This window comes from Phyllobates terribilis, unplaced genomic scaffold (assembly GCF_046119375.1).
Source record: "Phyllobates terribilis strain yellow unplaced genomic scaffold, ASM4611937v1 Scaffold_12__6_contigs__length_324123572, whole genome shotgun sequence".
Taxonomy (NCBI): domain Eukaryota; kingdom Metazoa; phylum Chordata; class Amphibia; order Anura; family Dendrobatidae; genus Phyllobates; species Phyllobates terribilis.
This window is the reverse complement of record NW_027362772.1, coordinates 105583769-105655857: the sequence shown is the minus strand read 5'-3', so window position 1 is coordinate 105655857 and position 72089 is coordinate 105583769.

Here is a 72089-nt window from a genome sequence, read left to right as displayed (position 1 = left end):
ACACACTTGCACACACTCAAACACACTCGCACACACACTCGCACACACTCGCACACACTCGCACACACTCGCACACATTCACACGCACACACACTCGCACATACACTTACACACACTCGCAAACACTCAAACGCACACACTCGCACACACACTCACCCACACACCCACTCACTCGTGCACACTCGCGCACATTTGCACACACTCGCACACACTCACACACTCTCGCACACACACTCGCACACACTCGCACACACACTCGCACACACTCACACACACTCGAACACACTCGCACACACTCACAAACAATCGCACATACAGTACTACAAGCTCACTCACACTCGCACTCAATCACACACACTCGCACACACGCACACACACTCGCACACACTCGTACGCACTCACACACATACTCGCACACACTTGCACACACTCAAACACACTCACACACACAATCGCACACACTTATACACAATCGCACACACACACTCGTACACACACTCGCACACACTCGAACACACTCACACGCACACACTCGCACACACACTCACACACACTCACACCCACTCACTCGTGCACACTCGCGCACATTTGCACACACTCGCACACACTCGCACACTCTCGCACACACACTCGCACACACTCGCACACATACGCACACACACTCGCACACACTCAAACACACGCGCACACACACTCGCAAACACACTCGCACACACTTGCACACACTCGCACACACTCGCACACTCTCGCACACACACTCGCACAAACTCACACCCACTCACTCGTGCACACTCGCGCACATTTGCACACACTCGCACACACTCGCACCCTCTCGCACACACACTCGCACACACTCGCACACACACTCGCACACACTCACACACACTCACACACTCGAATATACTCGCACACACTCGCATACACTCGCACATACAGTCCTACAAGCTCACTCACACTCACACACAATCACACACACTCGCACACACACTCACACACACTCGCACACACTCATACGCACTCGCACACACACTCGCACACACTTGCACACACTCAAACACACTCGCACACACACTCGCACACACTCGCACACACACTCGCACACACTCACACACAATCGCACATGCTCGCACACACTCACACGCACACACACGCACACACACTCGCACACACTCGAACACACTCACACGCACACACTCGCACACACACTCACACACACTCACACCCACTCACTCGTGCACACTCGCGCACATTTGCACACACTCGCACACACTCGCACACTCTCGCACACACACTCGCACACACTCGCACACATACGCACACACACTCGCACACACTCAAACACACGCGCACACACACTCGCAAACACACTCGCACACACTTGCACACACTCGCACACTCTCGCACACACACTCGCACAAACTCACACCCACTCACTCGTGCACACTCGCGCACATTTGCACACACTCGCACACACTCGCACACTCTCGCACACACACTCGCACACACTCGCACACACACTCGCACACACTCACACACACTCACACACTCGAATATACTCGCACACACTCGCATACACTCGCACATACAGTCCTACAAGCTCACTCACACTCACACACAATCACACACACTCGCACACACACTCACACACACTCGCACACACTCATACACACTCGCACACACACTCGCACACACTTGCACACACTCAAACACACTCGCACACACACTCGCACACACTCGCACACACACTCGCACACACTCACACACACTCGCACATGCTCGCACACACTCACACGCACACACACGCACACACACTCGCACACACTCGTACGCACTCACACACATACTCGCACACACTTGCACACACTCAAACACACTCGCACACACACTCGCACACACACTCGCACATACACTCATATACACTCGCACACACACGCACACACTCGCACACAGAGTCGTACACACTCACACACACACTCGCACACACTGACACACACACTCACTTACTCACACGCACACACTCGCGCACACTCACACACACTCACACACTCACGCACACTAGCACACACTCGCAAGCACACACTCACACAGACTCACACACACTCACTCACACTCGTGCACACTCACACACACTCGCACACACTCGCACACGCTCACACACATTTGCACACACTCACACTCACTCGCACGCACTCGCACACTCTTGCACACACACGCACACACACTCATACACACTCGTACACACTCGCACACACACTCGCACAAACACGCACGCACACACTCGCACACACTCACACCCACTCACTCGTGCACACTCGCACACATTTGCACACACTCGCACACACTCGCACACTCTCGCACACACACTCACACACACTCGCACACACACTCACACGCACTCACACACACTCAAACATACTCGCACACACTCGCAAACACTCGCACATACAGTCCTACAAGCTCACTCACACTCGCACACACTCGCACACACACGCACACACACTCGCACACACTCATACGCACTCGCACACACTTGCACACACTCAAACACAATCGCACACACACTCGCACACACACTCGCACACACACTCATGCACCCTCGCACACACTCGCACATACAGCCCTACACACAATCGCACACATTCACACACACTCGCACACACACTCACACACACACTCGCACACACTTATACACAATCGCACACACACACTCGTACACACACTCGCACACACTCACACACACTCGCACACACACACTCGCACACACTCACACACACTTGCACACACTCGCACACATTCACACGCACACACTCGCACACACACTCGCACACACTCACACCCACTCACTCGTGCACACTCGCGCACATTTGCACACACTCGCACACACTCGAACACTCTCGCACACACACTCGCACACACTCGCACACACACTCGCACACACTCACACACACTCGAACATACTCGCACACACTCGCAAACACTCGCACATACAGTCCTACAAGCTCACTCACACTCGCACACAATCACACACACTCGCACACACACGCACACATACTCGCACACACTCGCACACACTCATACGCACTCGCACACACACTCGCACACACTTGCACACACTCAAACACACTTGCACACACACTCTCACACACTCGCACACACTCGCACACACTCGCACACATTCACACGCACACACACTCGCACATACACTCACACACACTCGCACACACTCAAACGCACACACTCGCACACACACTCACACACACACACCCACTCACTCGTGCACACTCGCGCACATTTGCACACACTCGCACACACTCACACACTCTCGCACACACACTCGCACACACTCGCACACACACTCGCACACACTCACACACACTCACACACTCGAACATACTCGCACACACTCACAAACAATCGCACATACAGTCCTACAAGCTCACTCACACTCGCACACAATCACACACACTCGCACACATGCACACACACTCGCACACACTCGTACGCACTCACACACATACTCGCACACACTTGCACACACTCAAACACACTCACACACACAATCGCACACACTTATACACAATCGCACACACACACTCGTACACACACTCGCACACACTCGAACACACTCGCACACACTCACACACACTCGCACACACACACTCGCACACACTCGCACACATTCACACGCACACACACTCGCACACACACGCACACACACTCGCACACACTCGTACGCACTCACACACATACTCGCACACACTTGCACACACACTCGCACACACACTCGCACACACACTCGCACACACTTATACACAATCGCACACACACACTCGTACACACACTCGCACACACTCACACACACTCGCGCACACACACTCGCACACACTCACACACACTTGCACACACTCGCACACACTCACACGCACACACTCGCACTCACTTGCACACACTCGTATGCACACACTGGCACACACTAGCACACACACTCGCACACACTTGCACACACTCGCACACACACTCATACACACTCGCACATACAGCCCTACACACAATTGCACGCATTCACACACACTCGTACCCACTCACTCACACACACTCACACACAATCGAGCAAACTCGCACACACACACTCACACACATACTCACACACACACTCGCACACACTTATACACAATCGCACACACACACTCGTACACACACTCGCACACACTCGCACACACTCGCACACACTCACACACACTCGCGCACACACACTCGCACACACTCGCACACACACTCGCACACACTCACACACACTCACTCACTCGAATATACTCGCACACACTCGCATACACTCGCACATACAGTCCTACAAGCTCACTCACACTCACACACAATCACACACACTCGCACACACACTCACACACACTCGCACACACTCATACGCACTCGCACACACACTCGCACACACTTGCACACACTCAAACACACTCGCACACACACTCGCACACACACTCGCACACACACTCATGCACCCTCGCACACACTCGCACATACAGCCCTACACACAATCGCACACATTCACACACACTCGCACACACACTCACACACACACTCGCACACACTTATACACAATCGCACACACACACTCGTACACACACTCGCACACACTCACACACACTCGCACACACACACTCGCACACACTCACACACACTTGCACACACTCGCACACATTCACACGCACACACTCGCACACACACTCGCACACACTCACACCCACTCACTCGTGCACACTCGCGCACATTTGCACACACTCGCACACACTCGAACACTCTCGCACACACACTCGCACACACTCGCACACACACTCGCACACACTCACACACACTCGAACATACTCGCACACACTCGCAAACACTCGCACATACAGTCCTACAAGCTCACTCACACTCGCACACAATCACACACACTCGCACACACACGCACACATACTCGCACACACTCGCACACACTCATACGCACTCGCACACACACTCGCACACACTTGCACACACTCAAACACACTTGCACACACACTCTCACACACTCGCACACACTCGCACACACTCGCACACATTCACACGCACACACACTCGCACATACACTCACACACACTCGCACACACTCAAACGCACACACTCGCACACACACTCACACACACACACCCACTCACTCGTGCACACTCGCGCACATTTGCACACACTCGCACACACTCACACACTCTCGCACACACACTCGCACACACTCGCACACACACTCGCACACACTCACACACACTCACACACTCGAACATACTCGCACACACTCACAAACAATCGCACATACAGTCCTACAAGCTCACTCACACTCGCACACAATCACACACACTCGCACACATGCACACACACTCGCACACACTCGTACGCACTCACACACATACTCGCACACACTTGCACACACTCAAACACACTCACACACACAATCGCACACACTTATACACAATCGCACACACACACTCGTACACACACTCGCACACACTCGAACACACTCGCACACACTCACACACACTCGCACACACACACTCGCACACACTCGCACACATTCACACGCACACACACTCGCACACACACGCACACACACTCGCACACACTCGTACGCACTCACACACATACTCGCACACACTTGCACACACACTCGCACACACACTCGCACACACACTCGCACACACTTATACACAATCGCACACACACACTCGTACACACACTCGCACACACTCACACACACTCGCGCACACACACTCGCACACACTCACACACACTTGCACACACTCGCACACACTCACACGCACACACTCGCACTCACTTGCACACACTCGTATGCACACACTGGCACACACTAGCACACACACTCGCACACACTTGCACACACTCGCACACACACTCATACACACTCGCACATACAGCCCTACACACAATTGCACGCATTCACACACACTCGTACCCACTCACTCACACACACTCACACACAATCGAGCAAACTCGCACACACACACTCACACACATACTCACACACACACTCGCACACACTTATACACAATCGCACACACACACTCGTACACACACTCGCACACACTCGCACACACTCGCACACACTCACACACACTCGCGCACACACACTCGCACACACACTCGCACACACTCACACACACTCACTCACTCGAATATACTCGCACACACTCGCATACACTCGCACATACAGTCCTACAAGCTCACTCACACTCACACACAATCACACACACTCGCACACACACTCACACACACTCGCACACACTCATACGCACTCGCACACACACTCGCACACACTTGCACACACTCAAACACACTCGCACACACACTCGCACACACTCGCACACACACTCGCACACACTCACACACACTCGCACATGCTCGCACACACTCACACGCACACACACGCACACACACTCGCACACACTCGTACGCACTCACACACATACTCGCACACACTTGCACACACTCAAACACACTCGCACACACACTCGCACACACACTCGCACATACACTCATATACACTCGCACACACACGCACACACTCGCACACAGAGTCGTACACACTCACACACACACTCGCACACACTGACACACACACTCACTTACTCACACGCACACACTCGCGCACACTCACACACACTCACACACTCACGCACACTAGCACACACTCGCAAGCACACACTCACACAGACTCACACACACTCACTCACACTCGTGCACACTCACACACACTCGCACACACTCGCACACGCTCACACACATTTGCACACACACACACTCACTCGCACGCACTCGCACACTATTGCACACACACGCACACACACTCATACACACTCGTACACACTCGCACACACACTCGCACAAACACGCACGCACACACTCGCACACACTCACACCCACTCACTCGTGCACACTCGCACACATTTGCACACACTCGCACACACTCGCACACTCTCGCACACACACTCACACACACTCGCACACACACTCACACGCACTCACACACACTCAAACATACTCGCACACACTCGCAAACACTCGCACATACAGTCCTACAAGCTCACTCACACTCGCACACACTCGCACACACACGCACACACACTCGCACACACTCATACGCACTCGCACACACTTGCACACACTCAAACACAATCGCACACACACTCGCACACACACTCGCACACACACTCATGCACCCTCGCACACACTCGCACATACAGCCCTACACACAATCGCACACATTCACACACACTCACACACACACTCACACACACACTCGCACACACTTATACACAATCGCACACACACACTCGTACACACACTCGCACACACTCACACACACTCGCACACACACACTCGCACACACTCACACACACTTGCACACACTCGCACACATTCACACGCACACACTCGCACACACACTCGCACACACTCACACCCACTCACTCGTGCACACTCGCGCACATTTGCACACACTCGCACACACTCGAACACTCTCGCACACACACTCGCACACACTCGCACACACACTCGCACACACTCACACACACTCGAACATACTCGCACACACTCGCAAACACTCGCACATACAGTCCTACAAGCTCACTCACACTCGCACACAATCACACACACTCGCACACACACGCACACATACTCGCACACACTCGCACACACTCATACGCACTCGCACACACACTCGCACACACTTGCACACACTCAAACACACTTGCACACACACTCTCACACACTCGCACACACTCGCACACACTCGCACACATTCACACGCACACACACTCGCACATACACTCACACACACTCGCACACACTCAAACGCACACACTCGCACACACACTCACACACACACACCCACTCACTCGTGCACACTCGCGCACATTTGCACACACTCGCACACACTCACACACTCTCGCACACACACTCGCACACACTCGCACACACACTCGCACACACTCACACACACTCACACTCGAACATACTCGCACACACTCACAAACAATCGCACATACAGTCCTACAAGCTCACTCACACTCGCACACAATCACACACACTCGCACACATGCACACACACTCGCACACACTCGTACGCACTCACACACATACTCGCACACACTTGCACACACTCAAACACACTCACACACACAATCGCACACACTTATACACAATCGCACACACACACTCGTACACACACTCGCACACACTCGAACACACTCGCACACACTCACACACACTCGCACACACACACTCGCACACACTCGCACACATTCACACGCACACACACTCGCACACACACGCACACACACTCGCACACACTCGTACGCACTCACACACATACTCGCACACACTTGCACACACACTCGCACACACACTCGCACACACACTCGCACACACTTATACACAATCGCACACACACACTCGTACACACACTCGCACACACTCACACACACTCGCGCACACACACTCGCACACACTCACACACACTTGCACACACTCGCACACACTCACACGCACACACTCGCACTCACTTGCACACACTCGTATGCACACACTGGCACACACTAGCACACACACTCGCACACACTTGCACACACTCGCACACACACTCATACACACTCGCACATACAGCCCTACACACAATTGCACGCATTCACACACACTCGTACCCACTCACTCACACACACTCACACACAATCGAGCAAACTCGCACACACACACTCACACACATACTCACACACACACTCGCACACACTTATACACAATCGCACACACACACTCGTACACACACTCGCACACACTCGCACACACTCGCACACACTCACACACACTCGCGCACACACACTCGCACACACTCACACACACTTGCACACACTCGCACACACTCACAAACACTCGCACATACAGTCCTACAAGCTCACTCACACTCGCACACAATCACACACACTCGCACACACATGCACACACACTCGCACACACTCATACGCACTCGCACACACACTCGCACACACTTGCACACACTCAAACACACTTGCACACACACTTGCGCACACACTCGCACACACTCGCACACACACTCGCACACACTCACACACACAAGCACACGCTCGCACACACTCACACGCACACACTCGCACACACTCACACCCACTCACTCGTGCACACTCACTCACACTCGGGCACATTTGCACACACTTGCTCACACTCGCACACACACTCGCACACACTCGCACACACACTCGCACATACTCACACACACTCACACACTCAAACACACTCACACACACTCGCACACACTCGCACACACACTCGCACATACTCACACACTCAAACACACTCACACACACTCGCACACACTTGCACACACTCGCACACACTCGCACACTCTCGCACACACACTCGCACAAACTCACACCCACTCACTCGTGCACACTCGCGCACATTTGCACACACTCGCACACACTCGCACACTCTCGCACACACACTCGCACACACTCGCACACACACTCGAACATACTCGCACACACTCGCATACACTCGCACATACAGTCCTACAAGCTCACTCACACTCACACACAATCACACACACTCGCACACACACGCACACACACTCGCACACACTCATACGCACTCGCACACACACTCGCACACACTTGCACACACTCAAACACACTCGCACACACACTCGCACACACTCGCACACACACTCGCACACACTCACACACACTCGCACATGCTCGCACACACTCACACGCACACACACTCACACACACTCACACCTACTCACTCGTGCACACTCGCGCACTTTTGCACACACTCGCACACACTCGCACACTCTCGCACACACACTCGCACACACTCGCACACACACGCACACACACTCGCACACACTCGTACGCACTCACACACATACTCGCACACACTTGCACACACTCAAACACACTCGCACACACACTCGCACACACACTCGCACATACACTCATATACAATCGCACACACACGCACACACTCGCACACAGAGTCGTACACACTCACACACACACTTGCACACACTCACACACACACTCACTTACTCACACGCACACACTCGCGCACACTCACACACACTCACACACTCACGCACACTAGCACACACTCGCAAGCACACACTCACACAGACTCACACACACTCACTCACACTCGTGCACACTCACACACACTCGCACACACTCGCACACGCTCGCACACATTTGCACACACTCACACTCACTCGCACGCACTCGCACACACTTGCACACACACGCACACACACTCATACACACTCGTACACACTCGCACACACACTCGCACAAACACGCACACACTCGCACACACTCACACCCACTCACTCGTGCACACTCGCGCACATTTGCACACACTCGCACACACTCGCACACTCTCGCACACACACTCACTCACACTCGCACACAATCACACACACTCGCACACACATGCACACACTCGCACACACTCATACGCACTCGCACACACTTGCACACACTCAAACACACTCGCACACACACTCACACACACACTCGCACACACACTCATGCACCCTCGCACACACTCGCACATACAGCCCTACACACAATCGCACACATTCACAAACACTCGCACACACACTCACACACACACTCGCACACACTTATACACAATCGCACACACACACTCGTACACACACTCGCACACACTCGCACACTCTCGCACACACACTCGCACACACTCGCACAGACACTCGCACACACTCAAACACACTCGCACACACACTCGCAAACACACTCGCACACACTTGCACACACTCGCACACACTCGCACACTCTCGCACACACACTCGCACAAACTCACACCCACTCACTCGTGCACACTCGCGCACATTTGCACACACTCGCACACACTCGCACACTCTCGCACACACACTCGCACACACTCGCACACACACTCGCACACACTCACACACACTCACACACTCGAACATACTCGCACACACTCGCATACACTCGCACATACAGTCCTACAAGCTCACTCACACTCACACACAATCACACACATTCGCACACACACGCACACACACTCGCACACACTCATACGCACTCGCACACACACTCGCACACACTTGCACACACTCAAACACACTCGCACACACACTCGCACACACTCGCACACACACTCGCACACACTCACACACACTCGCACATGCTCGCACACACTCACACGCACACACTCGCACACACACTCACACACACTCACACCCACTCACTCGTGCACACTCGCGCACATTTGCACACACTCGCACACACTCGCACACTCTCGCACACACACTCGCACACACTCGCACACACACGCACACACACTCGCACACACTCGTACGCACTCACACACATACTCGCACACACTTGCACACACTCAAACACACTCGCACACACACTCGCACACACACTCGCACATACACTCATATACACTCGCACACAGACGCACACACTCGCACACAGAGTCGTACACACTCACACACACACTCGCACACACTCACACACACACTCACTTACTCACACGCACACACTCGCGCACACTCACACACACTCACACACTCACGCACACTAGCACACACTCGCAAGCACACACTCACACAGACTCACACACACTCACTCACACTCGTGCACACTCACACACACTCGCACACACTCGCACACGCTCGCACACATTTGCACACACTCACACTCACTCGCACGCACTCGCACACACTTGCACACACACGCACACACACTCATACACACTCGTACACACTCGCACACACACTCGCACAAACACGCACGCACACACTCGCACACACTCACACCCACTCACTCGTGCACACTCGCGCACATTTGCACACACTCGCACACACTCGCACACTCTCGCACACACACTCACACACTCGCACACACACTCACACACACTCACACACACTCAAACATACTCGCACACACTCGCAAACACTCGCACATACAGTCCTACAAGCTCACTCACACTCGCACACAATCACACACACTCGCACACACACGCACACACACTCGCACACACTCATACGCACTCGCACACACTTGCACACACTCAAACACACTCACACACACACTCGCACACACACTCGCACACACACACTCATGCACCCTCGCACACACTCGCACATACAGCCCTACACACAATCGCACACATTCACACACACTCGCACACACACTCACACACACACTCGCACACACTTATACACAATCGCACACACACACTCGTACACACACTCGCACACACTCACACACGCTCGCACACACACACTCGCACACACTCACACACACTTGCACACACTCGCACACATTCACACGCAAACACACTTGCACACACACTCACACACGCTCGCACACACTCACACGCACACACTCGCACACACACTCGCACACACTCACACCCACTCACTCGTGCACACTCGCGCACATTTGCACACACTCGCACACACTCGCACACTCTCGCACACACACTCGCACACACTCGCACACACACTCGCACACACTCACACACACTCGAACATACTCGCACACACTCGCAAACACTCGCACATACAGTCCTACAAGCTCACTCACACTCGCACACAATCACACACACTCGCACACACACGCACACACACTCGCACACACTCGCACACACTCATACGCACTCGCACACACACTTGCACACACTTGCACACACTCAAACACACTTGCACACACACTCGCACACACTCGCACACACTCGAACACATTCACACGCACACACACATACACTCACACACACTCGCACACACTCAAACGCACACACTCGCACACACACTCACACACACACCCACTCACTCGTGCACACTCGCGCACATTTGCACACACTCGCACACACTCACACACTCTCGCACACACACTCGCACACACTCGCACACACACTCACACACACTCACACACACTCACACACTCGAACACACTCGCACACACTCACAAACAATCGCACATACAGTCCTACAAGCTCACTCACACTCGCACACACACTCGCATACACTCGTACGCACTCACACACATACTCGCACACACTTGCACACACTCAAACACACTCACACACACAATCGCACACACTTATACACAATCGCACACACACACTCGTACACACACTCGCACACACTCGAACACACTCGCACACACTCACACACACTCGCACACACACACTCGCACACACTCGCACACATTCACACGCACACACACTCGCACACACACGCACACACACTCGCACACACTCGTACGCACTCACACACATACTCGCACACACTTGCACACACACTCGCACACACACTCGCACACACACTCGCACACACTTATACACAATCGCACACACACACTCGTACACACACTCGCACACACTCGCACACACTCACACACACTCGCGCACACACACTCGCACACACTCACACACACTTGCACACACTCGCAAACACTCACACGCACACACTCGCACTCACTTGCACACACTCGTATGCACACACTGGCACACACTAGCACACACACTCGCACACACTTGCACAAACTCGCACACACACTCATACACACTCGCACATACAGCCCTACACACAATTGCACGCATTCACACACACTCGTACCCACTCACTCACACACACTCGCACACACTCGGACACACACTCGCACACACTCACACACACTCACACACTCAAACATACTCGCACACACTCGCAAACACTCGAACATACAGTCCTACAAGCTCACTCACACTCGCACACAATCACACACACTCGCACACACACGCACACACACTCGCACACACTCGTACGCACTCACACACACACTCGCACACACTTGCACACACTCAAACACACTCGCACACACACTCGCACACACTCGCACACATTCACACGCACACACACTCGCACATACACTCACACACACTCGCACACACTCAAACGCACACACTCGCACACACACTCACACACACACACACCCACTCACTCGTGCACACTCGCGCACATTTGCACACACTCGCTCACACTCGCACACACACTCGCACACACTCGCACACACACTCGCACATACTCACACACACTCACACACTCAAACACACTCACACACACTCGCACACACTCGCACACACACTCGCACATACTCACACACTCAAACACACTCACACACACTCGCACACACTTGCACACACTCGCACACACTCGCACACTCTCGCACACACACTCGCACAAACTCACACCCACTCACTCGTGCACACTCGCGCACATTTGCACACACTCGCACACACTCGCACACTCTCGCACACACACTCGCACACACTCGCACACACACTCGCACACACTCACACACACTCACACACTCGAACATACTCGCACACACTCGCATACACTCGCACATACAGTCCTACAAGCTCACTCACACTCACACACAATCACACACACTCGCACACACACGCACACACACTCGCACACACTCATACGCACTCGCACACACACTCGCACACACTTGCACACACTCAAACACACTCGCACACACACTCGCACACACTCGCACACACACTCGCACACACTCACACACACTCGCACATGCTCGCACACACTCACACGCACACACACTCACACACACTCACACCTACTCACTCGTGCACACTCGCGCACTTTTGCACACACTCGCACACACTCGCACACTCTCGCACACACACTCGCACACACTCGCACACACACGCACACACACTCACACACACTCGTACGCACTCACACACATACTCGCACACACTTGCACACACTCAAACACACTCGCACACACACTCGCACACACACTCGCACATACACTCATATACACTCGCACACACACGCACACACTCGCACACAGAGTCGTACACACTCACACACACACTTGCACACACTCACACACACACTCACTTACTCACACGCACACACTCGCGCACACTCACACACACTCACACACTCACGCACACTAGCACACACTCGCAAGCACACACTCACACAGACTCACACACACTCACTCACACTCGTGCACACTCACACACACTCGCACACACTCGCACACGCTCGCACACATTTGCACACACTCACACTCACTCGCACGCACTCGCACACACTTGCACACACACGCACACACACTCATACACACTCGTACACACTCGCACACACACTCGCACAAACACGCACGCACACACTCGCACACACTCACACCCACTCACTCGTGCACACTCGCGCACATTTGCACACACTCGCACACACTCGCACACTCTCGCACACACACTCACTCACACTCGCACACAATCACACACACTCGCACACACATGCACACACACTCGCACACACTCATACGCACTCGCACACACTTGCACACACTCAAACACACTCGCACACACACTCGCACACACACTCGCACACACACTCATGCACCCTCGCACACACTCGCACATACAGCCCTACACACAATCGCACACATTCACACACACTCGCACACACACTCACACACACACTCGCACACACTTATACACAATCGCACACACACACTCGTACACACACTCGCACACACTCGCACACTCTCGCACACACACTCGCACACACTCGCACACACACGCACAGACACTCGCACACACTCAAACACACTCGCACACACACTCGCAAACACACTCGCACACACTTGCACACACTCGCACACACTCGCACACTCTCGCACACACACTCGCACAAACTCACACCCACTCACTCGTGCACACTCGCGCACATTTGCACACACTCGCACAAACTCGCACACTCTCGCACACACACTCGCACACACTCGCACACACACTCGCACACACTCACACACACTCACACACTCGAACATACTCGCACACACTCGCATACACTCGCACATACAGTCCTACAAGCTCACTCACACTCACACACAATCACACACATTCGCACACACACGCACACACACTCGCACACACTTGCACACACTCAAACACACTCGCACACACACTCGCACACACTCGCACACACACTCACACACACTCACACACACTCGCACATGCTCGCACACACTCACACGCACACACTCGCACACACACTCACACACACTCACACCCACTCACTCGTGCACACTCGCGCACATTTGCACACACTCGCACACACTCGCACACTCTCGCACACACACTCGCACACACTCGCACACACACGCACACACACTCGCACACACTCGTACGCACTCACACACATACTCGCACACACTTGCACACACTCAAACACACTCGCACACACACTCGCACACACACTCGCACATACACTCATATACACTCGCACACACACGCACACACTCGCACACAGAGTCGTACACACTCACACACACACTCGCACACACTCACACACACACTCACTTACTCACACGCACACACTCGCGCACACTCACACACACTCACACACTCACGCACACTAGCACACACTCGCAAGCACACACTCACACAGACTCACACACACTCACTCACACTCGTGCACACTCACACACACTCGCACACACTCGCACACGCTCGCACACATTTGCACACACTCACACTCACTCGCACGCACTCGCACACACTTGCACACACACGCACACACACTCATACACACTCGTACACACTCGCACACACACTCGCACAAACACGCACGCACACACTCGCACACACTCACACCCACTCACTCGTGCACACTCGCGCACATTTGCACACACTCGCACACTCTCGCACACACACTCACACACACTCGCACACACACTCACACACACTCACACACACTCAAACATACTCGCACACACTCGCAAACACTCGCACATACAGTCCTACAAGCTCACTCACACTCGCACACAATCGCACACACTCGCACACACACGCACACACACTCGCACACACTCATACGCACTCGCACACACTTGCACACACTCAAACACACTCGCACACAAACTCGCACACACTCGTACGCACTCACACACATACTCGCACACACTTGCACACACTCAAACACACTCGCACACACACTCGCACACACACTCGCACATACACTCATATACACTCGCACACACACGCACACGCTCGCACACAGAGTCGTACACACTCACACACACACTCGCACACACTCACACACACACTCACTTACTCACACGCACACACTCGCGCACACTCACACACACTCACACACTCACGCACACTAGCACACACTCGCAAGCACACACTCACACAGACTCACACACACTCACTCACACTCGTGCACACTCACACACACTTGCACACACTCGCACACGCTCGCACACATTTGCACACACTCACACTCACTCGCACGCACTCGCACACACTTGCACACACACGCACACACACTCATACACACTCGTACACACTCGCACACACACTCGCACAAACACGCACGCACACACTCGCACACACTCACACCCACTCACTCGTGCACACTCGCGCACATTTGCACACACTCGCACACTCTCGCACACACACTCACTCACACTCGCACACAATCACACACACTCGCACACACATGCACACACACTCGCACACACTCATACGCACTCGCACACACTTGCACACACTCAAACACACTCGCACACACACTCGCACACACACTCGCACACACACTCATGCACCCTCGCACACACTCGCACATACAGCCCTACACACAATCGCACACATTCACACACACTCGCACACACACTCACACACACACTCGCACACACTTATACACAATCGCAGACACACACTCGTACACACACTCGCACACACTCGCACACTCTCGCACACACACTCGCACACACTCGCACACACACGCACAGACACTCGCACACACTCAAACACACTCGCACACACACTCGCAAACACACTCGCACACACTTGCACACACTCGCACACACTCGCACACTCTCGCACACACACTCGCACAAACTCACACCCACTCACTCGTGCACACTTGCGCACATTTGCACACACTCGCACACACTCGCACACTCTCGCACACACACTCGCACACACTCGCACACACACTCGCACACACTCACACACACTCACACACTCGAACATACTCGCACACACTCGCATACACTCGCACATACAGTCCTACAAGCTCACTCACACTCACACACAATCACACACATTCGCACACACACGCACACACACTCGAACACACTCATACGCACTCGCACACACACTCGCACACACTTGCACACACTCAAACACACTCGCACACACACTCGCACACACTCGCACACACACTCGCACACACTCACACACACTCGCACATGCTCGCACACACTCACACGCACACACTCGCACACACACTCACACACACTCACACCCACTCACTCGTGCACACTCGCGCACATTTGCACACACTCGCACACACTCGCACACTCTCGCACACACACTCGCACACACTCGCACACACACGCACACACACTCGCACACACTCGTACGCACTCACACACATACTCGCACACACTTGCACACACTCAAACACACTCGCACACACACTCGCACACACACTCGCACATACACTCATATACACTCGCACACAGACGCACACACTCGCACACAGAGTCGTACACACTCACACACACACTCGCACACACTCACACACACACTCACTTACTCACACGCACACACTCGCGCACACTCACACACACTCACACACTCACACACACTAGCACACACTCGCAAGCACACACTCACACAGACTCACAAACACTCACTCACACTCGTGCACACTCACACACACTCGCACACACTCGCACACGCTCGCACACATTTGCACACACTCACACTCACTCGCACGCACTCGCACACACTTGCACACACACGCACACACACTCATACACACTCGTACACACTCGCACACACACTCGCACAAACACGCACGCACACACTCGCACACACTCACACCCACTCACTCGTGCACACTCGCGCACATTTGCACACACTCGCACACACTCGCACACTCTCGCACACACACTCACACACTCGCACACACACTCACACACACTCACACACACTCACACACACTCAAACATACTCACACACACTCGCAAACACTCGCACATACAGTCCTACAAGCTCACTCACACTCGCACACAATCACACACACTCGCACACACACGCACACACACTCGCACACACTCATACGCACTCGCACACACTTGCACACACTCAAACACACTCACACACACACTCGCACACACACTCGCACACACACACTCATGCACCCTCGCACACACTCGCACATACAGCCCTACACACAATCGCACACATTCACACACACTCGCACACACACTCACACACACACTCGCACACACTTATACACAATCGCACACACACACTCGTACACACACTCGCACACACTCACACACGCTCGCACACACACACTCGCACACACTCACACACACTTGCACACACTCGCACACATTCACACGCAAACACACTTGCACACACACTCACACACGCTCGCACACACTCACACGCACACACTCGCACACACACTCGCACACACTCACACCCACTCACCCGTGCACACTCGCGCACATTTGCACACACTCGCACACACTCGCACACTCTCGCACACACACTCGCACACACTCGCACACACACTCGCACACACTCACACACACTCGAACATACTCGCACACACTCGCAAACACTCGCACATACAGTCCTACAAGCTCACTCACACTCGCACACAATCACACACACTCGCACACACACGCACACACACTCGCACACACTCGCACACACTCATACGCACTCGCACACACACTTGCACACACTTGCACACACTCAAACACACTTGCACACACACTCGCACACACTCGCACACACTCGCACACATTCACACGCACACACACATACACTCACACACACTCGCACACACTCAAACGCACACACTCGCACACACACTCACACACACACACACCCACTCACTCGTGCATACTCGCGCACATTTGCACACACTCGCACACACTCACACACTCTCGCACACACACTCGCACACACACGCACACACACTCGCACACACTCACACACACTCACACACTCGAACACACTCGCACACACTCACAAACAATCGCACATACAGTCCTACAAGCTCACTCACACTCGCACACACACTCGCATACACTCGTACGCACTCACACACATACTCGCACACACTTGCACACACTCAAACACACTCACACACACAATCGCACACACTTATACACAATCGCACACACACACTCGTACACACACTCGCACACACTCGAACACACTCGCACACACTCACACACACTCGCACACACGCACTCACACACATACTCGCACACACTTGCACACACTCAAACACACTCGCACACACACTCGCACACACACTCGCACACACTTATACACAATCGCACACACACACTCGTACACACACTCGCACACACTCACACACACTCGCGCACACACACTCGCACACACTCACACACACTTGCACACACTCGCACACACTCACACGCACACACTCACACTCACTTGCACACACTCGTACGCACACACTGGCACACACTAGCACACACACTCGCACACACTTGCACACACTCGCACACACACTCATACACACTCGCACATACAGCCCTACACACAATTGCACGCATTCACACATACTCGTACCCACTCACTCACACACACTCACACACAATCGAGCAAACTCGCACACACACACTCACACACATACTCACACACACACTCGCTCACACTTATACACAATCGCACACACACACTCGTACACACACTCGCACACACTCGCACACACTCGCACACACTCACACACACTCGCGCACACACACTCGCACACACTCACACACACTTGCACACACTCGCACACACTCACAAACACTCGCACATACAGTCCTACAAAGCTCACTCACACTCGCACACAATCACACACACTCGCACACACATGCACACACACTCGCACACACTTGCACACACTCAAACACACTTGCACACACACTTGCGCACACACTCGCACACACTCGCACACACACTCGCACACACTCACACACACCCGCACACGCTCGCACACACTCACACGCACACACTCGCACACACTCACACCCACTCACTCGTGCACACTCACTCACACTCGGGCACATTTGCACACACTCACACACTCTCGCACACACACTCGCACACACACTCGCACATACTCACACACACTCACACACTCAAACACACTCACACACACTCGCACACACTCGCACACACAGTCGCACATACTCACACACACTCACACACTCAAACACACTCACACACACTCGCACACACTCGCACACGCTCGCACACATTTGCACACACTCGCACTCACTTGCACGCACTCGCACGCACACACCCGTGCACACTCACACACACACTCGCACACACTCGCACATACAGCCCTACACACAATCGCACACATTCACACACACTCGCACACATTCGCACACACTCGTACACACTCACTCACACACAATCGAGCAAACTCGCACACACACACTCGCACACACACTCACACACACACTCGCACACACTTATACACAATCGCACACACACACTCGTACACACACTCGCACACACTCGCACACACTCGCACACACTCACACACACTCGCACACACACACTCTCACACACTCGCACACACTCGCACACATTCACACGCACACACACTCGCACATACACTCACACACACTCGCACACACTCAAACGCACACACTCGCACACACACTCACACACACACACACCCACTCACTCGTGCACACTCGCGCACATTTGCACACACTCACACACACTCACACACTCTCGCACACACACTCGCACACACTCGCACACACTCGTACACACTTTGACACACACTCGCACACACTCACTCATACACAATCGCACACACACACTCGCACACACTCGCACACACACCCGCACGCACTCGCACACACTTGCACACACACGCACACACACTCGTACACACTCGCACTCACTTGCACACACTCGTATGCACACACTGGCACACACTCGCACACACACTCGTACACAATTGCACACACTCACACACAGAGTCGCACACACTCGCACGCACACACTCGCACGCACACACACTCGCACACACTCGCACACACTTGCACACACTCGCACACACTCATACACACTCGCACACACTCGCACATACAGCCCTACACACAATCGCACACATTCACACACACACTCGCACACACTCGTACACACTCACTCACACACACTCACACACACTCACACACAATCGAGCAAACTCGCACACACACACTCGCACACACACTCACACACACACTCGCACACACTTATACACAATCGCACACACACACTCGTACACACACTCGCACACACTCGCACACACTCGCACACACTCGCACACACTCACACACACACACTCGCACACACTCGCACACACTCGCACACATTCACACGCACACACACTCGCACATACACTCACACACACTCGCACACACTCAAACGCACACACTCGCACACACACTCACACACACACACACACACTCACTCGTGCACACTCGCGCACATTTGCACACACTCGCACACACTCACACACTCTCGCACACACACTCGCACACACTCGCACACACACTCGCACACACTCACACACACTCACACACTCGAACACACTCGCACACACTCACAAACAATCGCACATACAGTCCTACAAGCTCACTCACACTCGCACACAATCACACACACTCGCACACACACGCACACACACTCGCACACACTCGTACGCACTCACACACATACTCGCACACACTTGCACACAGAGTCGTACACACTCACACACACACTCGCACACACTCACACACACACTCACTTACTCACACGCACACACTCGCGCACACTCACACACACTCACACACTCACGCACACTAGCACACACTCGCAAGCACACACTCACACAGACTCACACACTCACTCACACTCGTGCACACTCACACACACTCGCACACGCTCACACACATTTGCACACACTCACACTCACTCGCACGCACTCGCACACACTTGCACACACACGCACACACACTCATACACACTCGTACACACTCGCACACACACTCGCACAAACACGCACGCACACACTCGCACACACTCACACCCACTCACTCGTGCACACTCGCGCACATTTGCACACACTCGCACACACTCGCACACTCTCGCACACACACTCACACACACTCGCACACACACTCACACACACTCACACACACTCAAACATACTCGCACACACTCGCAAACACTCGCACATACAGTCCTACAAGCTCACTCACACTCGCACACAATCACACACACTCGCACACACACGCACACACACTTGCACACACTCGCACACACTTGCACACACTCAAACACACTCGCACACACACTCGCACACACACTCGCACACACACTCATGCACCCTCGCACATACTCGCACATACAGCCCTACACACAATCGCACACATTCACACACACTCGCACACACACTCACACACACACTCGCACACACTTATACACAATCGCACACACACACTCGTACACACAATCGCACACACTCGCACACTCTCGCACACACACTCACACACACTCGCACACACACGCACACACACTCGCACACACTCAAACACACTCGCACACACACTCGCAAACACACTTGCACACACTTGCACACACTCGCACACACTCGCACACTCTCGCACACACACTCGCACAAACTCACACCCACTCACTCGTGCACACTCGCGCACATTTGCACACACTCGCACACACTCGCACACTCTCGCACACACACTTGCACACACTCGCACACACACTCGCACACACTCACACACACTCACACACTCGAACATACTCGCACACACTCGCATACACTCGCACATACAGTCCTACAAGCTCACTCACACTCACACACAATCACACACACTCGCACACACACGCACACACACTCACACACACTCATACGCACTCACACACACACTCGCACACACTTGCACACACTCAAACACACACTCACACACACTCACACACACTCGCACATGCTCGCACACACTCACACGCACACACTCGCACACACACTCACACACACTCACACCCACTCACTCGTGCACACTCGCGCACATTTGCACACACTCGCACACACTCGCACACTCTCGCACACACACTCGCACACACTCGCACACACACACACACACACACTCGCACACACTCGTACGCACTCACACACATACTCGCACACACTTGCACACACTCAAACACACTCGCACACACACTCGCACACACACTCGCACATACACTCATATACACTCGCACACACACGCACACACTCGCACACAGAGTCGTACACACTCACACACACACTCGCACACACTCACACACACACTCACTTACTCACACGCACACACTCGCGCACACTCACACACACTCACACACTCACGCACACTAGCACACACTCGCAAGCACACACTCACACAGACTCACACACACTCACTCACACTCGTGCACACTCACACACACTCGCACACACTCGCACACGCTCGCACACATTTGCACACACTCACACTCACTCGCATGCACTCGCACACACTTGCACACACACGCACACACACTCATACACACTCGTACACACTCGCACACACACTCGCACAAACACGCACGCACACACTCGCACACACTCACACCCACTCACTCGTGCACACTCGCGCACATTTGCACACACTCGCACACACTCGCACACTCTCGCACACACACTCACACACACTCGCACACACACTCACACACACTCACACACACTCAAACATACTCGCACACACTCGCAAACACTCGCACATACAGTCCTACAAGCTCACTCACACTCGCACACACTCGCACACACACGCACACACACTCGCACACACTCATACGCACTCGCACACACTTGCACACACTCAAACACAATCGCACAGACACTCGCACACACACTCATGCACCCTCGCACACACTCGCACATACAGCCCTACACACAATCGCACACATTCACACACACTCGCACACACACTCACACACACACTCGCACACACTTATACACAATCGCACACACACACTCGTACACACACTCGCACACACTCACACACACTCGCACACACACACTCGCACACACTCACACACACTTGCACACACTCGCACACATTCACACGCACACACACTTGCACACACACTCACACACGCTCGCACACACTCACACGCACACACTCGCACACACACTCGCACACACTCACACCCACTCACTCGTGCACACTCGCGCACATTTGCACACACTCGCACACACTCGCACACTCTCGCACACACACTCGCACACACTCGCACACACACTCGCACACACTCACACACACTCGAACATACTCGCACACACTCGCAAACACTCGCACATACAGTCCTACAAGCTCACTCACACTCGCACACAATCACACACACTCGCACACACACGCACACACACTCGCACACACTCACACACACTCATACGCACTCGCACACACACTCGCACACACTTGCACACACTCAAACACACTTGCACACACACTCGCACACACTCGCACACACCCGCACACACTCGCACACATTCACACGCACACACACTCGCACATACACTCACACACACTCGCACACACTCAAACGCACACACTCGCACACACACTCACACACACACACACACCCACTCACTCGTGCACACTCGCGCACATTTGCACACACTCGCACACACTCACACACTCTCGCACACACACTCGCACACACTCGCACACACACTCGCACACACTCACACACACTCACACACTCGAACATACTCGCACACACTCACAAACAATCGCACATACAGTCCTACAAGCTCACTCACACTCGCACACAATCACACACACTCGCACACATGCACACACACTCGCACACACTCGTACGCACTCACACACATACTCGCACACACTTGCACACACTCAAACACACTCACACACACAATCGCACACACTTATACACAATCGCACACACACACTCGTACACACACTCGCACACACTCGAACACACTCGCACACACTCACACACACTCACACACACACACTCGCACACACTCGCACACACTCGCACACATTCACACACACACACACTCGTACACACACTCGCACACACTCGCACACACTCACACACACTCGCGCACACACACTCGCACACACTCACACACACTTGCACACACTCGCACACACTCACACGCACACACTCGCACTCACTTGCACACACTCGTACGCACACACTGGCACACAATAGCACACACACTCGCACACACTTGCACACACTCGCACACACACTCATACACACTCGCACATACAGCCCTACATACAATTGCACGCATTCACACACACTCGTACCCACTCACTCACACACACTCACACACAATCGAGCAAACTCGCACACACACACTCACACACATACTCACACACACACTCGCACACACTTATACACAATCGCACACACACACTCGTACACACACTCGCACACACTCGCACACACTCGCACACACTCACACACACTCGCGCACACACACTCGCACACACTCACACACACTTGCACACACTCGCACACACTCACAAACACTCGCACATACAGTCCTACAAGCTCACTCACACTCGCACACAATCGCACACACATGCACACACACTCGCACACACTCATACGCACTCGCACACACACTCGCACACACTTGCACACACTCAAACACACTTGCACACACACTTGCGCACACACTCGCACACACTCACACACACACTCGCACACACTCACACACACCCGCACACGCTCGCACACACTCACACGCACACACTCGCACACACTCACACCCACTCACTCGTGCACACTCACTCACACTCTGGCACATTTGCACACACTCGCACACACTCGCACACACACTCGCACACACTCGCACACACACTCGCACATACTCACACACACTCACACACTCAAACACACTCACACACACTCGCACACACTCGCACACACACTCGCACATACTCACACACACTCACACACTCAAACACACTCACACACACTCGCACACACTTGCACACACTCACACACACTCGCACACTCTCGCACACACACTCGCACAAACTCACACCCACTCACTCGTGCACACTCACGCACATTTGCACACACTCGCACACACTCGCACACTCTCGCACACACACTCGCACACACTCGCACACACTCGCACACACTCGTACACACTCACACACACTCGCACACACACACTCGCACACACTCGCACACACTCGCACACACTCGCACACACTCACACACACTCGCACACACACACTCGCACACACTCGCACACACTCGCACACATTCACACGCACACACACTCGCACATACACTCACACACACTCGCACACACTCAAACGCACACACTCGCACACACACTCACACACACACACACCCACTCACTCGTGCACACTCGCGCACATTTGCACACACTCACACACACTCACACACTCTCGCACACACACTCGCACACACTCGCACACACTCGTACACACTTTGACACACACTCGCACACACTCACTCATACACAATCGCACACACACACTCGCACACACTCGCACACACACCCGCACGCACTCGCACACACTTGCACACACACGCACACACACTCGTACACACTCGCACTCACTTGCACACACTCGTATGCACACACTGGCACACACTCGCACACACACTCGTACACAATTGCACACACTCACACACAGAGTGGCACACACTCGCACGCACACACTCGCACGCACACACACTCGCACACACTCGCACACACTTGCACACACTCGCACACACTCATACAAACTCGCACACACTCGCACATACAGCCCTACACACAATCGCACACATTCACACACACACTCGCACACACTCGTACACACTCACTCACACACACTCACACACACTCACACACAATCGAGCAAACTTGCACACACACACTCGCACACACACACTCGCACACACTTATACACAATCGCACACACACACTCGTACACACACTCGCACACACTCGCACACACTCGCACACACTCGCACACACTCACACACACTCGCACACACACACTCGCACACACTCGCACACACTCGCACACATTCACACGCACACACACTCGCACATACACTCACACACACTCGCACACACTCAAACGCACACACTCGCACACACACTCACACACACACACACCCACTCACTCGTGCACACTCGTGCACATTTGCACACACTCGCACACACTCACACACTCTCGCACACACACTCGCACACACTCGCACACACACTCGCACACACTCACACACACTCACACACTCGAACACACTCGCACACACTCACAAACAATCGCACATACAGTCCTACAAGCTCACTCACACTCGCACACAATCACACACACTAGCACACACACGCACACACACTCGCACACACTCGTACGCACTCACACACATACTCGCACACACTTGCACACAGAGTCGTACACACTCACACACACACTCGCACACACTCAAACACACACTCACTTACTCACACGCAGACACTCGCGCACACTCACACACACTCACACACTCACGCACACTAGCACACACTCGCAAGCACACACTCACACAGACTCACACACACTCACTCACACTCGTGCACACTCACACACACTCGCACACACTCGCACACGCTCACACACATTTGCACACACTCACACTCACTCGCACGCACTCGCACACACTTGCACACACATGCACACACACTCATACACACTCGTACACACTCGCACACACACTCGCACAAACACGCACGCACACACTCGCACACACTCACACCCACTCACTCGTGCACACTCGTGCACATTTGCACACACTCGCACACACTCGCACACTCTCGCACACACACTCACACACACTCGCACACACACTCACACACACTCACACACACTCAAACATACTCGCACACACTCGCAAACACTCGCACATACAGTCCTACAAGCTCACTCACACTCGCACACAATCACACACACTCGCACACACACGCACACACACTCGCACACACTCATACGCACTCACACACACTTGCACACACTCAAACACACTCGCACACACACTCGCACACACACTCGCACACACACTCGCACACACACTCATGCACCCTCGCACACACTCGCACATACAGCCCTACACACAATCGCACACATTCACACACACTCGCACACACACTCACACACACACTCGCACACACTTATACACAATCGCACACACACACTCGTACACACACTCGCACACACTCGCACACTCTTGCACACACACTCGCACACACTCGCACACACACGCACACACACTCGCACACACTCAAACACACTCGCACACACTCGCAAACACACTCGCACACACTTGCACACACTCGCACACACTCGCACACTCTCACACACACACTCGCACAAACTCACACCCACTCACTCGTGCACACTCGCGCACATTTGCACACACTCGCACACACTCGCACACTCTCGCACACACACTTGCACACACTCGCACACACACTCGCACACACTCACACACACTCACACACTCGAACATACTCGCACACACTCGCATACACTCGCACATACAGTCCTACAAGCTCACTCACACTCACACACAATCACACACACTCGCACACACACGCACACACACTCGCACACACTCATACGCACTCGCACACACACTCGCACACACTTGCACACACTCAAACACACTCGCACACACACTTGCACACACTCGCACACACACTCACACACACTCACACACACTCGCACATGCTCGCACACACTCACACGCACATACTCGCACACACACTCACACACACTCACACCCACTCACTCGTGCACACTCGCGCACATTTGCACACACTCGCACACACTCGCACACTCTCGCACACACACTCGCACACACTCGCACACACACACACACACTCGCACACACTCGTACGCACTCACACACATACTCGCACACACTTGCACACACTCAAACACACTCGCACACACACTCGCACACACACTCGCACATACACTCATATACACTCGCACACACACGCACACACTCGCACACAGAGTCGTACACACTCACACACACACTCGCACACACTCACACACACACTCACTTACTCACACGCACACACTCGCGCACACTCACACACACTCACACACTCACGCACACTAGCACACACTCGCAAGCACACACTCACACAGACTCACACACACTCACTCACACTCGTGCACACTCACACACACTCGCACACACTCGCACACGCTCGCACACATTTGCACACACTCACACTCACTCGCATGCACTCGCACACACTTGCACACACACGCACACACACTCATACACACTCGTACACACTCGCACACACACTCGCACAAACACGCACGCACACACTCGCACACACTCACACCCACTCACTCGTGCACACTCGCGCACATTTGCACACACTCGCACACACTCGCACACTCTCGCACACACACTCACACACACTCGCACACACACTCACACACACTCACACACACTCAAACATACTCGCACACACTCGCAAACACTCGCACATACAGTCCTACAAGCTCACTCACACTCGCACACACTCGCACACACACGCACACACACTCGCACACACTCATACGCACTCGCACACACTCGCACACACTCGTACACACTCACACACACTCACACACACTCGCACACACACACTCGCACACACTCGCACACACTCGCACACACTCGCACACACTCACACACACTCGCACACACACACTCGCACACACTCGCACACACTCGCACACATTCACACGCACACACACTCGCACATACACTCACACACACTCGCACACACTCAAACGCACACACTCGCACACACACTCACACACACACACACCCACTCACTCGTGCACACTCGCGCACATTTGCACACACTCACACACACTCACACACTCTCGCACACACACTCGCACACACTCGCACACACTCGTACACACTTTGACACACACTCGCACACACTCACTCATACACAATCGCACACACACACTCGCACACACTCGCACACACACCCGCACGCACTCGCACACACTTGCACACACACGCACACACACTCGTACACACTCGCACTCACTTGCACACACTCGTATGCACACACTGGCACACACTCGCACACACACTCGTACACAATTGCACACACTCACACAAAGAGTGGCACACACTCGCACGCACACACTCGCACGCACACACACTCGCACACACTCGCACACACTTGCACACACTCGCACACACTCATACACACTCGCACACACTCGCACATACAGCCCTACACACAATCGCACACATTCACACACACACTCGCACAAACTCGTACACACTCACTCACACACACTCACACACACTCACACACAATCGAGCAAACTTGCACACACACACTCGCACACACACACTCGCACACACTTATACACAATCGCACACACACACTCGTACACACACTCGCACACACTCGCACACACTCGCACACACTCGCACACACTCACACACACTCGCACACACACACTCGCACACACTCGCACACACTCGCACACATTCACACGCACACACACTCGCACATACACTCACACACACTCGCACACACTCAAACGCACACACTCGCACACACACTCACACACACACACACCCACTCACTCGTGCACACTCGTGCACATTTGCACACTCTCGCACACACTCACACACTCTCGCACACACACTCGCACACACTCGCACACACACTCGCACACACTCACACACACTCACACACTCGAACACACTCGCACACACTCACAAACAATCGCACATACAGTCCTACAAGCTCACTCACACTCGCACACAATCACACACACTAGCACACACACGCACACACACTCGCACACACTCGTACGCACTCACACACATACTCGCACACACTTGCACACAGAGTCGTACACACTCACACACACACTCGCACACACTCACACACACACTCACTTACTCACACGCACACACTCGCGCACACTCACACACACTCACACACTCACGCACACTAGCACACACTCGCAAGCACACACTCACACAGACTCACACACACTCACTCACACTCGTGCACACTCACACACACTCGCACACACTCGCACACGCTCACACACATTTGCACACACTCACACTCACTCGCACGCACTCGCACACACTTGCACACACACGCACACACACTCATACACACTCGTACACACTCGCACACACACTCGCACAAACACGCACGCACACACTCGCACACACTCACACCCACTCACTCGTGCACACTCGTGCACATTTGCACACACTCGCACACACTCGCACACTCTCGCACACACACTCACACACACTCGCACACACACTCACACACACTCACACACACTCAAACATACTCGCACACACTCGCAAACACTCGCACATACAGTCCTACAAGCTCACTCACACTCGCACACAATCACACACACTCGCACACACACGCACACACACTCGCACACACTCATACGCACTCACACACACTTGCACACACTCAAACACACTCGCACACACACTCGCACACACACTCGCACACACACTCGCACACACACTCATGCACCCTCGCACACACTCGCACATACAGCCCTACACACAATCGCACACATTCACACACACTCGCACACACACTCACACACACACTCGCACACACTTATACACAATCGCACACACACACTCGTACACACACTCGCACACACTCGCACACTCTCGCACACACACTCGCACACACTCGCACACACACGCACACACACTCGCACACACTCAAACACACTCGCACACACTCGCAAACACACTCGCACACACTTGCACACACTCGCACACACTCGCACACTCTCGCACACACACTCGCACAAACTCACACCCACTCACTCGTGCACACTCGCGCACATTTGCACACACTCGCACACACTCGCACACTCTCGCACACACACTTGCACACACTCGCACACACACTCGCACACACTCACACACACTCACACACTCGAACATACTCGCACACACTCGCATACACTCGCACATACAGTCCTACAAGCTCACTCACACTCACACACAATCACACACACTCGCACACACACGCACACACACTCGCACACACTCATACGCACTCGCACACACACTCGCACACACTTGCACACACTCAAACACACTCGCACACACACTTGCACACACTCGCACACACACTCACACACACTCACACACACTCGCACATGCTCGCACACACTCACACGCACACACTCGCACACACACTCACACACACTCACACCCACTCACTCGTGCACACTCGCGCACATTTGCACACACTCGCACACACTCGCACACTCTCGCACACACACTCGCACACACTCGCACACACACACACACACACTCGCACACACTCGTACGCACTCACACACATACTCGCACACACTTCCACACACTCAAACACACTCGCACACACACTCGCACACACACTCGCACATACACTCATATACACTCGCACACACACGCACACACTCGCACACAGAGTCGTACACACTCACACACACACTCGCACACACTCACACACACACTCACTTACTCACACGCACACACTCGCGCACACTCACACACACTCACACACTCATGCACACTAGCACACACTCGCAAGCACACACTCACACAGACTCACACACACTCACTCACACTCGTGCACACTCACACACACTCGCACACACTCGCACACGCTCGCACACATTTGCACACACTCACACTCACTCGCATGCACTCGCACACACTTGCACACACACGCACACACACTCATACACACTCGTACACACTCGCACACACACTCGCACAAACACGCACGCACACACTCGCACACACTCACACCCACTCACTCGTGCACACTCGCGCACATTTGCACACACTCGCACACACTCGCACACTCTCGCACACACACTCACACACACTCGCACACACACTCACACACACTCACACACACTCAAACATACTCGCACACACTCGCAAACACTCGCACATACAGTCCTACAAGCTCACTCACACTCGCACACACTCGCACACACACGCACACACACTCGCACACACTCATACGCACTCGCACACACTTGCACACACTCAAACACAATCGCACAGACACTCGCACACACACTCATGCACCCTCGCACACACTCGCACATACAGCCCTACACACAATCACACACATTCACACACACTAGCACACACACTCACACACACACTCGCACACACTTATACACAATCGCACACACACACTCGTACACACACTCGCACACACTCGAACACACTCGCACACACTCACACACACTCGCACACACACACTCGCACACACTCGCACACACTCGCACACATTCACACGCACACACACTCGCACACACACGCACACACACTCGCACACACTCGTACGCACTCACACACATACTCGCACACACTTGCACACACACTCGCACACACACTCGCACACACACTCGCACACACTTATACACAATCGCACACACACACTCGTACACACACTCGCACACACTCACACACACTTGCACACACTCGCACACACTCACACGCACACACTCGCACTCACTTGCACACACTCGTACGCACACACTGGCACACACTAGCACACACACTCGCACACACTTGCACACACTCGCACACACACTCATACACACTCGCACATACAGCCCTACACACAATTGCACGCATTCACACACACTCGTACCCACTCACTCACACACACTCACACACAATCGAGCAAACTCGCACACACACACTCACACACATACTCACACACACACTCGCACACACTTATACACAATCGCACACACACACTCGTACACACACTCGCACACACTCGCACACACTCGCACACACTCACACACACTCGCGCACACACACTCGCACACACTCACACACACTTGCACACACTCGCACACACTCACAAACACTCGCACATACAGTCCTACAAGCTCACTCACACTCGCACACAATCGCACACACATGCACACACACTCGCACACACTCATACGCACTCGCACACACACTCGCACACACTTGCACACACTCAAACACAATTGCACACAAACTTGCGCACACACTCGCACACACTCGCACACACACTCGCACACACTCACACACACCCGCACACGCTCGCACACACTCACACGCACACACTCGCACACACTCACACCCACTCACTCGTGCACACTCACTCACACTCTGGCACATTTGCACACACTCGCACACACTCGCACACACACTCGCACACACTCGCACACACACTCGCACATACTCACACACACTCACACACTCAAACACACTCACACACACTCGCACACACTCGCACACACACTCGCACATACTCACACACACTCACACACTCAAACACACTCACACACACTCGCACACACTTGCACACACTCGCACACACTCGCACACTCTCGCACACACACTCGCACAAACTCACACCCACTCACTCGTGCACACTCACGCACATTTGCACACACTCGCACACACTCGCACACTCTCGCACACACACTCGCACACACTCGCACACACTCGTACACACTCACACACACTCGCACACACACACTCGCACACACTCGCACACACTCGCACACACTCGCACACACTCACACACACTCGCACACACACACTCGCACACACTCGCACACACTCGCACACATTCACACGCACACACACTCGCACATACACTCACACACACTCGCACACACTCAAACGCACACACTCGCACACACACTCACACACACACACACCCACTCACTCGTGCACACTCGCGCACATTTGCACACACTCACACACACTCACACACTCTCGCACACACACTCGCACACACTCGCACACACTCGTACACACTTTGACACACACTCGCACACACTCACTCATACACAATCGCACACACACACTCGCACACACTCGCACACACACCCGCACGCACTCGCACACACTTGCACACACACGCACACACACTCGTACACACTCGCACTCACTTGCACACACTCGTATGCACACACTGGCACACACTCGCACACACACTCGTACACAATTGCACACACTCACACACAGAGTCGCACACACTCGCACGCACACACTCGCACGCACACACACTCGCACACACTCGCACACACTTGCACACACTCGCACACACTCATACACACTCGCACACACTCGCACATACAGCCCTACACACAATCGCACACATTCACACACACACTCGCACACACTCGTACACACTCACTCACACACACTCACACACACTCACACACAATCGAGCAAACTCGCACACACACACTCGCACACACACACTCGCACACACTTATACACAATCGCACACACACACTCGTACACACACTCGCACACACTCGCACACACTCGCACACACTCGCACACACTCGCACACACACACTCGCACACACTCGCACACACTCGCACACATTCACACGCACACACACTCGCACATACACTCACACACACTCGCACACACTCAAACGCACACACTCGCACACACACTCACACGCACACACACCCACTCACTCGTGCACACTCGCGCACATTTGCACACACTCGCACACACTCACACACTCTCGCACACACACTCGCACACACTCGCACACACACTCGCACACACTCACACACACTCACACACTCGAACACACTCGCACACACTCACAAACAATCGCACATACAGTCCTACAAGCTCACTCACACTCGCACACAATCACACACACTCGCACACACACGCACACACACTCGCACACACTCGTACGCACTCACACACATACTCGCACACACTTGCACACAGAGTCGTACACACTCACACACACACTCGCACACACTCACACACACACTCACTTACTCACACGCACACACTCGCGCACACTCACACACACTCACACACTCACGCACACTAGCACACACTCGCAAGCACACACTCGCACAGACTCACACACACTCACTCACACTCGTGCACACTCACACACACTCGCACACACTCGCACACGCTCACACACATTTGCACACACTCACACTCACTCGCACGCACTCGCACACACTTGCACACACACGCACACACACTCATACACACTCGTACACACTCGCACACACACTCGCACAAACACGCACGCACACACTCGCACACACTCACACCCACTCACTCGTGCACACTCGCGCACATTTGCACACACTCGCACACACTCGCACACACACTCACACACACTCGCACACACACTCACACACACTCACACACACTCAAACATACTCGCACACACTCGCAAACACTCGCACATACAGTCCTACAAGCTCACTCACACTCGCACACAATCACACACACTCGCACACACACGCACACACACTCGCACACACTCATACGCACTCACACACACTTGCACACACTCAAACACACTCGCACACACACTCGCACACACACTCACACACACACTCGCACACACACTCATGCACCCTCGCACACACTCGCACATACAGCCCTACACACAATCGCACACATTCACACACACTCGCACACACACTCACACACACACTCGCACACACTTATACACAATCGCACACACACACTCGTACACACACTCGCACACACTCGCACACTCTCGCACACACACTCGCACACACTCGCACACACACGCACACACACTCGCACACACTCAAACACACTCGCACACACACTCGCAAACACACTCGCACACACTTGCACACACTCGCACACACTCGCACACTCTCGCACACACACTCGCACAAACTCACACCCACTCACTCGTGCACACTCGCGCACATTTGCACACACTCGCACACACTCGCACACTCTCGCACACACACTTGCACACACTCGCACACACACTCGCACACACTCACACACACTCACACACTCGAACATACTCGCACACACTCGCATACACTCGCACATACAGTCCTACAAGCTCACTCACACTCACACACAATCACACACACTCGCACACACACGCACACACACTCGCACACACTCATACGCACTCGCACACACACTCGCACACACTTGCACACACTCAAACACACTCGCACACACACTTGCACACACTCGCACACACACTCACACACACTCACACACACTCGCACATGCTCGCACACACTCACACGCACACACTCGCACACACACTCACACACACTCACACCCACTCACTCGTGCACACTCGCGCACATTTGCACACACTCGCACACACTCGCACACTCTCGCACACACACTCGCACACACTCGCACACACACACACACACACACTCGCACACACTCGTACGCACTCACACACATACTCGCACACACTTGCACACACTCAAACACACTCGCACACACACTCGCACACACACTCGCACATACACTCATATACACTCGCACACACACGCACACACTCGCACACAGAGTCGTACACACTCACACACACACTCGCACACACTCACACACACACTCACTTACTCACACGCACACACTCGCGCACACTCACACACACTCACACACTCACGCACACTAGCACACACTCGCAAGCACACACTCACACAGACTCACACACACTCACTCACACTCGTGCACACTCACACACACTCGCACACACTCGCACACGCTCGCACACATTTGCACACACTCACACTCACTCGCATGCACTCGCACACACTTGCACACACACGCACACACACTCATACACACTCGTACACACTCGCACACACACTCGCACAAACACGCACGCACACACTCGCACACACTCACACCCACTCACTCGTGCACACTCGCGCACATTTGCACACACTCGCACACACTCGCACACTCTCGCACACACACTCACACACACTCGCACACACACTCACACACACTCACACACACTCAAACATACTCGCACACACTCGCAAACACTCGCACATACAGTCCTACAAGCTCACTCACACTCGCACACACTCGCACACACACGCACACACACTCGCACACACTCATACGCACTCGCACACACTTGCACACACTCAAACACAATCGCACAGACACTCGCACACACACTCATGCACCCTCGCACACACTCGCACATACAGCCCTACACACAATCGCACACATTCACACACACTCGCACACACACTCACACACACACTCGCACACACTTATACACAATCGCACACACACACTCGTACACACACTCGCACACACTCACACACACTCGCACACACACACTCGCACACACTCACACACACTTGCACACACTCGCACACATTCACACGCACACACACTTGCACACACACTCACACACGCTCGCACACACTCACACGCACACACTCGCACACACACTCGCACACACTCACACCCACTCACTCGTGCACACTCGCGCACATTTGCACACACTCGCACACACTCGCACACTCTCGCACACACACTCGCACACACTCGCACACACACTCGCACACACTCACACACACTCGAACATACTCGCACACACTCGCAAACACTCGCACATACAGTCCTACAAGCTCACTCACACTCGCACACAATCACACACACTCGCACACACATGCACACACACTCGCACACACTCGCACACACTCATACGCACTCGCACACACACTCGCACACACTTGCACACACTCAAACACACTTGCACACACACTCGCACACACTCGCACACACTCGCACACACTCGCACACATTCACACGCACACACACTCGCACATACACTCACACACACTCGCACACACTCAAACGCACACACTCGCACACACACTCACACACACACACACCCACTCACTCGTGCACACTCGCGCACATTTGCACACACTCGCACACACTCACACACTCTCGCACACACACTCGCACACACTCGCACACACACTCGCACACACTCACACACACTCACACACTCGAACATACTCGCACACACTCACAAACAATCGCACATACAGTCCTACAAGCTCACTCACACTCGCACAAAATCACACACACTCGCACACATGCACACACACTCGCACACACTCGTACGCACTCACACACATACTCGCACACACTTGCACACACTCAAACACACTCACACACACAATCGCACACACTTATACACAATCGCACACACACACTCGTACACACACTCGCACACACTCGAACACACTCGCACACACTCACACACACTCGCACACACACACTCGCACACACTCGCACACACTCGCACACATTCACACGCACACACACTCGCACACACACTCGCACACACTCGTACGCACTCACACACATACTCGCACACACTTGCACACACACTCGCACACACACTCGCACACACACTCGCACACACTTATACACAATCGCACACACACACTCGTACACACACTCGCACACACTCGCACACACTCACACACACTCGCGCACACACACTCGCACACACTCACACACACTTGCACACACTCGCACACACTCACAAACACTCGCACATACAGTCCTACAAGCTCACTCACACTCGCACACAATCGCACACACATGTACACACACTCGCACACACTCATACGCACTCGCACACACACTCGCACACACTTGCACACACTCAAACACACTTGCACACACACTTGCGCACACACTCGCACACACTCGCACACACACTCGCACACACTCACACACACCCGCACATGCTCGCACACACTCACACGCACACACTCGCACACACTCACACCCACTCACTCGTGCACACTCACTCACACTCGGGCACATTTGCACACACTCGCACACACTCGCACACACACTCGCACACACACGCACACACACTCGCACATACTCACACACACTCACACACTCAAACACACTCACACACACTCGCACACACTCGCACACACACTCGCACATACTCACACACACTCACACACTCAAACACACTCACACACACTTGCACACACTTGCACACACTCGCACACACTCGCACACTCTCGCACACACACTCGCACAAACTCACACCCACTCACTCGTGCACACTCACGCACATTTGCACACACTCGCACACACTCGCACACTCTCGCACACACACTCGCACACACTCACACACACTCACACACTCGAACATACTCGCACACACTCGCATACACTCGCACATACAGTCCTACAAGCTCACTCACACTCACACACAATCACACACACTCGCACACACACGCACACACACTCGCACACACTCATACGCACTCGCACACACTTGCACACACTCAAACACACTCGCACACACACTCGCACACACTCGCACACACACTCGCACACACTCACACACACTCGCACATGCTCGCACACACTCACACGCACACACTCGCACACACACTCACACACACTCACACCCACTCACTCGTGCACACTCGCGCACATTTGCACACACTCGCACACACTCGCACACTCTCGCACACACACTCGCACACACTCGCACACACACGGACCCACACTCGCACACACTCGTACGCACTCACACACATACTCGCACACACTTGCACACACTCAAACACACTCGCACACACACTCGCACACACACTCGCACATACACTCATATACACTCGCACACACACGCACACACTCGCACACAGAGTCGTACACACTCACACACACACTCGCACACACTCACTTACTCACACGCACACACTCGCGCACACTCACACACACTCACACACTCACGCACACTAGCACACACTCGCAAGCACACACTCACACAGACTCACACACACTCACTCACACTCGTGCACACTCACACACACTCGCACACACTCGCACACGCTCGCACACATTTGCACACACTCACACTCACTCGCACGCACTCGCACACACTTGCACACAGACGCACACACACTCATACACACTCGTACACACTCGCACACACACTCGCACAAACACGCACGCACACACTCGCACACACTCACACCCACTCACTCGTGCACACTCGCGCACATTTGCACACACTCGCACACACTCGCACACTCTCGCACACACACTCACACACACTCGCACACACACTCACACACACTCACACACACTCAAACATACTCGCACACACTCGCAAACACTCGCACATACAGTCCTACAAGCTCACTCACACTCGCACACAATCACACACACTCGCACACACACGCATACACACTTGCACACACTCATACGCACTCGCACACACTTGCACACACTCAAACACACTCGCACACACACTCGCACACACACTCGCACACACACTCATGCACCCTCGCACACACTCGCACATACAGCCCTACACACAATCGCACACATTCACACACACTCGCACACACACTCATACACACACTCACACACACTTATACACAATCACACACACACACTCGCACACACTCGCACACTCTCGCACACACACTCGCACACACTTGCACACACACGCACAGACACTCGCACACACTCAAACACACTCGCACACACACTCGCAAACACACTCGCACACACTTGCACACACTCGCACACACTCGCACACTCTCGCACACACACTCGCACAAACTCACACCCACTCACTCGTGCACACTCGCGCACATTTGCACACACTCGCACACACTCGCACACTCTCGCACACACACTCGCACACACTCGCACACACTCACACACACTCACACACTCGAACATACTCGCACACACTCGCATACACTCGCACATACAGTCCTACAAGCTCACTCACACTCACACACAATCACACACACTCGCACACACACGCACACACACTCGCACACACTCATACGCACTCGCACACACACTCGCACACACTTGCACACACTCAAACACACTCGCACACACACTCGCACACACTCGCACACACACTCGCACACACTCACACACACTCGCACATGCTCGCACACACTCACACGCACACACTCGCACACACACTCACACACACTCACACCCACTCACTCGTGCACACTCGCGCACATTTGCACACACTCGCACACACTCGCACACTCTCGCACACACACTCGCACACACTCGCACACACACGCACACACACTCGCACACACTCGTACGCACTCACACACATACTCGCACACACTTGCACACACTCAAACACACTCGCACACACACTCGCACACACACTCGCACATACACTCATATACACTCGCACACACACGCACACACTCGCACACAGAGTCGTACACACTCACACACACACTCGCACACACTCACACACACACTCACTTACTCACACGCACACACTCGCGCACACTCACACACACTCACGCACACTAGCACACACTCGCAAGCACACACTCACACAGACTCACACACACTCACTCACACTCGTGCACACTCACACACACTCGCACACTCTCGCACACACACTCACACACACTCGCACACACACTCACACACACTCACACACACTCAAACATACTCGCACACACTCGCAAACACTCGCACATACAGTCCTACAAGCTCACTCACACTCGCACACAATCACACACACTCGCACACACACGCACACACACTCGCACACACTCATACGCACTCACACACACTTGCACACACTCAAACACACTCGCACACACACTCGCACACACACTCACACACACACTCGCACACACACTCATGCACCCTCGCACACACTCGCACATACAGCCCTACACACAATCGCACACATTCACACACACTCGCACACACACTCACACACACACTCGCACACACTTATACACAATCGCACACACACACTCGTACACACACTCGCACACACTCGCACACTCTCGCACACACACTCGCACACACTCGCACACACACGCACACACACTCGCACACACTCAAACACACTCGCACACACACTCGAAAACACACTCGCACACACTTGCACACACTCGCACACACTCGCACACTCTCGCACACACACTCGCACAAACTCACACCCACTCACTCGTGCACACTCGCGCACATTTGCACACACTCGCACACACTCGCACACTCTCGCACACACACTTGCACACACTCGCACACACACTCGCACACACTCACACACACTCACACACTCGAACATACTCGCACACACTCGCATACACTCGCACATACAGTCCTACAAGCTCACTCACACTCACACACAATCACACACACTCGCACACACACGCACACACACTCACACACACTCACACCCACTCACTCGTGCACACTCGCGCACATTTGCACACACTCGCACACACTCGCACACTCTCGCACACACACTCGCACACACTCGCACACACACGGACCCACACTCGCACACACTCGTACGCACTCACACACATACTCGCACACACTTGCACACACTCAAACACACTCGCACACACACTCGCACACACACTCGCACATACACTCATATACACTCGCACACACACGCACACACTCGCACACAGAGTCGTACACACTCACACACACACTCGCACACACTCACTTACTCACACGCACACACTCGCGCACACTCACACACACTCACACACTCACGCACACTAGCACACACTCGCAAGCACACACTCACACAGACTCACACACACTCACTCACACTCGTGCACACTCACACACACTCGCACACACTCGCACACGCTCGCACACATTTGCACACACTCACACTCACTCGCACGCACTCGCACACACTTGCACACAGACGCACACACACTCATACACACTCGTACACACTCGCACACACACTCGCACAAACACGCACGCACACACTCGCACACACTCACACCCACTCACTCGTGCACACTCGCGCACATTTGCACACACTCGCACACACTCGCACACTCTCGCACACACACTCACACACACTCGCACACACACTCACACACACTCACACACACTCAAACATACTCGCACACACTCGCAAACACTCGCACATACAGTCCTACAAGCTCACTCACACTCGCACACAATCACACACACTCGCACACACACGCATACACACTTGCACACACTCATACGCACTCGCACACACTTGCACACACTCAAACACACTCGCACACACACTCGCACACACACTCGCACACACACTCATGCACCCTCGCACACACTCGCACATACAGCCCTACACACAATCGCACACATTCACACACACTCGCACACACACTCATACACACACTCACACACACTTATACACAATCACACACACACACTCGCACACACTCGCACACTCTCGCACACACACTCGCACACACTTGCACACACACGCACAGACACTCGCACACACTCAAACACACTCGCACACACACTCGCAAACACACTCGCACACACTTGCACACACTCGCACACACTCGCACACTCTCGCACACACACTCGCACAAACTCACACCCACTCACTCGTGCACACTCGCGCACATTTGCACACACTCGCACACACTCGCACACTCTCGCACACACACTCGCACACACTCGCACACACTCACACACACTCACACACTCGAACATACTCGCACACACTCGCATACACTCGCACATACAGTCCTACAAGCTCACTCACACTCACACACAATCACACACACTCGCACACACACGCACACACACTCGCACACACTCATACGCACTCGCACACACACTCGCACACACTTGCACACACTCAAACACACTCGCACACACACTCGCACACACTCGCACACACACTCGCACACACTCACACACACTCGCACATGCTCGCACACACTCACACGCACACACTCGCACACACACTCACACACACTCACACCCACTCACTCGTGCACACTCGCGCACATTTGCACACACTCGCACACACTCGCACACTCTCGCACACACACTCGCACACACTCGCACACACACGCACACACACTCGCACACACTCGTACGCACTCACACACATACTCGCACACACTTGCACACACTCAAACACACTCGCACACACACTCGCACACACACTCGCACATACACTCATATACACTCGCACACACACGCACACACTCGCACACAGAGTCGTACACACTCACACACACACTCGCACACACTCACACACACACTCACTTACTCACACGCACACACTCGCGCACACTCACACACACTCACGCACACTAGCACACACTCGCAAGCACACACTCACACAGACTCACACACACTCACTCACACTCGTGCACACTCACACACACTCGCACACTCTCGCACACACACTCACACACACTCGCACACACACTCACACACACTCACACACACTCAAACATACTCGCACACACTCGCAAACACTCGCACATACAGTCCTACAAGCTCACTCACACTCGCACACAATCACACACACTCGCACACACACGCACACACACTCGCACACACTCATACGCACTCGCACACACACTCGCACACACTTGCACACACTCAAACACACTCGCACACACACTCGCACACACTCGCACACACTCGCACACATTCACACGCACACACACTCACACACACACTCCACACACTTATACACAATCGCACACACACACTCGCACACACACTCGCACACACTCGCACACACACTCGCACACACTCACACACACTCGAACATACTCGCACACATTCGCAAACACTCGCACATACAGTCCTACAAGCTCACTCACACTCGCACACAATCACACACACTCGCACACACACGCACACACACTCGCACACACTCATACGCACTCACACACACTTGCACACACTCAAACACACTCGCACACACACTCGCACACACACTCACACACACACTCGCACACACACTCATGCACCCTCGCACACACTCGCACATACAGCCCTACACACAATCGCACACATTCACACACACTCGCACACACACTCACACACACACTCGCACACACTTATACACAATCGCACACACACACTCGTACACACACTCGCACACACTCGCACACTCTCGCACACACACTCGCACACACTCGCACACACACGCACACACACTCGCACACACTCAAACACACTCGCACACACACTCGCAAACACACTCGCACACACTTGCACACACTCGCACACACTCGCACACTCTCGCACACACACTCGCACAAACTCACACCCACTCACTCGTGCACACTCGCGCACATTTGCACACACTCGCACACACTCGCACACTCTCGCACACACACTTGCACACACTCGCACACACACTCGCACACACTCACACACACTCACACACTCGAACATACTCGCACACACTCGCATACACTCGCACATACAGTCCTACAAGCTCACTCACACTCACACACAATCACACACACTCGCACACACACGCACACACACTCGCACACACTCATACGCACTCGCACACACACTCGCACACACTTGCACACACTCAAACACACTCGCACACACACTTGCACACACTCGCACACACACTCACACACACTCACACACACTCGCACATGCTCGCACACACTCACACGCACACACTCGCACACACACTCACACACACTCACACACACTCACTCGTGCACACTCGCGCACATTTGCACACACTCGCACACACTCGCACACTCTCGCACACACACTCGCACACACTCGCACACACACACACACACACTCGCACACACTCGTACGCACTCACACACATACTCGCACACACTTGCACACACTCAAACACACTCGCACACACACTCGCACACACACTCGCACATACACTCATATACACTCACACACACACGCACACACTCGCACACAGAGTCGTACACACTCACACACACACTCGCACACACTCACACACACACTCACTTACTCACACGCACACACTCGCGCACACTCACACACACTCACACACTCACGCACACTAGCACACACTCGCAAGCACACACTCACACAGACTCACACACACTCACTCACACTCGTGCACACTCACACACACTCGCACACACTCGCACATGCTCGCACACATTTGCACACACTCACACTCACTCGCATGCACTCGCACACACTTGCACACACACGCACACACACTCATACACACTCGTACACACTCGCACACACACTCGCACAAACACGCACGCACACACTCGCACACACTCACACCCACTCACTCGTGCACACTCGCGCACATTTGCACACACTCGCACACACTCGCACACTTTCGCACACACACTCACACACACTCGCACACACACTCACACACACTCACACACACTCAAACATACTCGCACACACTCGCAAACACTCGCACATACAGTCCTACAAGCTCACTCACACTCGCACACACTCGCACACACACGCACACACACTCGCACACACTCATACGCACTCGCACACACTTGCACACACTCAAACACAATCGCACAGACACTCGCACACACACTCATGCACCCTCGCACACACTCGCACATACAGCCCTACACACAATCGCACACATTCACACACACTCGCACACACACTCACACACACACTCGCACACACTTATACACAATCGCACACACACACTCGTACACACACTCGCACACACTCACACACACTCGCACACACACACTCGCACACACTCACACACACTTGCACACACTCGCACACATTCACACGCACACACACTTGCACACACACTCACACACGCTCGCACACACTCACACGCACACACTCGCACACACACTCGCACACACTCACACCCACTCACTCGTGCACACTCGCGCACATTTGCACACACTCGCACACACTCGCACACTCTCGCACACACACTCGCACACACTCGCACACACTCACACACACTCGAACATACTCGCACACACTCGCAAACACTCGCACATACAGTCCTACAAGCTCACTCACACTCGCACACAATCACACACACTCGCACACACATGCACACACACTCGCACACACTCGCACACACTCATACGCACTCGCACACACACTCGCACACACTTGCACACACTCAAACACACTTGCACACACACTCGCACACACTCGCACACACTCGCACACACTCGCACACATTCACACGCACACACACTCGCACATACACTCACACACACTCGCACACACTCAAACGCACACACTCGCACACACACTCACACACACACACACCCACTCACTCGTGCACACTCGCGCACATTTGCACACACTCGCACACACTCACACACTCTCGCACACACACTCGCACACACTCGCACACACACTCGCACACACTCACACACACTCACACACTCGAACATACTCGCACACACTCACAAACAATCGCACATACAGTCCTACAAGCTCACTCACACTCGCACAAAATCACACACACTCGCACACATGCACACACACTCGCACACACTCGTACGCACTCACACACATACTCGCACACACTTGCACACACTCAAACACACTCACACACACAATCGCACACACTTATACACAATCGCACACACACACTCGTACACACACTCGCACACACTCGAACACACTCGCACACACTCACACACACTCGCACACACACACTCGCACACACTCGCACACACTCGCACACATTCACACGCACACACACTCGCACACACACTCGCACACACTCGTACGCACTCACACACATACTCGCACACACTTGCACACACACTCGCACACACACTCGCACACACACTCGCACACACTTATACACAATCGCACACACACACTCGTACACACACTCGCACACACTCGCACACACTCGCACACACTCACACACACTCGCGCACACACACTCGCACACACTCACACACACTTGCACACACTCGCACACACTCACAAACACTCGCACATACAGTCCTACAAGCTCACTCACACTCGCACACAATCGCACACACATGCACACACACTCGCACACACTCATACGCACTCGCACACACACTCGCACACACTTGCACACACTCAAACACACTTGCACACACACTTGCGCACACACTCGCACACACTCGCACACACACTCGCACACACTCACACACACCCGCACATGCTCGCACACACTCACACGCACACACTCGCACACACTCACACCCACTCACTCGTGCACACTCACTCACACTCGGGCACATTTGCACACACTCGCACACACTCGCACACACACTCGCACACACACGCACACACACTCGCACATACTCACACACACTCACACACTCAAACACACTCACACACACTCGCACACACTCGCACACACACTCGCACATACTCACACACACTCACACACTCAAACACACTCACACACACTTGCACACACTTGCACACACTCGCACACACTCGCACACTCTCGCACACACACTCGCACAAACTCACACCCACTCACTCGTGCACACTCACGCACATTTGCACACACTCGCACACACTCGCACACTCTCGCACACACACTCGCACACACTCACACACACTCACACACTCGAACATACTCGCACACACTCGCATACACTCGCACATACAGTCCTACAAGCTCACTCACACTCACACACAATCACACACACTCGCACACACACGCACACACACTCGCACACACTCATACGCACTCGCACACACTTGCACACACTCAAACACACTCGCACACACACTCGCACACACTCGCACACACACTCGCACACACTCACACACACTCGCACATGCTCGCACACACTCACACGCACACACTCGCACACACACTCACACACACTCACACCCACTCACTCGTGCACACTCGCGCACATTTGCACACACTCGCACACACTCGCACACTCTCGCACACACACTCGCACACACTCGCACACACACGCACCCACACTCGCACACACTCGTACGCACTCACACACATACTCGCACACACTTGCACACACTCAAACACACTCGCACACACACTCGCACACACACTCGCACATACACTCATATACACTCGCACACACACGCACACACTCGCACACAGAGTCGTACACACTCACACACACACTCGCACACACTCACTTACTCACACGCACACACTCGCGCACACTCACACACACTCACACACTCACGCACACTAGCACACACTCGCAAGCACACACTCACACAGACTCACACACACTCACTCACACTCGTGCACACTCACACACACTCGCACACGCTCGCACACATTTGCACACACTCACACTCACTCGCACGCACTCGCACACACTTGCACACAGACGCACACACACTCATACACACTCGTACACACTCGCACACACACTCGCACAAACACGCACGCACACACTCGCACACACTCACACCCACTCACTCGTGCACACTCGCGCACATTTGCACACACTCGCACACACTCGCACACTCTCGCACACACACTCACACACACTCGCACACACACTCACACACACTCACACACACTCAAACATACTCGCACACACTCGCAAACACTCGCACATACAGTCCTACAAGCTTACTCACACTCGCACACAATCACACACACTCGCACACACACGCATACACACTCGCACACACTCATACGCACTCGCACACACTTGCACACACTCAAACACACTCGCACACACACTCGCACACACACTCGCACACACACTCATGCACCCTCGCACACACTCGCACATACAGCCCTACACACAATCGCACACATTCACACACACTCGCACACACACTCATACACACACTCACACACACTTATACACAATCACACACACACACTCGCACACACTCGCACACTCTCGCACACACACTCGCACACACTTGCACACACACGCACAGACACTCGCACACACTCAAACACACTCGCACACACACTCGCAAACACACTCGCACACACTTGCACACACTCGCACACACTCGCACACTCTCGCACACACACTCGCACAAACTCACACCCACTCACTCGTGCACACTCGCGCACATTTGCACACACTCGCACACACTCGCACACTCTCACACACACACTCGCACACACTCGCACACACTCACACACACTCACACACTCGAACATACTCGCACACACTCGCATACACTCGCACATACAGTCCTACAAGCTCACTCACACTCACACACAATCACACACACTCGCACACACACGCACACACACTCGCACACACTCATACGCACTCGCACACACACTCGCACACACTTGCACACACTCAAACACACTCGCACACACACTCGCACACACTCGCACACACACTCGCACACACTCACACACACTCGCACATGCTCGCACACACTCACACGCACACACTCGCACACACACTCACACACACTCACACCCACTCACTCGTGCACACTCGCGCACATTTGCACACACTCGCACACACTCGCACACTCTCGCACACACACTCGCACACACTCGCACACACACGCGCACACACTCGCACACACTCGTACGCACTCACACACATACTCGCACACACTTGCACACACTCAAACACACTCGCACACACACTCGCACACACACTCGCACATACACTCATATACACTCGCACACACACGCACACACTCGCACACAGAGTCGTACACACTCACACACACACTCGCACACACTCACACACACACTCACTTACTCACACGCACACACTCGTGCACACTCACACACACTCACGCACACTAGCACACACTCGCAAGCACACACTCACACAGACTCACACACACTCACTCACACTCGTGCACACTCACACACACTCGCACACACTCGCACACGCTCACACACATTTGCACAAACTCACACCCACTCACTCGTGCACACTCGCGCACATTTGCACACACTCGCACACACTCGCACACTCTCGCACACACACTTGCACACACTCGCACACACACTCGCACACACTCACACACACTCACACACTCGAACATACTCGCACACACTCGCATACACTCGCACATACAGTCCTACAAGCTCACTCACACTCACACACAATCACACACACTCGCACACACACGCACACACACTCACACACACTCACACCCACTCACTCGTGCACACTCGCGCACATTTGCACACACTCGCACACACTCGCACACTCTCGCACACACACTCGCACACACTCGCACACACACGGACCCACACTCGCACACACTCGTACGCACTCACACACATACTCGCACACACTTGCACACACTCAAACACACTCGCACACACACTCGCACACACACTCGCACATACACTCATATACACTCGCACACACACGCACACACTCGCACACAGAGTCGTACACACTCACACACACACTCGCACACACTCACTTACTCACACGCACACACTCGCGCACACTCACACACACTCACACACTCACGCACACTAGCACACACTCGCAAGCACACACTCACACAGACTCACACACACTCACTCACACTCGTGCACACTCACACACACTCGCACACACTCGCACACGCTCGCACACATTTGCACACACTCACACTCACTCGCACGCACTCGCACACACTTGCACACAGACGCACACACACTCATACACACTCGTACACACTCGCACACACACTCGCACAAACACGCACGCACACACTCGCACACACTCACACCCACTCACTCGTGCACACTCGCGCACATTTGCACACACTCGCACACACTCGCACACTCTCGCACACACACTCACACACACTCGCACACACACTCACACACACTCACACACACTCAAACATACTCGCACACACTCGCAAACACTCGCACATACAGTCCTACAAGCTCACTCACACTCGCACACAATCACACACACTCGCACACACACGCATACACACTTGCACACACTCATACGCACTCGCACACACTTGCACACACTCAAACACACTCGCACACACACTCGCACACACACTCGCACACACACTCATGCACCCTCGCACACACTCGCACATACAGCCCTACACACAATCGCACACATTCACACACACTCGCACACACACTCATACACACACTCACACACACTTATACACAATCACACACACACACTCGCACACACTCGCACACTCTCGCACACACACTCGCACACACTTGCACACACACGCACAGACACTCGCACACACTCAAACACACTCGCACACACACTCGCAAACACACTCGCACACACTTGCACACACTCGCACACACTCGCACACTCTCGCACACACACTCGCACAAACTCACACCCACTCACTCGTGCACACTCGCGCACATTTGCACACACTCGCACACACTCGCACACTCTCGCACACACACTCGCACACACTCGCACACACTCACACACACTCACACACTCGAACATACTCGCACACACTCGCATACACTCGCACATACAGTCCTACAAGCTCACTCACACTCACACACAATCACACACACTCGCACACACACGCACACACACTCGCACACACTCATACGCACTCGCACACACACTCGCACACACTTGCACACACTCAAACACACTCGCACACACACTCGCACACACTCGCACACACACTCGCACACACTCACACACACTCGCACATGCTCGCACACACTCACACGCACACACTCGCACACACACTCACACACACTCACACCCACTCACTCGTGCACACTCGCGCACATTTGCACACACTCGCACACACTCGCACACTCTCGCACACACACTCGCACACACTCGCACACACACGCACACACACTCGCACACACTCGTACGCACTCACACACATACTCGCACACACTTGCACACACTCAAACACACTCGCACACACACTCGCACACACACTCGCACATACACTCATATACACTCGCACACACACGCACACACTCGCACACAGAGTCGTACACACTCACACACACACTCGCACACACTCACACACACACTCACTTACTCACACGCACACACTCGCGCACACTCACACACACTCACGCACACTAGCACACACTCGCAAGCACACACTCACACAGACTCACACACACTCACTCACACTCGTGCACACTCACACACACTCGCACACTCTCGCACACACACTCACACACACTCGCACACACACTCACACACACTCACACACACTCAAACATACTCGCACACACTCGCAAACACTCGCACATACAGTCCTACAAGCTCACTCACACTCGCACACAATCACACACACTCGCACACACACGCACACACACTCGCACACACTCATACGCACTCGCACACACACTCGCACACACTTGCACACACTCAAACACACTCGCACACACACTCGCACACACTCGCACACACTCGCACACATTCACACGCACACACACTCACACACACACTCCACACACTTATACACAATCGCACACACACACTCGCACACACACTCGCACACACTCGCACACACACTCGCACACACTCACACACACTCGAACATACTCGCACACATTCGCAAACACTCGCACATACAGTCCTACAAGCTCACTCACACTCGCACACAATCACACACACTCGCACACACACGCACACACACTCGCACACACTCATACGCACTCACACACACTTGCACACACTCAAACACACTCGCACACACACTCGCACACACACTCACACACACACTCGCACACACACTCATGCACCCTCGCACACACTCGCACATACAGCCCTACACACAATCGCACACATTCACACACACTCGCACACACACTCACACACACACTCGCACACACTTATACACAATCGCACACACACACTCGTACACACACTCGCACACACTCGCACACTCTCGCACACACACTCGCACACACTCGCACACACACGCACACACACTCGCACACACTCAAACACACTCGCACACACACTCGCAAACACACTCGCACACACTTGCACACACTCGCACACACTCGCACACTCTCGCACACACACTCGCACAAACTCACACCCACTCACTCGTGCACACTCGCGCACATTTGCACACACTCGCACACACTCGCACACTCTCGCACACACACTTGCACACACTCGCACACACACTCGCACACACTCACACACACTCACACACTCGAACATACTCGCACACACTCGCATACACTCGCACATACAGTCCTACAAGCTCACTCACACTCACACACAATCACACACACTCGCACACACACGCACACACACTCGCACACACTCATACGCACTCGCACACACACTCGCACACACTTGCACACACTCAAACACACTCGCACACACACTTGCACACACTCGCACACACACTCACACACACTCACACACACTCGCACATGCTCGCACACACTCACACGCACACACTCGCACACACACTCACACACACTCACACACACTCACTCGTGCACACTCGCGCACATTTGCACACACTCGCACACACTCGCACACTCTCGCACACACACTCGCACACACTCGCACACACACACACACACACTCGCACACACTCGTACGCACTCACACACATACTCGCACACACTTGCACACACTCAAACACACTCGCACACACACTCGCACACACACTCGCACATACACTCATATACACTCACACACACACGCACACACTCGCACACAGAGTCGTACACACTCACACACACACTCGCACACACTCACACACACACTCACTTACTCACACGCACACACTCGCGCACACTCACACACACTCACACACTCACGCACACTAGCACACACTCGCAAGCACACACTCACACAGACTCACACACACTCACTCACACTCGTGCACACTCACACACACTCGCACACACTCGCACATGCTCGCACACATTTGCACACACTCACACTCACTCGCATGCACTCGCACACACTTGCACACACACGCACACACACTCATACACACTCGTACACACTCGCACACACACTCGCACAAACACGCACGCACACACTCGCACACACTCACACCCACTCACTCGTGCACACTCGCGCACATTTGCACACACTCGCACACACTCGCACACTTTCGCACACACACTCACACACACTCGCACACACACTCACACACACTCACACACACTCAAACATACTCGCACACACTCGCAAACACTCGCACATACAGTCCTACAAGCTCACTCACACTCGCACACACTCGCACACACACGCACACACACTCGCACACACTCATACGCACTCGCACACACTTGCACACACTCAAACACAATCGCACAGACACTCGCACACACACTCATGCACCCTCGCACACACTCGCACATACAGCCCTACACACAATCGCACACATTCACACACACTCGCACACACACTCACACACACACTCGCACACACTTATACACAATCGCACACACACACTCGTACACACACTCGCACACACTCACACACACTCGCACACACACACTCGCACACACTCACACACACTTGCACACACTCGCACACATTCACACGCACACACACTTGCACACACACTCACACACGCTCGCACACACTCACACGCACACACTCGCACACACACTCGCACACACTCACACCCACTCACTCGTGCACACTCGCGCACATTTGCACACACTCGCACACACTCGCACACTCTCGCACACACACTCGCACACACTCGCACACACTCACACACACTCGAACATACTCGCACACACTCGCAAACACTCGCACATACAGTCCTACAAGCTCACTCACACTCGCACACAATCACACACACTCGCACACACATGCACACACACTCGCACACACTCGCACACACTCATACGCACTCGCACACACACTCGCACACACTTGCACACACTCAAACACACTTGCACACACACTCGCACACACTCGCACACACTCGCACACACTCGCACACATTCACACGCACACACACTCGCACATACACTCACACACACTCGCACACACTCAAACGCACACACTCGCACACACACTCACACACACACACACCCACTCACTCGTGCACACTCGCGCACATTTGCACACACTCGCACACACTCACACACTCTCGCACACACACTCGCACACACTCGCACACACACTCGCACACACTCACACACACTCACACACTCGAACATACTCGCACACACTCACAAACAATCGCACATACAGTCCTACAAGCTCACTCACACTCGCACAAAATCACACACACTCGCACACATGCACACACACTCGCACACACTCGTACGCACTCACACACATACTCGCACACACTTGCACACACTCAAACACACTCACACACACAATCGCACACACTTATACACAATCGCACACACACACTCGTACACACACTCGCACACACTCGAACACACTCGCACACACTCACACACACTCGCACACACACACTCGCACACACTCGCACACACTCGCACACATTCACACGCACACACACTCGCACACACACTCGCACACACTCGTACGCACTCACACACATACTCGCACACACTTGCACACACACTCGCACACACACTCGCACACACACTCGCACACACTTATACACAATCGCACACACACACTCGTACACACACTCGCACACACTCGCACACACTCGCACACACTCACACACACTCGCGCACACACACTCGCACACACTCACACACACTTGCACACACTCGCACACACTCACAAACACTCGCACATACAGTCCTACAAGCTCACTCACACTCGCACACAATCGCACACACATGCACACACACTCGCACACACTCATACGCACTCGCACACACACTCGCACACACTTGCACACACTCAAACACACTTGCACACACACTTGCGCACACACTCGCACACACTCGCACACACACTCGCACACACTCACACACACCCGCACATGCTCGCACACACTCACACGCACACACTCGCACACACTCACACCCACTCACTCGTGCACACTCACTCACACTCGGGCACATTTGCACACACTCGCACACACTCGCACACACACTCGCACACACACGCACACACACTCGCACATACTCACACACACTCACACACTCAAACACACTCACACACACTCGCACACACTCGCACACACACTCGCACATACTCACACACACTCACACACTCAAACACACTCACACACACTTGCACACACTTGCACACACTCGCACACACTCGCACACTCTCGCACACACACTCGCACAAACTCACACCCACTCACTCGTGCACACTCACGCACATTTGCACACACTCGCACACACTCGCACACTCTCGCACACACACTCGCACACACTCACACACACTCACACACTCGAACATACTCGCACACACTCGCATACACTCGCACATACAGTCCTACAAGCTCACTCACACTCACACACAATCACACACACTCGCACACACACGCACACACACTCGCACACACTCATACGCACTCGCACACACTTGCACACACTCAAACACACTCGCACACACACTCGCACACACTCGCACACACACTCGCACACACTCACACACACTCGCACATGCTCGCACACACTCACACGCACACACTCGCACACACACTCACACACACTCACACCCACTCACTCGTGCACACTCGCGCACATTTGCACACACTCGCACACACTCGCACACTCTCGCACACACACTCGCACACACTCGCACACACACGCACCCACACTCGCACACACTCGTACGCACTCACACACATACTCGCACACACTTGCACACACTCAAACACACTCGCACACACACTCGCACACACACTCGCACATACACTCATATACACTCGCACACACACGCACACACTCGCACACAGAGTCGTACACACTCACACACACACTCGCACACACTCACTTACTCACACGCACACACTCGCGCACACTCACACACACTCACACACTCACGCACACTAGCACACACTCGCAAGCACACACTCACACAGACTCACACACACTCACTCACACTCGTGCACACTCACACACACTCGCACACGCTCGCACACATTTGCACACACTCACACTCACTCGCACGCACTCGCACACACTTGCACACAGACGCACACACACTCATACACACTCGTACACACTCGCACACACACTCGCACAAACACGCACGCACACACTCGCACACACTCACACCCACTCACTCGTGCACACTCGCGCACATTTGCACACACTCGCACACACTCGCACACTCTCGCACACACACTCACACACACTCGCACACACACTCACACACACTCACACACACTCAAACATACTCGCACACACTCGCAAACACTCGCACATACAGTCCTACAAGCTTACTCACACTCGCACACAATCACACACACTCGCACACACACGCATACACACTCGCACACACTCATACGCACTCGCACACACTTGCACACACTCAAACACACTCGCACACACACTCGCACACACACTCGCACACACACTCATGCACCCTCGCACACACTCGCACATACAGCCCTACACACAATCGCACACATTCACACACACTCGCACACACACTCATACACACACTCACACACACTTATACACAATCACACACACACACTCGCACACACTCGCACACTCTCGCACACACACTCGCACACACTTGCACACACACGCACAGACACTCGCACACACTCAAACACACTCGCACACACACTCGCAAACACACTCGCACACACTTGCACACACTCGCACACACTCGCACACTCTCGCACACACACTCGCACAAACTCACACCCACTCACTCGTGCACACTCGCGCACATTTGCACACACTCGCACACACTCGCACACTCTCACACACACACTCGCACACACTCGCACACACTCACACACACTCACACACTCGAACATACTCGCACACACTCGCATACACTCGCACATACAGTCCTACAAGCTCACTCACACTCACACACAATCACACACACTCGCACACACACGCACACACACTCGCACACACTCATACGCACTCGCACACACACTCGCACACACTTGCACACACTCAAACACACTCGCACACACACTCGCACACACTCGCACACACACTCGCACACACTCACACACACTCGCACATGCTCGCACACACTCACACGCACACACTCGCACACACACTCACACACACTCACACCCACTCACTCGTGCACACTCGCGCACATTTGCACACACTCGCACACACTCGCACACTCTCGCACACACACTCGCACACACTCGCACACACACGCGCACACACTCGCACACACTCGTACGCACTCACACACATACTCGCACACACTTGCACACACTCAAACACACTCGCACACACACTCGCACACACACTCGCACATACACTCATATACACTCGCACACACACGCACACACTCGCACACAGAGTCGTACACACTCACACACACACTCGCACACACTCACACACACACTCACTTACTCACACGCACACACTCGTGCACACTCACACACACTCACGCACACTAGCACACACTCGCAAGCACACACTCACACAGACTCACACACACTCACTCACACTCGTGCACACTCACACACACTCGCACACACTCGCACACGCTCACACACATTTGCACACACTCACACTCACTCGCACGCATTCACACACACTTGCACACACACGCACACACACTCATACACACTCGTACACACTCGCACACACACTCGCACAAACACGCACGCACACACTCGCACACACTCACACCCACTCACACGTGCACACTCGCGCACATTTGCACACCCTCGCACACACTCGCACACTCTCGCACACACACTCACACACACTCGCACACACACTCACACACACTCACACACACTCAAACATACTCGCACACACTCGCAAACACTCGCACATACAGTCCTACAAGCTCACTCACACTCGCACACAATCACACACACTCGCACACACACGCACACACACTCGCACACACTCATACGCACTCGCACACACTTGCACACACTCAAACACACTCGCACACACACTCGCACACACACTCGCACACACACTCATGCACCCTCGCACACACTCGCACATACAGCCCTACATACAATCGCACACATTCACACACACTCGCACACACACTCACACACACACTCGCACACACTTATACACAATCGCACACACACACTCGTACACACACTCGCACACACTCACACACGCTCGCACACACACACTCGCACACACTCACACACACTTGCACACACTCGCACACATTCACACGCAAACACACTTGCACACACACTCACACACGCTCGCACACACTCACACGCACACACTCGCACACACACTCGCACACACTCACACCCACTCACTCGTGCACACTCGCGCACATTTGCACACACTCGCACACTCTCGCACACTCTCGCACACACACTCGCACACACTCGCACACACACTCGCACACACTCACACACACTCGAACATACTCGCACACACTCGCAAACACTCGCACATACAGTCCTACAAGCTCACTCACACTCACACACAATCACACACACTCGCACACACACGCACACACACTCGCACACACTCGCACACACTCATACGCACTCGCACACACACTCGCACACACTTGCACACACTCAAACACACTTGCACACACACTCGCACACACTCGCACACACTCGCACACACTCGCACACATTCACACGCACACACACTCGCACATACACTCACACACACTCGCACACACTCAAACGCACACACTCGCACACACACTCACACACACACACACCCACTCACTCGTGCACACTCGCGCACATTTGCACACACTCGCACACACTCACACACTCTCGCACACACACTCGCACACACTCGCACACACACTCGCACACACTCACACACACTCACACACTCGAACACACTCGCACACACTCACAAACAATCGCACATACAGTCCTACAAGCTCACTCACACTCGCACACAATCACACACACTCGCACACATGCACACACACTCGCACACTCTCGTACGCACTCACACACATACTCGCACACACTTGCACACACTCAAACACACTCACACACACAATCGCACACACTTATACACAATCGCACACACACACTCGTACACACACTCGCACACACACACTCGCACACACACGCACACACACTCGCACACACTCGTACGCACTCACACACATACTCGCACACACTTGCACACACTCAAACACACTCGCACACACACTCGCACACACACTCGCACACACACTCGCACACACTTATACGCAATCGCACACACACACTCGTACACACACTCGCACACACTCGCACACACTCACACACACTCACGCACACACACTCGCACACACTCACACACACTTGCACACACTCGCACACACTCACACGCACACACTCGCACTCACTTGCACACACTCGTACGCACACACTGGCACACACTAGCACACACACTCGCACACACTTGCACACACACGCACACACACTCATACACACTCGCACATACAGCCCTACACACAATTGCATGCATTCACACACACTCGTACCCACTCACTCACACACACTCACACACAATCGAGCAAACTCGCACACACACACTCACACACATACTCACACACACACTCGCACACACTTATACACAATCGCACACACACACTCGTACACACACTCGCACACACTCGCACACACTCGCACACACTCACACACACTCGCGCACACACACTCGCACACACTCACACACACTTGCACACACTCGCACACACTCACAAACACTCGCACATACAGTCCTACAAGCTCACTCACACTCGCACACAATCACACACACTCGCACACACATGCACACACACTCGCACACACTCATACGCACTCGCACACACACTCGCACACACTTGCACACACTCAAACACACTTGCACACACACTTGCGCACACACTCGCACACACTCGCACACACACTCGCACACACTCACACACACCCGCACACGCTCGCACACACTCACACGCACACACTCGCACACACTCACACCCACTCACTCGTGCACACTCACTCACACTCGGGCACATTTGCACACACTCGCACACTCTCGCACACACACTCGCACACACACTCGCACATACTCACACACACTCACACACTCAAACACACTCACACACACTCGCACACACTCGCACACACACTCGCACATACTCACACACACTCACACACTCAAACACACTCACACACACTTGCACACACTCGCACACGCTCGCACACATTTGCACACACTCGCACTCACTTGCACGCACTCGCACGCACACACCCGTGCACACTCACACACACACTCGCACACACTTTCACACACACTCGCACACACTCACTCATACACAATCGCACACACACTCGCACACACTCGCACACACTCGTACACACTTTGACACACACTCGCCCACACTCACTCATACACAATCGCACACACACACTCGCACACACTCGCACACACTCGCACACACACCCGCACACACTCGCACACACGCACACACACTTGTACACACTCGCACTCACTTGCACACACTCGTATGCACACACTGGCACACACTCGCACACACACTCGTACACACTTGCACACACTCACACACACAGTCGCACACACTCGCACGCACACACTCGCACGCACACACACTCGCACACACTCGCACACACTTGCACACACTCGCACACACACTCATACACACTCGCACACACTCGCACATACAGCCCTACACACAATCGCACACATTCACACACACTCGCACACATTCGCACACACTCGTACACACTCACTCACACACAATCGAGCAAACTCGCACACACACACTCGCACACACACTCACACACACACTCGCACACACTTATACACAATCGCACACACACACTCGTACACACACTCGCACACACTCGCACACACTCGCACACACTCACACACACTCGCACACACACACTCGCACACACTCGCACACATTCAAACGCACACACACTCGCACATACACTCACACACACTCGCACACACTCAAACGCACACACTCGCACACACACTCACACACACACACACCCACTCACTCGTGCACACTCGCGCACATTTGCACACACTCGCACACACTCACACACTCTCGCACACACACTCGCACACACTCGCACACACTCGTACACACTTTGATACACACTCGCACACACTCACTCATACACAATCGCACACACACACTCGCACACACTCGCACACACACCCGCATGCACTCGCACACACTTGCACACACACGCACACACACTCGTACACACTCGCACTCACTTGCACACACTCGTATGCACACAATGGCACACACTCGCACACACACTCGTACACAATTGCACACACTCACACACAGAGTCGCACACACTCGCACGCACACACTCGCACGCACACACACTCGCACACACTCGCACACACTTGCACACACTCGCACACACTCATACACACTCGCACACACTCGCACATACAGCCCTACACACAATCGCACACATTCACACACACACTCGCACACACTCGTACACACTCACTCACACACACTCACACACACTCACACACAATCGAGCAAACTCGCACACACACACTCGCACACACACTCACACACACACTCGCACACACTTATACACAATCGCACACACACACTCGCACACACTCGCACACACTCACACGCACTCGCACACACACACTCGCACACACTCGCACACACTCGCACACATTCACACGCACACACACTCGCACATACACTCACACACACTCGCACACACTCAAACGCACACACTCGCACACACACTCACACACACACACACCCACTCACTCGTGCACACTCGCGCACATTTGCACACACTCGCACACACTCACACACTCTCGCACACACACTCGCACACACTCACACACACTCACACACTCGAACACACTCGCACACACTCACAAACAATCGCACATACAGTCCTACAAGCTCACTCACACTCGCACACAATCACACACACTCGCACACACACGCACACACACTCGCACACACTCATACGCACTCACACACATACTCACACACACTTGCACACACTTGCACACACTCACACACACAATCGCACACACTCGCACACACTTGCACACACACTCGCACATGCTCGCACACACTCACACGCACACACTCGCACACACACTCACACACACTCACACCCACTCACTCGTGCACACTCACGCACATTTGCACACACTCGCACACACTCGCACACTCTCGCACACACACTCGCACACACTCGCACACACACGCACACACACTCGCACACACTCGTACGCACTCACACACATACTCGCACACACTTGCACACACTCAAACACACTCGCACACACACTCGCACACACACTCGCACATACACTCATATACACTCGCACACACACGCACACACTCGCACACAGAGTCGTACACACTTACACACACACTCGCACACACTCACACACACACTCACTTACTCACACGCACACACTCGCAAGCACACACTCACACAGACTCACACACACTCACTCACACTCGTGCACACTCACACACACTCGCACACACTCGCACACGCTCGCACACATTTGCACACACTCACACTCACTCGCACACACTCGCACACACTTGCACACACACGCACACACACTCATACACACTCGTACACACTCGCACACACACTCGCACAAACACGCACGCACACACTCGCACACACTCACACCCACTCACTCGTGCACACTCGCGCACATTTGCACACACTCGCACACACTCGCACACTCTCGCACACACACTCGCACACACTCGCACACACACTCACACACACTCAAACACACTCAAACATACTCGCACACACTCGCAAACACTCGCACATACAGTCCTACAAGCTCACTCACACTCGCACACAATCACACACACTCGCACACACACGCACACACACTCGCACACACTCATGTGCACTTGCACACACACTCGCACACACTTGCACACACTCAAACACACTCGCACACACACTCGCACACACACTCGCACACACACTCATGCACCCTCGCACACACTCGCACATACAGCCCTACACACAATCGCACACATTCACACACACTCGCACACACACTCACACACACACTCGCACACACTTATACACAATCGCACACACACACTCGTACACACACTCACACACACTCACACACACTCGCACACACACACTCGCACACACTCACACACACTTGCACACACTCACACACATTCACACGCACACACACTTGCACACACTCACACACGCTCGCACACACTCACACGCACACACTCGCACACACACTCGCACACACTCACACCCACTCACTCGTGCACACTCGTGCACATTTGCACACACTCGCACACACTCGCACACTCTCGCACACACACTCGCACACACTCGCACACACACTAGCACACACTCACACACACTCGAACATACTCGCACACACTCGCAAACACTCGCACATACAGTCCTACAAGCTCACTCACACTCGCACACAATCACACACACTCACACACACACGCACACACACTCGCACACACTCATACGCACTCGCACACACACTCGCACACACTTGCACACACTCAAACACACTGGCACACACAATCGCACACACTCGCACACACTCGCACACACTCGCACACATTCACACGCACACACACTCGCACATACACTCACACACACTCGCACACACTCAAACGCACACACTCGCACACACACTCACACACACACACACCCACTCACTCGTGCACACTCGCGCACATCTGCACACACTCGCACACACTCACACACTCTCGCACACACACTCGCACACACTCGCACACACACTCGCACACACTCACATACTCGAACACACTCGCACACACTCTCAAACAATCGCACATACAGTCCTACAAGCTCACTCACACTCGCACACAATCACACACACTCGCACACACACGCACACACACTCGCACACACTCGTACGCACTCACACACATACTCGCACACACTTGCACACACTCAAACACACTCACACACACAATCGCACACACTTATACACAATCGTACACACACACTCGTACACAGACTCGCACACACTCGCACACACTCACATACACTCGCACACACACACTCGCACACACTCGCACACACTCGCACACATTCACACGCACACACACTCGCACATACACTCACAGACACTCGCACACGCTCGCACACACTCAAACGCACACACTCGCACACACACTCGCACACACACACACACACTCACTTGTGCACACTCGTGCACATTTGCACACACTCGCACACACTCGCACATGCTCGCACACACTCAAACGCACACACTCGCACACACACTCGCACACACACACCCACTCACTCGTGCACACTCGCGCACATTTGCACACACTCGCACACTCTCGCACACACACTCGCACACACTCGCACACACACTCGCACACACTCACACACACTCACACACTCAAACACACTCGCACACACTCACAAACAATCGCACATACAGTCCTACAAGCTCACTCACACTCGCACACAATCACACACACTCGCACACACACGCACACACACTCGCACACACTCGTACGCACTCACACACATACTCGCACACACTTGCACACACTCAAACACACTCGCACACACACTCGCACACTCACTCGCACACACACTCACACACACTTATACACAATCGCACACACACACTCGTACACACACTCGCACACACTCGCACACACTCGTATGCACACACTGGCACACACTCGCACACACACTCGTACACACTTGCACACACTCACACACACAGTCGCACACACTCGCACGCACACACTCGCACGCACACACACTCGCACACACTCGCACACACTTGCACACACTCGCACACACACTCATACACACTCGCACACACTCGCACATACAGCACTACACACAATCGCACACATTCACACACACACTCGCACACACTCGCACACACTCACTCACACACACTCACACACAATCGAGCAAACTCGCACACACACACTCGCACACACACTCACACACACACTCGCACACACTTATACACAATCGCACACACACACTCGTAAACACACTCAAACACACTCGCACACACTCGCACACACTCACACACACACTCGCACACACTCGCACACACTCGCACACATTCACACGCACACACACTCGCACATACACTCACACACACTCGCACACACTCAAACGCACACACTCGCACACACACTCACACACACACACACACTCACTCGTGCACAATCGCGCACATTTGCACACACTCGCACACACTCACACACTCTCGCACACACACTCACACACACTTGCACTCGCACTCGCACACACTCACACACACTCACACACTCGAACACACTCGCACACACTCACAAACAATCGCACATACAGTCCTACAAGCTCACTCACACTCGCACACAATCACACACACTCGCACACACACGCACACACACTCGCACACACTCATACGCACTCACACACATACTCGCACACACTTGCACACACTTGCACACACTCAAACACACAATCGCACACACTCGCACACACTCGCACACACACTCGCACATGCTCGCACACACTCACACGCACACACTCGCACACACACTCACACACACTCACACCCACTCACTCGTGCACACTCGCGCACATTTGCACACACTCGCACACTCTCGCACACACACTCGCACACACTCGCACACACACGCACACACACTCGCACACACTCGTACGCACTCACACACATACTCGCACACACTTGCACACACTCAAACACACTCGCACACACACTCGCACACACACTCGCACATACACTCATATACACTCGCACACACACGCACACACTCGCACACAGAGTCGTACACACTTACACACACACTCGCACACACTCACACACACACTCACTTACTCACACGCACACACTCGCGCTCACTCACACATACTCACACACTCACGCACACTAGCACACACTCGCAAGCACACACTCACACAGACTCACACACACTCACTCACACTCGTGCACACTCACACACACTCGCACACACTCGCACACGCTCGCACACATTTGCACACACTCACACTCACTCGCACGCAATCGCACACACTTGCACACACACGCACACACACTCATACACACTCGTACACACTCGCACACACACTCGCACAAACACGCACGCACATACTCGCACACACTCACACCCACTCACTCGTGCACACTCGCGCACATTTGCACACACTCGCACACACTCGCACACTCTCGCACACACACTCGCACACACTCGCAAACACACTCACACACACTCAAACACACTCAAACATACTCGCACACACTCGCAAACACTCGCACATACAGTCCTACAAGCTCACTCACACTCGCACACAATCACACACACTCGCACACACACGCACACACACTCGCACACACTCATACGCACTCGCACACACACTCGCACACACTTGCACACACTCAAACACACTCGCACACACACTCGCACACACACTCGCACACACACTCATGCACCCTCGCACACACTCGCACATACAGCCCTACACACAATCGCACACATTCACACACACTCGCACACACACTCACACACACACTCGCACACACTTATACACAATCGCACACACACTCGTACACACACTCGCACACACTCACACACACTCGCACACACACACTCGCACACACTCACACACACTTGCACACACTCGCACACATTCACACGCACACACACTTGCACACACTCACAAACGCTCGCACACACTCACACGCACACACTCGCACACACACTCGCACACACTCACACCCACTCACTCGTGCACACTCGCGCACATTTGCACACACTCGCACACACTCGCACACTCTCGCACACACACTCGCACACACTCGCACACACACTAGCACACACTCACACACACTCGAACATACTCGCACACACTCGCAAACACTCGCACATACAGTCCTACAAGCTCACTCACACTCGCACACAATCACACACACTCGCACACACACGCACACACACTCGCACACACTCATACGCACTCGCACACACACTCGCACACACTTGCACACACTCAAACACACTGGCACACACAATCGCACACACTCGCACACACTCGCACACACTCGCACACATTCACACGCACACACACTCGCACATACACTCACACACACTCGCACACACTCAAACGCACACACTCGCACACACACTCACACACACACACACCCACTCACTCGTGCACACTCGCGCACATCTGCACACACTCGCACACACTCACACACTCTCGCACACACACTCGCACACACTCGCACACACACTCGCACACACTCACATACTCGAACACACTCGCACACACTCTCAAACAATCGCACATACAGTCCTACAAGCTCACTCACACTCGCACACAATCACACACACTCGCACACACACGCACACACACTCGCACACACTCGTACGCACTCACACACATACTCGCACACACTTGCACACACTCAAACACACTCACACACACAATCGCACACACTTATACACAATCGTACACACACACTCGTACACAGACTCGCACACACTCGCACACACTCACATACACTCGCACACACACACTCGCACACACTCGCACACACTCGCACACATTCACACGCACACACACTCGCACATACACTCACAGACACTCGCACACGCTCGCACACACTCAAACGCACACACTCGCACACACACTCGCACACACACACACACACTCACTTGTGCACACTCGTGCACATTTGCACACACTCGCACACACTCGCACATGCTCGCACACACTCAAACGCACACACTCGCACACACACTCGCACACACACACCCACTCACTCGTGCACACTCGCGCACATTTGCACACACTCGCACACTCTCGCACACACACTCGCACACACTCGCACACACACTCGCACACACTCACACACACTCACACACTCAAACACACTCGCACACACTCACAAACAATCGCACATACAGTCCTACAAGCTCACTCACACTCGCACACAATCACACACACTCGCACACACACGCACACACACTCGCACACACTCGTACGCACTCACACACATACTCGCACACACTTGCACACACTCAAACACACTCACACACACAATCGCACACACTTATACACAATCGTACACACACACTCGTACACAGACTCGCACACACTCGCACACACTCACATACACTCGCAC